The 72,089-nt window shown below is 34.5% G+C and overlaps 5 protein-coding genes and 1 pseudogene across 5 annotated transcripts; 5 read left to right on the top strand and 1 right to left on the bottom strand.

Annotated features, from left to right (window-relative positions):
* Positions 1–4,077: 4,077 nt before the first annotated feature.
* LOC127221841 (olfactory receptor 5W2-like) lies at positions 4,078–10,056 on the bottom strand (annotated as a pseudogene).
* A 16,323-nt stretch (positions 10,057–26,379) lies between these two features.
* On the top strand, positions 26,380–27,324 carry LOC127222020 (olfactory receptor 5I1). The gene has a single exon (XM_051183938.1). The coding sequence runs from the start codon at positions 26,380–26,382 to the stop codon at positions 27,322–27,324; it is 945 nt and encodes a 314-aa protein (XP_051039895.1).
* A 15,175-nt stretch (positions 27,325–42,499) lies between these two features.
* LOC127222019 (olfactory receptor 5W2) lies at positions 42,500–43,438 on the top strand. Its single transcript, XM_051183937.1, has one exon. The coding sequence runs from the start codon at positions 42,506–42,508 to the stop codon at positions 43,436–43,438; it is 933 nt and encodes a 310-aa protein (XP_051039894.1). The 5' UTR covers positions 42,500–42,505.
* Positions 43,439–50,099: 6,661 nt separating this feature from the next.
* On the top strand, positions 50,100–51,056 carry LOC127222018 (olfactory receptor 10AG1). Its single transcript, XM_051183936.1, has one exon. The coding sequence runs from the start codon at positions 50,112–50,114 to the stop codon at positions 51,054–51,056; it is 945 nt and encodes a 314-aa protein (XP_051039893.1). The 5' UTR covers positions 50,100–50,111.
* A 5,512-nt stretch (positions 51,057–56,568) lies between these two features.
* LOC127222017 (olfactory receptor 10AG1) lies at positions 56,569–57,507 on the top strand. The gene has a single exon (XM_051183935.1). It carries the CDS (start codon positions 56,608–56,610, stop codon positions 57,505–57,507), a length of 900 nt encoding a protein of 299 aa, XP_051039892.1. The 5' UTR covers positions 56,569–56,607.
* Positions 57,508–69,092: 11,585 nt separating this feature from the next.
* Positions 69,093–70,028, top strand: LOC127222016 (olfactory receptor 5W2). Its single transcript, XM_051183934.1, has one exon. The coding sequence runs from the start codon at positions 69,096–69,098 to the stop codon at positions 70,026–70,028; it is 933 nt and encodes a 310-aa protein (XP_051039891.1). The 5' UTR covers positions 69,093–69,095.
* Positions 70,029–72,089: the final 2,061 nt, after the last annotated feature.

Raw genomic sequence — 72,089 nt, 5'->3', positions numbered from 1 at the left:
TATAAAAAAACAATAAAAGTGTTTTTATGAAATAAAACACAACCTACAGAGATAAGTGAAGATATCTGTACAAATTTTGCAAGGTTTTATAGTGTCTTATCAAATGGTATATGGGAGCAATAATGCTTTCATAAAAATACTCAACCTTCACTTACTTGAGGGAATTAATAAGAACGCTACATATTTTATTTAAAACTCAAATATATTTTAGGCTGATACCTTAAAAACAAACTAATAAATTGTAAAAATCTCCCTGTAGAAACTTTTCATGTGGGAGTTGATCTTGATTGAAAATGTTAAAATTGAGAGGTGCCTAGAATATTAGCAAGCAAAATTCTGATTGTGGGGAATAATGATATTTCTGTAATTCATATGGTCATGCAGGCCTTGGGTTTTCCAGCTGTCAAATTCATAGATAGATTCATTCTTCAGTGTATAGACTATATTTAGACCATGTAATCTCTCTAGGATATGGGACTTCCTTCAAAGGAGATGGTAATTGCCAATTTTTCTCAAATGAGAATTTCTTGCTTTGGAAGTTAACTGGTTACACTCTGCTATCTACAATCTTTGAACACCAGCATCACTTTTCCAGTTTTGCCACAATAGAAAAGAATATGAAATGGTGAGGAAAATAATTCATTATCTCTCAAATTGTTCTCACCAATTATATTGTTATATTAACAAAATTTGTAGCATTAATGCCACATTTAAATGTGGAAGGAGATTTACTCAATTTTGAAATATTTCAGATAGGGAAGATTCAAGCAGACAAATGTGGACATTAGAATCCAGGGCCTTTAGTTCCTATAATGACAATAGCTAACCAATGTCTAACATATAGACATTAGTCACAATTTCGCAGGAGGCCCACTCAGTGTTTCAATCATGGGGGAGGGGCAAGTCAGTTTTGATTGAAAAATAATTGTTTTAGTAATCTCTTCTTTTTAAAAAATAAATATACAGTTATCCAAAATAGTCTGGATGATTTTTTTTAACTTAAGACTATCTTAACATATAGTGAGTATAAAAGTATGTGTGCATGTGTGAATATTTTTAAACTCCCACAAAGTTTATTTTTGCATTCATCTGTGTGTGTGTTTGTGTGTGTGTGTGTATGTGTGTGTGTGTGTGTGTGTTTGTGTGTGCCAAATAAATTTTTCTAAGTATGTTTTAATAATTCCAATTATCCAAGTAAATTATTAGGTTTTCTTGAAATTTACAGTATTACTTTTTTTCTTTGCCCAGTTTGTGAACATGATTTTTATAACTGACACCATGCTCCATCCTTGAGAAATTTTTAAATTCTAATACTCTACTGATGGCTTTGTTCTAAGAATAGCAATAAATTCCTGAACATTTATAAAGCTGCCAACTATACTTTTATTCTATATCTAGAGATTGGTGTAGCTATCAGAACTCACAAGATAAGGTTGTTGTTGTTGTTATTGGTAGTGTTGTTGATGGTGGTGATTGTGTGTGTTATAGGAGTGAAAGCGCATGTGCAGGAAAATAAACTCCCAACTAATCAAAGTGCCAAGAATGAGTACCTGTGGAGTGTACAGCCATAACTGGGACATCTATATCATTATCTGTTCTCTCCAGCATTAGGAAACATCTTGAAACAGGAGGAAGACAGATTGGAACTAAAAGTTTGGTGAAGATGGGGTTAAAAATGTTTTTTGTACACGAGAGAACCTTATTAACTCTAAGCAGGTATGGTTGCTTGCACAAGACCAATGCATTCAACATTTCATCATAGACCAAAGACATGATCTTGCACTTCAAGACTAGTAAAGGATATATTGATAGTTTATGACTGGTAAAAGAAAAAGAGCCAGTTTTTGTTAAGTATATGGCCTCTGGTCAGTCAACTATGATCCAGGGAATGATCACATACCCAGGAATAGATAGGGCAATATTGAAGAGCATAATTGTGACAGAAAAGTGGACACTAATCAATGAGTTCACAAGGATAGTACCATGGATTGTGATGGCAGTCATTTTCTTAAAGTCTGACAAAGAACTTCTTGTCAGTGGAACTTAACACCATGGCCAGAAACTAACTTTTCAAGGGTTGAGACACATATACAGACAATAAACTACTGAGTCCACACAATTATGTAGCAGAATAGATTCCCCTAAAGAAATTATCTGAAAAGCCTTGCTGTGTGTTTGTGAGTGGGAAAAATAAGTTCTATGGAAACCTCTGATTGCCAATGTTAGCAGTACAGGGTTATCTTCTGACAAACACTGCAGGCAGTGAGTGCATCTAGCCTAAGAGAGATCCCTTGCCTGATGCAGACACAAGAGTTATCAGATCAGAGATACATGAGCTTTTGGGAAAGGAGACTAAATGCTGGGCATGAAAGTAGAGTTTTATTTACTTGGTCTGTGTTTATCTTGCTATATTGTTCTTGTACAGTTTAAAATTTTATTATGTAATATTTTTATATTTGAAATATACAAATTATTTTATATTTCACAGGGGATAACAACTAAGAGACTTTAGAATTTTGGAAATATTTGGGACTGTTAACATTAGGATCTCTTTGGCAATATTCTGGAAGCCCTTTGGATTATGGTGTGACTGTGAGCCTATGTGGAATAAAGGAATTCTGCTGTAATTTAACCTACAATGCCTGTCAGGTCTCAAGTGTCTGAAAAAATTATTTGCCAACAAGAGTAACTATGTGAACAACTATGGATCTTTTAGATTAGTAAATATGGTTGGTGGTGTCAGAATCAAGCCATTACTTGAAGTTATAACTTATCCCTAATTACCATTCTGTCAGCTTCCTGGCTAGTGTCATTCATGAACCACTACTGCTGGATTTGCTGCCATAGACAAAATATTTTGTAACTTCCGTGTCTTCCTTTTTGTTGTTTATGAGAAAAATAAGTATATCATGTATTAAGATACTTCTGTCAGTGACTTTCGCAACATCAATGGGGATAAAATGAAAGCATTGACTATTTGATATGAAGTGATTTTTAATAGATGATCATCTCATAGAATGTTTTGTTTGGCATCCACCTTCTTAGATCTTTGACACAATAGTCTAGCTAATAAAGATTTCATTCATACATTAGGCTTATAAAATTTGATTAAAAAATTACATATTTCAGCTGGGCGGTGGTAGTGCATGCCTTTAATCCCAGCACTTGAGAGGCAGAGGCAGATGGATCTCTGTGAGTTTGAGACCAGTCTGGTGTACAAGAGCTAGTTCCAGGACTGCCTCCAAAGCCAAAGAGAAACCCTGTCTTAAAAAACTGAAACAGAAAAAAACTTAAATGTTTCAATATTATTTACAGATTTATGATTTGAGTGAACTGACATCTGTCATACCTGTTGGATATATTCTTATTATTAAACAAAATACTGAGTTTAAGAGGAAATGCAAATCCCTAAAAGTTTAAAACATGCTATTATCCATTAAATAAATCTTAATATGATTAAAATAAACTGAATCATGTCTGGAACACACATACATATAATGATATATTATTATACATACAGGCATACACATACACACTTATAGAAGTAAGTGTGTGTGTGTGTGTGTGTGTGTGTGTGTGTGTGTGTATGTGTGTGAATATTTAGGATACTTGATTGACAAACACATGGCTCTGTATTTAATTTCCAGAACTAAAAATGCAATTAAATATAGAAGTAAATACATTTTTTACAATTTGAACTATCACAATAACTTCTTTTTCTTTTTATATTTGCAATATTTTAATTAAAAATAGATTCTTCTATCATATAATACATTCAAATCACAGTTTTCCCTCTTTCCAGTCCTCCAAGCTTCCCCACTACCTCCCCTTCTCCCCAGATCCACTGCCACTCCCACCTTAAGGAAAACCCTAATATTGATGGTGGACATGTTAAGCCAATAGGAGAAAAAGAAGCCCAAGAGAAGGCAAAAAAAAGAAATCAGAGATATGCATGCTTCCATACTTGGAAGTACCGCAAGAACACCAAGCTAACAGCCATAGCATATGCACAGAGGAAATTCTAAAAAGTAGTCTACACATTTGATTTAATGAAAGTATACCATGCATATAAACCAATTAGTTTAAACACATTTCAGTTTTTACTCTTTGAAGTACCTCTTTCACATCATTGTTCCTTAAACTATAAATCAGAGGGTTCAGCATGGGGATTACAAGTGTATAGAAAAGAGAGGTCACTTTATCTTGATCTAGGGAGTTGGAAAAACTTGGCCGGAAATACATGAAAAGCATAGTTCCTTGGAAAATTGCAACTGCAGTCAAGTGTGAGGTACGGTTGAGAAAGCTTTCAACCTCCCAGAAGTGGAGCTGATCTTCAAGACTGATGAGATGATGTAACAATAGGAGACAAGAACTCCTGAAATGGTGCTCAATTCAATGAAACCAAAAATAGTGGATATGACTAACACATTTACCTGTGTATCTGAACAAGACAGTACTAACACTGGAGGAATATCACAGAAGAAATGATTAATCTTGTTTGACCCACAGAAACATAAGTGGAATGTCAATGTAGTATGTATTAAAGCATCTGATAATGCAACAGCATAAACACCGGTCAATAATTGGAAACACACCCTGCTAGACATGTCAACTGAATACAGTAGAGGGTTGCTGATGGCCTTATATCTATCAAAAGCCATCACTGCCAGCAGTACACACTCAGCATCTATATATATATACAGAAAGTGAAGAACTGCATAGCACAGCCGAGAAAGGGAATAGTTGTGTTCTTGGACACAAGGTCCACCAGCATCTTGGGTCCAATAGCAGTAGAATAGCAGAGGTCAGAAAACGAGAGGTGGCTGAGAAATAAGTACATTGGTGTGTGAAGCTGGGGCTCCATCCTGATTAAAATGATCATTCCTAGATTTGTCAGCAGATTAGTGAGGTAAACAACTAGAAACATGGTGAATAGAAGTGCTTTCATCTCAGGGTTACAGATGATTCCCATGAGGAGGAATTCTGGCAATGAGGAGCAATTTTCTTGCCCATGATTCTTTTTCTTGGACTAAAAATTTGCAAAAGTAACAATTCAATAATAGCTTAGTGTTCATTTTTCTAGAAAAGCATAAAATAGTATGTCATATAAGTCATATGAACATTATTTAATACTTGAATAAATAAATTTTCATAAAATCTGAAAACATGAAATAGGAAATTCATACACTCTGAATCTAAATCTTCATATAATTCTTGATCTGTGTAACTTTGTCCCCTTTCACTTAGTTTTAGGTAACATATTTAAACATAGTAAAACTTGGTTTCAAATCTGACAGGCTGTAAGGTATTTAAATGAATATAATTAATAATAATAATAATATTAATAAAATAATTGAATATACCATATGATGGAATAATGTTCTCAGTTTTTATAGGCTATTATTTACTGAATCATTTTAATTATTTATTTTGGGGAGTTTTTCAAGACACGGTTTCTCTGTATGGCTTTGGAGCCAGTCCTGAAACTAGCCCGGTAGACCAGGCTGGCCTCTAATTCACAGAGATTTGCCTGCCTCTGCCTCCCAAGTGCTGGGATTAAAGAAAGGCACCACCAATGGCCAGCTTACTGCATCATTTTAATGGCATTTGTTATAGGTAAATGCTTTAATATAATAAAAGGGTTATGGTACTGGGTCATCACAGGTTTTGTTCTGTGTGAAGCATTATATACTGAAATATCTATCACTAGTAAATATTTGTGTGCCAAGACTTATAAACAGTGAATATCTCCTTCCTGAGTCCAAGTGATAAAAAAATAAAACTGACAAGAGGAACTAGGAATGACAGAAAATAGAAAAACCTCTGCTTGTTATTGATTTCTAAGTTGGCAATTTTTTATTTTTACATTTTATATTTACATTATAATTTTATTATTTAAAACAATTTTATATTAGATATTTTATATTAGATTATATTAAATATTTTCATCATATTCTTCTTCCTCCAAGTCTTTGCAGATATTCTTTCCAACCCTACCTATGTAAGTCAAATTCAAAAAGATGAAAGAAAGAACATCACTGGCCATTAAATGGAGTTTGGTTTTGCTCTATTATTTCTCTAATAATTTAGAGTTAAACAATTTATTTATACACTTATAAGTTTTTTTTTTACATTTTTAAAGAAAGGAAAATTTATTTATATTAAAACTCAACAATTAAGAAACCTACCTGAGCTGAGTGTCTTCCTATCCTATTCTCTGGCACCAGGTAGATCCATTTATTTCAACTGGAGAGAGTTGGGACTTAAATCTCTAAAGGCCCTTCCTCCAGTCTTCCTTTTATTCAAACATAAATAATTAGGTTTCTCACTATGCCTTCCCTTATGAATCATTTAACAGTTTACCAAAGTTTTACGTTTTTATTTTTCTTACTGATTCTATCTTTACTTTAACAATGACAGACATTGACTGTGTTACTTTTAACAAGGTGCCTTAAGAATCCTAATAAAAATAGGAATCTATGTAATATGAAAATAGTTTTTCATGATGTTTATATTAATTTCTGGAGTTACACTATTTCTTCTATTTTGACAAAATATTCCTGACTAAATAAAAAGTCTGAGTCTTACAAGCTTTTATTAAATCTTTGTCTTATTTACTTCAAAATCTTTATAAATATCATTGTATGTCTTTATAAACTCCATAACAATGGGTGTATATTTTCCAATCTGTTATCCTGACATACATGTCTGATACACATTATTACAACAAAGCTACTCGCAAAAGACATGGAGTCTGTTCATTGTTGGCCACCTATTTTTAGGCATGGGCTCTGCTCCTGAATGTAGTTGATAGAGTAACTAATATTTGATTGCATAAAATTAGTGTTACCTTTTCCAGGAAATGCCTTCTTGATAGTCATGAACAGTTTTTTGTTTTTTGGGGTTTTTTTTTATATTTTTTTTGTGCTTGTCTTCATATACCTTTGCTTTTTCATTACTTATAAAAGTTAACTTTCCAGTATATATTAATATTTGTAGGCAGTCATTTATCTTCACAGATGAAATATAAAATTGTAAGTTTTTGTACATTTAGTGTTTGTGGTGAGAGGTCTAGTGACATTCTGATATGATTCTTTGATATATTGGAATTTCTCTGACATTTATTAAATTAATTTTAGAGATTATAATAAGATTATTTACCCCTATATTTTACCCATTTACTTCATACCATGTAATTCTTATTGCTTTCTTTCAAATCTGTGGCCTTTTTTTCCCACTCTTTGTGGAGTAAGTCATTCCTTCAGGTTTATTTCTTTTTTTTTTTTTTGTTTTTCATATTTCTTGCTTATTTACTCTGGATCCTCTACTTTAACTTCAAATCCTGATATTCTATCTTGTACTTCATTGGTCCTATTGATAAAAATATTATTTGATTTTTTTTAACCTCACATTTCCTTTAGTCTTTCTGCTTAGTTACAGAATGCCATTACTAAGTCCTATATATCTCTTCTTGGGTTTTTTATTATCCTTAAGTTCTTTCTCCTCAATTTCACTGAGCAGTGTTTTTTTTTTTTTTTTTTTTTTTTTTTTTTTTTTTTTTTTTGTCTTTTCTGAAAATTCTGTGAATTATTTGGTAATGTTTATGATTGATTTTTATATATTGTGTCCTGGGATTCATAAGTTTCACTCATTGTTAAATATTTCTATAGTACAAGTGGTTTTGGAAAGAAGAAACTAATCTCTCATAATCTCACTTGGATTTTTTAACAAAATCTGTACATTCTTTTCCAAGTCTGATATAGACAGAGATGTTTGAGATATTTGATAGGGTGTGATGGAATGTTGTCTAAAGTTTGGAAATAACTTTGATGTAATAAAGTCATGTAGATATAGAATACTGTCCTAGAGAAAAAGATGTGCCTCCTAGTGCAAGATTAGAGTGTGACATTGGATCCTGCTGAGTAGGGAAGCTTAGGTGCAACACAGGTGTGCATTGTAGAGGCATGGAATGTGATACTGGGGCTAATTCTGCTGTGTTGGGAGGGGAATAAATAGGGAAAATCATGGAGACACTTTGGGATATAACTCAGAGAAAGATATAAAACCAGAACCTCTATAGTAACATTTTTGTTTCATGGAGCAATGAATGCTGTCACCTAGTGCTGAATAAGTAAGTACTTTGATTAAGAAGAGGCCAGGATCACTGAAATAAAATTTTCTCCGAAGTATTTCCTCATAATCAGCACATGGCAGCTGTGTTCTAAAGGCCACCAAGGTTGTACATTGTGCTGGCAGCCAATTTTATCATGTGTATGAGCCTCCCAGGTGGTAATGGTTTTGAAGGAATGAAGGTATCATAAAGACTAGCGATGCCAAGACAAACCATTGGTAAGATGCAGTTAGATTAGCAGTGGAAGCTGCTAATTGTCAAGGAGGAAAATTGAGACATTATACCATGAAAAGAGCCCAGGAATGGCTATTGGTGCACAAGCCATTAGTTGTTATGAAAGAAGTGAATAATTTCAGATCCTATTAGCTAATGGAAAACAAATATTGAATTATATGGTTGATGTAAGAATGAAGTCAGTATTGGTACTTTATTGAACACTTATGTTGAATTCTGTGGTTGAAGAGTAATTAGTCATATCCTAGCTTCTGTTTCAGGGTTGCGCTCCAAAATGGTACATTTTAATAGTTTGTGTTTGGGAACTTGAAGAACACAGTTAATTCAATGTGTATTTGTAGTATTTTAAAATGTTTTAAATTTGTCCACCTTGTTACATAATCACTGAAACTTGTGTAAGTATCCACAGTTATAATTACTATGTGAGTGAAAAATTAAAACAGTATATAAGCAGGAAATGTGTTCGTTATTGGCAATCCATTACTACTCCTTCATTGCTTATATGTTTTATTTGTTGATTTATTTCCATCAATGCTTTCTCATATGTTTCTGTTGCTGTCTTGTAAAATTGTGATGGGAGATGCCATTATGTATATATGTTTCTCATACTGGTTAATGAATAAAGCACTGTTGGCCAATAGGAAAGGAAGATAGGAGGGACTAGGAGACAAGGAGGAAAGAGGAAGTAGGGAGGAATGGTCAAGATGGAGAATCTGGAGAAAGCAGAATGCTGGCCAGCTCTTGGGTAAGAGAAGGCCAGGTGGAAATACTAGATTAATAGAAATGGGTTAATGATTAAGACAGAGCTAGCCAATAAGAAACTAGTACCTGGCCAACAGCATTATATCAAATACAGAGTCTCTGTGTTAATTGGGGCTGGCGTGGCAGCGGGACACCAGCGGCAGGAGGAAAAATCCTACTCCTTACAAAATTTTTTGGTTTGTTTTGTTTTGTTTTTTTGCTCTTTTGCTTTTTTTCTAGACAGAGTTTCTAAATTTAATAGCCCCTGCTATCTTGCAACTTGCTTTGTAGTCCATGCTGTTCTCAAACTCACAGAAATCCATGTCCCTCTGTCTCCCAAGTGCTAGATTTAAAGGTATACACCACCATACCCAGCAATAAAATTTTTAATTACAAAAATATTATCAAAGCCAAGTTGGTATCAAAATTACAGACTTTTACATAGTGGCTTATATTTTATTCCCATGCTCAAAATGAACAGGGTAAATAATCATCACATGATTTTAAGGCAGCAGGCATATCTAGCTAGATGAAAGCCATACTGTAAGATGGTGAAAGAAGATAACTGTATGAGAGAGAGAGAGAGAGATAGGCAGAGAGAAAGAGCCAGAGACATTGCCAGAGACAGCATGCACTCAGTATCTGCAAAGATACAGGTGAAGAAAAACTGCAAGGCACAGCCAACAAAAGATATAGATTTTCTTTTGTACATTAGGTCCAATAGCATCCCTGGTCCCACTGCAGTGGAATAGCAGAGGTCTGAGAAAAAGAGGTGACTAAGAAAAAAGCTAGAGCTCCATCCTGATGAAAACAATCATTCCACTATTTTTCAGAAGAATAATAAGATAGATGAGAAGAAATGCAATGAATAGAACCACTTCTGTGACAGGGTTATCAGTAATTCCCAATAGAACAAATTGTGTGATTGAAGAGCAGTGTCCGTCATCCATTGTTCTTAATTCTTTGCTTGAGTGTTTGCAAAAAAACATTGAAAAGTAGGTGACTGGGATTTAATTTTTCTAAGGAAGAAATTACTACGGTAGGATTTTGCTACATTTTCTTAATGATATCTATTTCATTAAACCATATGAAGGTTAACCATCAGTCTCCAAACACTAAGCCCTTATAAATGAGAGTAGTTTTAAATAATCTGAAAATGAGTGAAGATGTTAGGAGATTCTGGTGAACATGTCTTCTGTTACCTTTATCTTTGTTTTTACAGGTGTATGGCAGAGAAAGCTTTTTCATGTACATTGATAAATGAAACTACTTTTTCTATATTGAATCCTTTTGACATGTAATTTCTACAGAGGTGAATTCAGATGGCTTTTTATTTATAATGTTTTGATTTTGATATTTTTTGATCACACATGGAAAAAAAATCATTATACCACATCATTTACACAGTTGTTTTAAAAATGAATTTATTTTTGGCTAAATAAACCACTGAAATTTTACCAAAGTACAGAAGTAGAAAATAAAGACTAAAATTCACATAATTATAGTGAGAAAAACAACACTAGAGAATGAAGTTAGTGGGTCACTCTAATCAATATGATCCTTCCTAGATTTTCCAGCAAAATATAGAGATAAACAAGCAGAAACACCATGAATAAAACCACTGTCATATCAAGCTTACTAATAACTCCCAAGAAAGGAAATTCTGGCAAGGATGAACAGTTCTCTTTATCTATTTTTTTTTTCTTTCTTTCTTCCTTCCTTCCTTTCTTTTTTCATCTAAATGTTTAGAAAAACTATCAATGTTATGTTAGCATGGAGCATTTGATCTAAACAGATTGTTATTATTCATGAATCAAAACATAATGCCATTGTTAAAATGTTTTATGATATTAATTAAACTGAAGAAGCAGCCTTGATAAGGGAAATTTTGTGTATATAGCAGAAGCTTCTATTGTAGAAACATAATCCATATTAACTTACAAACAGATATAATTCATTATATGTCTCACTTGTATAAATTGCAGTAACATATAACTAGTAAATATATTTGAATAACATAGATGCTCATCCAGATACCCTATAATACAAAGAATCATATTAACTGAAAAGCCATACAGAGCTCCTTATTCTCTTAAGCAACAAGACAAGATTTCCTACTTTTAAATACACTAACCACATTTGCTAAGTTATTTGATTAAATTAATTATGAAAACTCACCACATGTCAATTAACAAATATAGACTTTTCTGGCACTGTTAGTAATGGGAAAACATTTACTCAATATGAAAATTTATTTATTGAAAAATTTGACCACTTTTTTTAATGATTAATGATTTTTTTTGTTTTTGTTGTTTTTACAGTTTTGTTGTTGTTGTTTGTTTTTTGTTTTCTTCCACCTGGGCCCAACTTATGAAATCAGAAAAAAAAAAAAACAGAAAAAGAATGGGAACAACAGTTTAACCAACACCAGTGACCATCTTGGTACACAGATTGAAATGAGTACAGAAAAAAGTGTCTGTTATGTTTCTGTTTCTTGTCTTAAATAAGATTTGTGTGTTTTCTTCATAAGGTGCCTTTGAGTTTATTTTGTATGTATGTAAAAGCAAATGTGGATAATGTTGTATAATCCCAAAATATTGTTTTGATGTTATTGTTATTGTTTATTGTTTATATTACTATCCAAAACGTAGGCCATCTATTATTTAAATGAAATTAGAAGAAATTAATAAGATGCTGATCTCATTATAGGGGAAAGGATTTAATATAACTTCTCCACTATTGCTTAGTTTCTTAGGTGGAGTCATCCTTATGGATCCATGAACTTTTCCTTAGTGCCAGATTTATCTTTAAAAATATAATGCTTCCCTCTATTTGTCACAGCTTATCTTTGTTTGTTTCAGTCAGATCCAGATGACTTGCTAAGTTTGTACCTGAGAGGGGGAGTGTGGATTGAGAAAGGACACTAAGAAAGACACAGAGACATAGTATAGAGTCAGAAGGGTAATCCAGTGAATAATGAAAACCCAAGTTTATTTTTCAACATTTCTAAGTACCCCAACCAAAAGGGAGACATGGCAGAAGACTACTATTATCATGGATAAGGAACAAACAGACTTTCTTCCACCCCAACCAAAAGGGAGACATGGCAGAAGACTTCTATTATCATGTATAAAGAGCAAACAGACTTTATTCCCTTAATCCTCCAAGCCTTTGGTACCCACAACTGTTATCCTGCTTTGAGGGGCAAGAGTAAACATACCTGAGCCCAAGACTGTTGTTATTTACATAAGACATCTACTACCAAAACCAAAACATCCTGTAGTAGCCAAGCCTTAGACTTTTAGGTCTTTTGACTTACTAAGGACACTTTCGAACTCTCTGACCTTGAGGCAAGATGCAGTAGAGCCATCTTTATGGACCCTGATGTAAGACCCTGTAAGACATTCAGAATGAGGAGTCTCCCATTGGGGGTCGGCACCCCCAAGAACTCAATGTTCAGTCCAGTTGCTGCAACACGCAAGAGGCTTTAATGAACAGGAAACGTTTGCACAAATGGGCACCTCCAGCTCACAGGCTAGAGAATGCAGCCCCCCCCCCCACAGGTGTTTTTAAAGGCAAAACCCACAAGCTTAGGGAGGGGGTGGGACCCTCTGTCCATTGAGTACATGACCCTTTGAGGCCTGATGGTCTCGCTATTAGGGCCAACAGACCTTAGGGCCTCAGGGTGTGCTAATTAATCTTGTCTGGGCAGTTATCTCTTTGTTTCTTAAGGACCCAATTCACCACCTGCTGACTCACAAGAAAGGAGGGGCAATGTGAATTCTTGGTATCTTGTTATCTCAGGGCCTTGTGAGGGGAAGTTAGCAAATTCCAAGGAACAGATATTAGTTTCCAGGTTAGTCCTTCATTTCAAAAGAGGGGTTTCTTTAACTTTACTTTTTTGTCTTTCATTCCCCCCTTTTTCTCTTGTCAATAGTTCTAATCTTAGAACTAGGGAAATTAAATGGCAGCCTCCTCTTGGCTCCAGAGGCTCCTTTACTACTATCTAAGTACCATAATCTGGACAGCACTCATAAAAAAAAAGTAACAATTTTTCCAACAGTAAGCAACAAGAGAGGAATAAAAATGCTCAGTTGTAAGAGGCTGACCCTAGGTCCTATAACCTGCAGTGGCGTGGGGGTGGGTCCAGAGGAGGAGGACATATTCTGGCCCAGCAGAAAGTGAGCCTTTTGACCAAGTCTCAAGGTTTCCTGTGCAGTGACTTCTAACGTAATCTGGATTTCCAACTTGGAAGTGATGTGAAATTTCCAAGTCTCCTGCCACGTAGGTCTCCCGGAGATGCTTCCACGCTCGCTGTCTCACCCACTTGAGTACCTTAAGCCTAGCAAAAAGAGGCTTAAGAGAATAGCACATCAGTACTATGTACAGAGGCATTTTCCACCATAGTCATTTATAGGGGTTCAGCCCAAATGGTTCCGGGGTGTTTCTAACCATGAAAAGCACAAAGGGTAGGAGAGCTATCCGATCATTAACACCAGTCTCCATTGTCAATTTAGTGAAGGCCTCCTCAATGGTTTTATTTATGCTTTCTACCTGAGCTTTGGGGTCTGTATGCACAATGTAATTTTAATCAATCCCCAATATCTTGGCCAGTGACTGACTTACCTGGGCAACAAAAAACTGGACCATTGTCTGATTTTACTACCTTAGGTATTTTAAATCTTTGGAAAATTTTCTTCAGTAATTTTTTAGCCACCATGGTTGAGACAGCCCAATGCACATGAACAGTTGAAAAAAGCATACCTGCTGTCTGTTAATGTTTATGGACTTCTTTTCGTCTAGCAGTACCACTGCCCCAGCCCTTTCTTTACCTTTTACAACGTAACTGCTCCCAGCAGTGAACTGGTCAATGTCTCCCCAGCCAGCGGGATGTCCTGTCTGTAAGATCTTTGCGAACCCCAGTCTCTTTAACCAACTGTTTATGGCAGTCATGAGTCACTGGTTCATCAGTTTCCTCAGGCAGAAGAGTGGCAGGATGAGGTTGGCTGGTGGAAGGAGTACAATCCTCTCAGTCTCTCAGTGAGAAGCAGACTTTGGTGGTGCGTCATGTAGGCCTTGGTCATCATCAGTTGGAGGCTGCTGGACAATGATCTCCAATGCATGGGGGCTATTATAGTTGCTTTATGTTATGCCCCAAAGTCAACTTGTCAGTCGCGATAGCTTTTAGACAATCAGACCATCCCCTGGCTACAGGATCAGCTTCTTTGACAGATAAGCAACTGGTCTGTTCCATGGCCCTAGGGATTTGGTCAAAACTCCCCAAGCGACCACCTTACACTTGTCCACATAAAGGGTAAAAGGTTAGTTACATCAAAAGGCTTAGAGCGGGTGTGTTCAGCTGGGCCTTTTTAATGGTAACAAATGCCTCCTAATGCTCTGGGGTCCAAGAGAATTTTTTTTTCTTAGTCAGCCTGCAAAACCCAGATGTCCCCAGAAATTCTCTTACTTGCCTGGCCATCATTGGGGAATTTTAAACCCTTGGGACAGTTGGGTCCAGATGAACTGCCCAGTTCTGCAGAATGAGGAGTCTCCCGGTTTTGGTTAGTTCCCCAAAAACTCAATGTCCAGTCCAGTTGATGCAACTGAAAGACCCGCAGAGCGTGGACCTTCACACTCCCACTCAGGAAAGGCAACACCCCAAATCACTCAGGAGAACTGGTCTTGATGTAAAAGCATGAGGTTCTTTATATTCCAAGTGCACTGGGGTCCACAGTCATGTGCCATAAAGGGGTAGAGGACTGAGAACCCTGAGTACAGAATTGAGGCAGTTTTTATAGGGTTACAACAAAGCCCTTGCATCATAAACCAATCATCTCATAGTATCCAGAGCCTGCGCTGTGCTGACCAATCAATTTAAACCATCCAAGCCCGCTCTTTATAAACCAATCAGTTTCCTATAGCCCTGGAGGTTTGCATTCACACGGTTTTCTGGGTGGGGTGACAAAGCTCATTTCCTGTACTCAAGTACTCACAGGCCCTGTCATAAACAGCAAAGAATGTGACCTTTTCCCTATTTACTGGCTAAGGGTAGGGTCTGGAATTTAAGATTTAAACTTCTAGCTTCCTGGAGTCATTGGAGATTTAGGCTGTATTTTTCCATCCTTACACAACAAGCAAGAGGCTTTAATGAACGGGAAATGTTTGTGCAAACAGCCCCCCTCAGCACACAGGCTAGAAAGAAGCATCATTCTCTACGTGTAGGTATTTTAAAGGCAAAACCCATAAGAAATAACCATTGATAAATTACATGTTTAGTTGAATAGTAAGAAATCAATCACTTACAAATTCACCAATGGTACTTTTGCAAAGAAAATAGTGGTTTTTTGTTCTTGGTTTTTGGTTTTTTTCTTCTTTTCCTATTTTTTAGATGCTGGATATAATAGCCTACCTGATATGAGAAAGTACTTCTTACCTTTTACTGGTGTTGGGAGTATAAATCCCATTACTTCATTTATTTTCAACTAGTGACAACTGGGATTTATGTACATCAACATCAGCCTTCACACTTTTGCATTATACAAATATAGATAATTATATACTTGTTTTCTCCTGAGAATAAGGCACAGGCATCAGTGAAGCTAAACTTATAATTATTTACTCTTTTACAAAATGACCCTTGAAAACTTCCATGCATATTAATTGACTGTAATTAGCCCTCATCCATTATATTTTTCAAATGAAACAAAATATGTAATGAACCCTAAGCAGGACCTAGCTTTATATCCATGACATTTTATTTTCTTTCTTTTTTTCTTGTTTCTTTCATTAGTGAGACAGTCTCCTTCCTCTGTAATTTAGAGTACTGTTATAAGTTATTTTTATCATTAAGCAATATCTCATTTTTCTCCACAATCACCATTTCTGTCAGAATCATTAATCTTGATTTGCTGATTTAGCATCTGACTTTCATTGTAGCATAAAGCCAAATCCTGCATGCACTGATTAATCTGCATAAAATGATCAGTACAGAAGTGTTTGGATATTTAAATTTTCAAAAGTCACTAGTTGACATGAAAGGAGTATATAATTTAAGAAAAAATAAAAGGTTTGTTGAATATATTTCATATTTTCATCATCAGCTAATCCACACATATACACAAAATAATAAATAAAGTGTAACAAAACATGTTTAAAGATAAACTATTACCTTAACTGATATCTCTTGAAGGCAACTATCATCACAAAGCATTATTTAAGCAGGTGATGACAATCAAAAGAAATAGAGTAAAACTTTCTGGAGTAAAAGAAGGAGGAGCTTATAGTTGATGATTCCAGAACATATCTGTTTATTTTGAGTACTCTTTACAGCCTAACATTGATGGAATTCTTGACTTTGAAAACATCTTGGGACTGTCCAGAATGCCTCCATTTTGTCCTGGCTAGCTTAGTTGTCCACTGAGATTGATTATTTCAGTTTAAAGATGCCACTCACACAATAAGTTTAGACATTTTGCTCTCGACTTTGAGCCATCAATACTTGTATTTCAGGACTACTTTGAAGCTTATGTGAAATAAGTGCTGGTTAATTAATGCCTGCTTTTCTATAACAGCATCAAATCAACTTGTTCATAAACTTACAATGTTTACATGAAATGCAAAGTTTCTGATTTCAATGTGTTAAAATCACAATTTGAGCTGGATGTGGTGGTGCACACCTTTAATTCCTGAACTCAGGAGACAAAGTTGGAGGACAAGTAGGGCTACATAGAAAGAATTCAACTCAAAAAAGCAAAATGAGAAAACCCCATTCAGCAAATATTCACCAATAGTAATAAGAAGTAGTAATAAGCAAAATCTTCAATGCAAACAAAAATGTCAGAAAAAGTTCTGCACAAAACATTACCACATTTTAATTCAAAATAAACTGTAAAATATTAAAATTTTAAGTATATGTAAAATACTATTACAATTAGGTATAAAAGCACTTATTATCATAAGCAACACCATAGTTTCGTTTGTACCATATACCACAGTTTGCTAAGAACAATCAATATTCATTATTCATGTTTGCATATATGTAAAAGAAATTCATATGTTTATTTATTTTTATGAGTTTGTGTGTTTGAGTGGGTTTCTGTGTACCACTGAGTGAAAGATTCTGTGGAATTCAGAATAGGATACCATATGCCTTGGAACTGGCATTAAACATAGTTGTGAAGTGGCATGTGATTTATGAGAATCAAATCACTCCTTTGCAAGAGGTGTGAATGCTCTTACCAACTGAGACCCAAGAAATCTGTTTCAAATCAACTTATTATTTTTTACAAGGCCTATGCTTATAAAACAGAATAGTCAGTATGACATCATAAGGATTTTTCTGTGAAGCCATTTTATTTTGATTTTGAAAATAGTAAACTTGGAGAAAAAAAATGTATGAAAAGCATAGTTCTTTGGAAAATCGCAACCACAGCTAGACAGCTGATTCTGCTGCTCACTGGAAAGTTTCACCAACCCCTACTCCCAGCTCTTACCCCCACACTTTGGAAAGCTGGCCATACTCCTCAACCAAGGAGGGTGTTCCCAGGCCTAGACTGACCAACTCAGCTACCACCCGCATGCAAGCACATATCCAGGGCTTTGAACAGGCACTCCTCAATATCTACTCCATGTATGACTTGCTACAGCTTGTAAAGTGACTGATCCTGTGCAACCATAGTGATAGGATTTCCATGACTGGGGTGCCTACAGGTTATCCAAAAGTTATGGTGAGAATCCAGCATGATTGTGAAGCAGAAGCCAGAGGCCTTGAACCCAAACAACACATTACACAATAAACATTTGCAAGTAAAACTGTTTTGACAACAGGATATACAACAGCTACCAAAGCCCCTAAGACAGATGAAGAGGACATGAGGTAGTAAAGATGAAGAAGCAAAGTGGGAATATTTTGTGTTTGTTTTTGACTGTTTATTTTCCTTTGCTTTCCTTTTAATTAACATTCTTATTTGCATTTCTTATTTTTTATTTTTATTATTTCTTCTAAAGGTTTCCTTTGGATGCTACAAGAGAAATGGAAGATATGGTGGGACTGGGAAATGAGTGGAATTGGAGTGCATGATGTGAAATTCCAAAAAAATCAATACAAATTGATGTTTAAAAATAAAAAAGATGTTATATCCTGAATTTAATAGAGAAGAAAGTAGGGAGTAGGCTTGAACTTGAAGACACAGTAAAGGAGTCTGAATTTAATACAATCAAAAGACAAATAAGACAACCAAAAAACTTGCTTCTGTATTGCAAAGTTGACACTATTCATATAAAACTCAGCCTACAAAAAGGAAAAAAAATCTTTATCTTATGTATATATGAGGAGTGTTGGCAAAAATATACAAGAAACTAAAACAATTAAACATTAAGAAAACAAATAGCCAAGTTATAAAATAAGGCACAGATATCAGCAGAGTTATCAAATAATAAAATGCAAATAGTTGAAAAATAGTTTTAAATGGTCAATGTCTTTAGACATAGGGAAAATGGACATTAAAGCTACTAATACCCTGAGATCTCCTATAAGAATAACCAAAATCAAAGAAAATAAATGACCAGATGGTGACACGGATGTAAGAATAGAGGAGCTCTTATCTCTAGTAAATTGGAGTGAAAACTGGTACAAGCAAGAGGCTCATCCTAAAGCTAAAAATAGATCTGTCTCCTCATTCACCGTCATTAGACTTTGGCATATACCAAAATACCTGTTCATTTTACTGAGAAGACAGTTCCTCATCCATGTCTGCTGTTGCTCTGTTCACAACAGGCAGTAAATTGAAACAACCAAAATGTTTAACAAATGTTCAGTAATAAAAATATGGTACAAAGGAATGCTATTTAATAAAGAAAAAAAAAATAAAACTCACAGCTAAGTGTTATCTTCTCGCATGTATGTTCCCTTTGAAATACACATAGATAACAGGGAATCAGTAACTTGCTATGGCAGGAGAAGCTTTCCAGGAAGGAGAGAGAATAAGATATTGTAATGGGGTAAATGGAATGAATTATAATGGAAATGGTGGAACTGGAAGGTTTTAAGTGGTGTGGGAGATTGGAAGACAGACATTTAAGAGAATGGGGGAAGGAATAAGTAACACTAAAAACATTTGAAAATGCCAGATGGAAACCCATTACTTCTATATATGCATATATAAAACATTTCAATTGATTTATTACACAATGGAGTATGGATGCAATTCCAATGATAGACACCACCTTGTAGAATATAAAAGCCTGCCATGAGGAATCAGTTAATGTTTGAGGAGTTATTGGCTCCCAGGGTCACATATACTCTCATCATTACAGATTACTGATAGTATTCTTAGCCACCCTGCAACACCTGACTTTAAGACTGTAATGCTGATCTCACCACATATTTTTACCACAGAAATCAAACTGGTATTCAAGTACATCCTACTGACTAGCATCCTGCTGGTGCTAGAAGGTTTCTACACTACCTGAGAAAAAAAAGCAATCATCAATCTCACACATCTGAAAACTATGCAAGCTACAATGACTGGCCTGACATAATAAGCACACTGGTTCAATAATGGCATTTAAGTTATGGGAATAGTCAATTACTTTATGGTTGTATTTAGGTTCTGCTTCAGTAGAACCTGTTCCTGGCACTCTTAAAGAGATCAATAACCATGGATATTTAAGTCATAGGTCTTAGAGGATTTGGTATTATTGTTTTCTAGGTGAAGATTATATTAAAATGATTCATAATGATTTATTGATAATTCCATACATAAAAAAATCTGTCATAATTCTCCAGAGAAACTTCCCCTGTTGTAGCTGGCAGTTAAAACAGAAAACCTCAATTGGTCATACTGCATAGAATAAGCTACGTTTGAAGTTCTCAAACCTAAAGGGAACATACACATCACACACCTCTCCCTCAAGACCCACACATCATTGCAGAAAAAGAGTAAGAAAAAGTGTAGAAGCCCAAGGTTGAGGATGACACAGTATTTTCTGGACACTAAAAGGAATGTGTCACAGTGAATGTGACAGTATGCAGAAGTCTGAATAAACTTAAATCAAGACAAAAATCCCAGTTTAAAGAGGGGATTGTTAGTATGAAAAATCCTGCTAGCTGATAAATTTTGGCATTTGATAACTACAGCACTGGCAGAGCGTGTTTTATTTAATGGTGATTGTGTGACCCCTGACAGGTCAACCACAGCCTTGGGAAAACTATCTCAAGTCTATTTGAAAAACAAAACCTGAATTTCATGGAGGAGGGGGAGTGACAAAAAGTTGCCTGGGCAAGGAATGGGAGGAGCTAGGGGAGTATGTTCAAATATATTCAAAACACATCCTATGAAGTTTTTAAATAAGTAATGAAAATATTGCTTCAAATAATGTTCACCATGTGACCCATTTATTGGATAATTACCTGATTACAACATCTGGTTCCATCTAGTGTCCAAAACTGGTAAAAACACTGTCTTGGGTTTTGTTTGTTTGTTTGTTTGTTTTGTTTTGTATATTTGTTTTAATTTAAATTTGAAACAAACTTGTTTTACATATCAATGCCAATTCCCCCCCACACCAAACCCCATCACATGGAGTGAGACCTTCCATGGTGAGTCTTCAAAGTCATATTCTATCTTTCACAGCAGGGCCCAGGCCCTTCCCCTGTGTCTAGGCTCAGGGAGTATCCTCTATATTGAATGAGCTTCCAAAGTCCATTTGTATACTAGGAATAAATACTGATCCATTACCAGAGACCCCACAGACTGCCCAGTCCTCCCAACTAACACCATATTCAGGGAATCTGGGTCAGTCATATTCTGGTTTTCCAGAAATCAGGCTGTAGTCCATGAGTTCCCCCTTGTTCAGGTCAGCAGTTTCTGTAGGTTTCTCCAGCCTGGTCTTGACTCCTTTGCTCATCACTCCTCCCTATCTGCCACTAGTTTTGAGGATAAATTGGTGAACGTGGTGTTTGTCTTTTCCAGTTTCTGGATTTAAAAGCTTACCCATGTGTTCTCTCTCTCTCTCTTTTTCTAACCATAACCCTAACCCTAACCCTCCATGCGTTCTCTCTTACATAGAGATCTACCTACTGTCAGTGATAGTCCTTACCTATTTGCTGTCAATAGTGATCTTTGTTATCTAATTCTCTATTAGGGCTTGGATCTCTCTACATTTCTAATAATAAAAATTATTGGAGTGTTGGATTTTATTGTTTTCTACAAGGAGAAACTTTAGCAAAACTCAACAGACGTTTTTTATTCCATATAGTAATATTAGTCCAAATATTATACATTTAATTTAAATTCATGACATGGCAAAAAAAATCATATTCAGAAAATAAGTTTAAATGGCAAATTACTAAACATTTAAATCATTAAAAAATGATTAAGTAAATATTACAATTTTGCTGAATGAACTTATAATTTTCATTTATGTTTTGAGTTAATTCTCTTGCACAGAGCTTAATAGTCTGCTTTCTAAATTACAATAGAGTTAATGTGTATATTTAGAAAAATATCATACTAAAGCAATGACAGATATGAATTCAGATTTGAGCTTCAGATGTCAAATAATTTCAATAGTTAATATTTTCAGGTTGAGTACAAGCTGTGGGCTTCTTGAGAGAAATAATTACACTGAGGTTGAGCAAGATTGGCAGTCTTGTATTATGAATAGCTAGTTACTGAAATTCAGTTGCTTTTATGAACCTATAATGGACAATGTAAATCAGCCAATTAAACTAATATATTTACTAACTCTGGTATGAAATATTTTTGTGTCAATTCCCTATTCTTAGAAAACACCTGTTTTAGGAAATTTTTACTTAAGAGTTCCTGTATGCCCCCTCAATGTTAGAAAACAATTATGAATTTACAGTCCTGAAATTTTCCCATAACATTTTTACTTTTTCTTGTAACATTACAAGTAATTTAGTCACAAAGATTTAAATCTTAAATATTTTACTAATTACAAAGGACTTTTAATTATGAAAGGGATTCTTTGTGAGATTCCAAGTTACTAAAATTAACCCCAGCACTAGGGACATACCTCATTATTAGAACATACCTTTCTATCATGCTTGAATCCACAGAGTTAATTTTTAGTTCTGAGGAGTAAGGAAACAGGAAACAATACAAATATTATTGAAAGTGATAATTACCTCTTCAGTAATTAACAGTGCTAGTATTTCTGTGGTAATCACCAGTGTATTTACAGCAATACATATCCCAGGGGCAGTGATATCATTAGGGATCCCCCAGATCCCTTAGAAATATATATTTTGTATCTAATTGTTAGACCCTCAATAACATGAGAATGTAGTAAAAGCCCTCAATTTTTCTGTAAAATTATTCATTTCAGCTACTAAAAAGTTGTCCTTTCCATGGTAAGTCAGCTTTGAGAGAAATTTAGTGGGCTTTCATTGAACAAAAATTATCTTTTATGCATCTAAGTTAAGTGTGGATCTGAGTCAAAATAAATGACACATTGGCAAAAAAAAATGGTATGAAAATATAAATTGCTTTTGTCTATACAAGTAATTTACTCCTACATTTTCTGACAACTATTGTGCAATAAGCTGTAACATCTTTGTGTAAATACACTTGATGTTTCAAATAAGAAATTGCCCATATTGTTTGAGAAACTGAAATACTTTAAAATTGAACATATTTTGCTAGAAGTATGGGAAAATTCTTGCAAACTTGATTTATAATTAGATTTGTATCTTTCTGAGAAGCTGAGACTTTTCTGAATACTGATTCTTCTTGTATGTGCCATTGCCTCCTGTTACCATTCATCGTCTTAGACTACATAAGGCACATTTTTGTTTCCAAGAGTGGCTGCCATTATTTTCAAGAAAATGAAGAAATATTTTCAACTCTTCAGTCTGTCTCAATGTGATCTAACTATGAACTCTTGGCAATCCTAATAATTGTTTATCCTGTATGTCTTTATCTAAAAAACAAATTTCAATTTAAATCACACCTGTTAGTGCCTAGCCATATGGCTTTATATGTTATCCTAAGCATCTGTGCGACATTTGATACTAATAAGAATGTGGGGTTTTTTTGTAAAACTAAGACATGATTCACCTTTGGGATCATGATTTTTATTTTCTCAATTTTGTTTCAATTTCCTCTTTTAACTAAAACTTATTTCTTCATCTTTCCATCCATAAGGTAAGGCTGATAACGATAGAAAGTCTTACATATCTTATTAAGTAGTTTTGGTGATGATTCAATTAGCTACATTAAAAATATTTGGAATTCTGTGTTATACTAAAGAAGCCTTATACAGCTAGTAGTTACTGTTGGAGAAGCTGTAAAAACATAACTAAGATACAGTTTTCTCCATGTTATTCTGTCTGAAGAGTGATGCATGAAGAAAATGATTGGAAAGTGGATGGATAGATGATAGACAGTTGAATAATGGGCAGACAGACAGACAGATAAATAAGTAGATACTTTAGTAATATGATACAGAACCACTGAAAGATATTTTATAGTAGTTTCCTTATTGATGATAATGCTTATTAAATTAGAGTTATATAGAAAAGATTTCCAGTTTAATTCACACTAAAATCTAATATCTTAGCTAATATTTTGACACTTTAAAAGCAGACAAAAATGAGAAGTGATTTCCACTATCCTGATAGAATGTGACCCGCCTTCATATTTTCTGTAGGTAAACATATTTAAGCATAACCTTCTAATAATCAGTCATCTGAACTTTAATGTGCATGTGTTGTATGGATATTTCAATCATTAAATATTAAAGACATAATCCTCATTATCCACCCTATCTTAGAACATGTTATTGTAACAACCAAATGATGCAGAAACAATTATGATTCACTTTATGGATCTCTCAGGTAACATTCATACAGTCATTGAATATTTTGTTCATTTGCTTTATATTCTCCAAGACAATTTGCAAGATCAAGTACAGATTTCCTTTATTTCAAAGTCAAATTCAGTGAAATCATTAACTCTGTGTTCTACCATTAAAATACCCTGATTACACAGAAATATTGAATGACAGACTTATCAGGTACAGCTTGTAAAGTAATGCAATAAAATTGACAGCTATTTTCATTAGTAGTATTTACTTAGGAGAGTGCTGGGCATTTTAAAGGGAGATCTTGCCCCTTTTCCCTTCTGTGAGGGATCATGTATGTCTCTCTTACAGTCCCCTTTGTTTCCTAGCTTATCTGGCAGTGTGGAATGTAGGCTGGTGATCCTTTGTTCTATCTCTAAAATCCATATATGAGTGAGTAAAAACCATGTTCATCTTTTTGTGACTGGGTTACCTCACTCAGGATAGTTTCTTCTAGTTCCATCATTTACCTGCAATTTTCAAGATTCCATTGCTTTTAATTTCTGAGAAGTACTCCGTTGTGTAAATGTACCACATTTTCTTTATCCATTCTTCAGTTGAGGGGCACCTAGGTCACTTCCAGGTTCTGGGTATTACAAACAATGCTGCTATGAACATAGCTGAACAGATGCCTTTGTTGCATAAATGTTCATCTTTTGGGTATATGCTTAAGAGTGGAGTTACTGGATTTGTGGTAGACTGATTTCCAGTTTCATGAGGAACTGCAATACTGATTTCCAGCAGTGGAGGAGTATTCCCCTTTTTCCACATCCTCTCCAGCATAAAGTGTCATTGGAGTTTTTGATTACAGCCATTCTGTCAGGAGAAAAATGGTATCTCAGAGATGTTTTGATTTGCATTTCCCTGATGGGTAAGGATGTTGAGCACTTTCTTAAGTGTCAGCCATTTTAGATTCCTTTGTTGAGAATTCTCTATTTAGTTCTGTACCCCACTTTTAAATTAGATTATTTGGTGTTTTGATGACTAGCTTCGTGAGTTCTTTGCATATTTTGGAGATCAACACTCTGTCAGATGTGGGGTTGCTGAAGATCTTTTCCCATTGTGTGAACTGCTGTTTTGTCTTCTTTCCTGTGTCCTTTGTCTTAGAGAAGCTTCTCATTTTGAGGAGATCCCATTTATTATTTGTCAATCTCAGTGTCTGTGCTACAGGTGTTATGTTCAGGAAGCAGTCTTCTCTACCAATTCATTCTCTTCTAAGAGATTCAGTGTGGCTGGATTTATGTTGAGGTCTTTGATTGTTTTTAAAGAAGCACTATTTACCAAAGTTACAAAAAATTACCAACATTATCAGCCTTTTAAATATATGGGAAAAATTTATGGAATTATCCTAATTTTTTTTCTTACTGAAACATATTCAGCTTAAAGTTCTTGGAAACTGATTCAATTTCATTGATAATGTTTTGTATTTGGAAAGTATAAGTGGTTACCTAGTATATTTTTAGTTATACAACTACATCAATATTTAGAAAAGGAAATCCATGTGTTTTCATTAGAATTACTATTGTTGTAATAGATCACCATGTCCAAAACAAATTGGGGAAGAAAGGATTTAGCTTACACTGTCAAATTATTGTTTATTGTCAAAGGAAGTTAGGGCAGGAACTCAAACGGCAGAAACCTGGAGCTGATGCAGAGGCTGTGGAAGGGTGAAGATTATCAGATTATTGGCTTGTTCACTATGGCTTGCTCATACATCTTTCTTGTAGAACCCAGAACCACCAGCCAAGAGGAGATTCATGCATAGTGGGCTGGGCCCTCCCAAATAAATCACTAATAAAAATAAAGCCTTAAAGGCTTTCTACAGTCTAATATTATGGAGGATTTTTTTTTCCATTGAAGATCCTTCCAACTCTCCAATGACTCTAATTGTGTCAGGATAACATAAAACTAGCCAGCACACCATTACTGTATCTTTAATCTTGGTTGGGGAAGCAGTCTGTTCTAAAATTCTTGCCAAAAGAAAAAAAAAACTTGAGATATAAATTTATATCAATTTAAATAAAATATAATTTTTCTTTAAACATAGTACTTTCATCAATGATGTGTTCCTTGTTTTCATCCAGATACTCTATTGAATTTGAGTACAAAAATGTAAGCAAAACATTGTTTCTTCCAACCTAGTATAGGAAATTTCTATAGTCCAATGCAAGAAAGAATGGTGAAGCAAATAATACAAGGCAATCTTCAGTTCTGGCATCTACTAAAGTTCAATACATACCTTAAATATTGTGTTTAGAAACAGTTTCAGCATAGACATTTTATTTAACTAGCCTTTTTAAAATAATGAAATAAGCTTATTCTGAATTATCTCACTCTTTTTGCCTGTATCACATTTTTAAGCTTTTACAGCTCTCAAGAAGTAAAAAGAAAAAGAAAACTACATCTTTATGGAACTTACAAAAGGCAACTACACCATGGTCACTGAATTTATCTTGTTAGGTTTTCCAACACGACCTGAACTCCAGGTTGTCTTATTCCTTGTATTTCTGACATTGTATTGCATGATTTTAATGGGAAATATTGGCCTGATGCTATTAATTAGAACTGACCCACACCTTCAAACCCCTATGTACTTTTTCCTCAGCAACCTTTCCTTCATAGACCTTTGTTATTCTTCAGTCATTGTTCCCAACATGCTTGTCAACTTCCTCTCAGCAAAGAAATCTATTTCTTACATTGGCTGTGCACTCCAATTTTATTTCTTCTGTACATTTGCAGATACTGAATCCTTTATCTTGGCTGCCATGGCCTATGATCGCTATGTTGCTATCTGCAATCCTTTGTTGTACACAGTTGCAATGTCCAGGAACCTCTGCATATGGCTGATTGTGCTGTCATATGTTGGTGGCAACATGAGTTCCCTGGTTCACACATCATTTGCCTTTATTCTGAAATATTGTGACAAGAACATCATCAATCATTTCTTCTGTGACCTTCCTCCTCTGCTGAAGCTTTCCTGTACAGACACATCTGTTAACGAGTGGCTGCTTTCCACATACGGGAGTTCTGTGGAGATTATCTGCTTCTTTGTCATCATCATCTCCTACTTTTTCATCCTTCTATCAGTCTTGAAGATCCGCTCTACAAGTGGAAGAAAGAAAACCTTCTCCACATGTGCCTCCCACCTCACCTCTGTGGCCATCTATCAGGGCACACTTCTCTTCATTTATTCTCGGCCCAGCTCCCTCTATTCCCCCAATACTGATAAAATCATCTCGGTATTCTACACCATTATCATCCCAGTTCTCAACCCACTGATTTATAGTTTGAGAAATAAAGACGTTAAAGATGCTGCCAAGAAAGCTTTAAGATCTAAGGTACAATCTCCATGACAAGGATTACTTTAAGAATCAACTCTCTCTAACTACAGATGCCTTAGTAGGAACCTGCAGCAACATTAATAGCAAATGGACAAGCATTCAACTGAGACAACCATTAAACTATTGTTTAATAACACAGCCAAATGTAAATCATAATGCTAAGACATCATACACTTCAAGAAGTTCAAAGTGAAGCTGGATTTGATGTGATACAATTGTAATCCCACAGTTTAGAAGGCAGGGGGTGAGGCAGAGGCAAATGTGTCATAATTGTGTAATCTGAAGCTATCTCCTTTCCTCTTCTCCCTTTTCTTCATTCCCCTCCTCAACTTCCTCCCTCTCCTCTCCTCCCTTCTCTTTCCCCCTCTCTTCCTGCCCTCTTTTCTGAGGACTAGTGCAGCCTGCCTCTAAAATATACAAGGGAGAAAAGATACCTTTGTACTTCAGCCAAAAGAAGCTTAATGGCCTGAGTTCAATTTACTAGGAGAGTACAAAGACCTGTAAATATGTCCTCTGACCACCACATATCTGCTATGGCATATGTATGCCCAGACACATGTATAAACATAAAGCAATGTGAAAGGGAGAGAGAGAGAGACAAAGACAAAGAAAAGAGAGAAAGGGAGGAGAGAAGGAAGGATGAAATGAAGAAAGAAAGAAAATAAAAAATAATTATAAAAATACAAGAATATTGTTGAGGTAGTCAACGTCCTTAGCCATTCACCATCTCATAAATAAAATTAAATCTGACTTGAGATTTCATCTTATTTTAAATAATGTCTATTATAAAAAAAATGCCTGTGAGGATGTGGGGCATTTGTAGAATCTACTAATTATTTGTAGTATCCTAAGCTGGTGCAACCACCACAGAAGATTGCAAAAAAGTGAAACCAGAGCTAGGTTCTGACTCTCATACCATTCCTAGAAATACACCTAAAGGACTACGGCCTACACAAAAATGCTTATACTGCACATCTATATTACTGTTGTTCTTTCATAAACATTGAGTAATGGAATCAGCATACAGAACAGATATTGAAAATAATGTGCATACATAGCATGGTATTTTATTTTGCTGTATAGAAACTAGAATTTTGAAATTCTAAGGAAAATAAATTGTGACAGGGACCATTATGGTACATTTTGACTATGAGTTTGGCTTCACTCTGCCCATGTCCTAAAACTGGAGTAAGCTGACCCCAGAGATGATAAACTGCTTTTCAGGCTAATAGTGACATAAGCAGCAGTGAGTGGTAAAGAGATAGGTACCACCAAATATGGTCTGTACTACACCAGAGCAAGATCAGTGCACCCAGAGAAGTTTCATTTCTTTAAGACTCCATTGTGTGGAAATCCAGGTTGATTAAAAGGAAGAATGCCCAGGGTGAATGGGTTTCCTGATCCTAGAAAGAAATTTCCTAGGAAATTGTTCCTGTAATTTTTTCACACACAGCTGATACAACTGGTTCATGGAACAAAAGGTCTGTTCTTAAACATATTGAGGTAGTCATGGAGGATAACCAAGGCTAGGCAATGCTTGATGGAGATGTAATACAAAGCATGCATCCATGGTGTGTGTGTGTGTGTGTGTGTGTGTGTGTGTGTGTGTGTGTGTGTGTAAAATAAACTTGACACAATATATGTCAAGTCACTGTGGAAGACAGACCATCAATTAAAGAAGTAACCAGATTAAATTGGCTATGTCCAAATCTGTAAGAGATTATATTGAATGATGTGAGTGTGAGAGTTCCTTTCCCTGGGAAAGCTAACTGACCATGAGACCCTTCTCTCCCATCATTCCTTTCAGACAGAGTGCTTTAACACAGAAACAGAACAAACTAGGACAGACGTTATGTAAAAGGTTGTGTAAATTCTAAAGAGATCCTAAGATATTTAAGGCCAATTCCATCATAAGATCCAAAGTCATCTTGTTACAAAGGTCAAAATAAGCTTCTGTTTACTGTAAAACTTAAGTTTTTGTTTTCTGGAATTTGACTTGTTCCATGCCCTAACTATGACTTGATGACTTGAGCTCCCCACTTCACAAAACCATAAGATGCTAAGATGCTCTCCTAAGTAATCTTTTTTTGCTTGTTTTTTTGAGATAGAGTTTCTCTCTGTATTTTGTAGATAAGGCTGGCCTCAAACTCACAGGTATCTACCTGCTTCTAGTGACCAAGTACTGGGATTAAAGGCCTGTGCCACCATTGCGCAGTTCTCTTAAATAATCTAAACCTATCTGCTTCGTATTTTGCTTGCCAAGTTCCTGTTTCCAAATCCTTCTGGAAACCCCTACTTTAGTGTTTTGCCATATAAAAATGGCCTAGAAAATTAACTCTCAGCTGATCATTTGAACCCCATTTCAGTGGGGAGATACTCACTGGACTGACTTTTCTGGGTACAAATTTAAAACATTTTTAATTTGACCAAAATTTGAATCTGTGGCCTTTACTCTAAATTGGTATGATTAATACTACAGATGTCATTCAATACATTATCAGTATATAGAGCTGAAATAATACCATATTAATAAATTCAGATAAGGATCTGAGAAAATTATATGGATTAACATTTTTGGTAGGTTAGTTATTGAAAAAATGGCTGGAAGGACACTAAAGATCAACACATAGTTTCTATAAGAAGTCTAGTTATAATCAGAATCCAGGAAAAAGCTGAGTTGTTTTCAAGTTAATTTCAGTATCAGTGCAACAATGTCCACTTTCAACTACTTTTTATTTAAAAAAAATCATGCAAGTTCTGTCAACACATTAACTATAAAGTATGAATTGAAATTAGATCTGTTCACTAAAATCATGATCATACTAGGGTAATAAAAAATGTTCTGGAGTTAGTAACAGGAGTTATATAACATTGTGGACATTCTAAAAAGAAATGTGAATTTTAAAATTCTGTTTGTAAGGAATAGATATCATAGGGGCTGAAAGGATAGAATTTTTTCCTCCTTCATGGGAATTGTCTGTGGATCCTAGCACCTAAATAAGGTCACAACCTCCTGTAACTTTGTTTACATTCGATCCAGTGCTTTCTTTTGCCCTCTATTGATAAAAAGTGCTCCTACAATACACATAAACAGATGCAGGATAAATACTCATATACATAAAAATAAATAAACAAATCTTAAAAATATAGTTATATTCCTAAGTGAGATAATAAAGGAAATCCTTTAATATTAAGAAGAAATGTATAAGAAAAAGGAGTTGGGCCTTTAAAGTTTGAGCTATTGGCTTTTGATATTGGATAAGCAAAGTGAGATTTCTAATATGTGTTGTGGTATCCTTACTGAAACAGAAAAACTTAATGGAAGTAGCAAACACTTCAAGCTACACATTTCCTAAAGATTGTGATATATTTACAGAGAAGGATATAGAAGAAGAAAATAATCAGTCATACCAAAGCCAAGTAAAAAATATATTTAAGAACCTTCAGTACCAAATGACATTGAGGATAATGACATGTCATTGTCAAAGTATTGAGACACCTAAGAATTACTCTCCTCTGGTAGGTTACTACAACTCTGTTTTTTTTTTTTTTTTAATCAAAAACAGGGTGAAGCAAAGCAATTTCAGTTTTGCCACTAGAGAAACAGATTTTTTTCTGTTATAAAATAATCATATTTGTGCATTGTGAAGTTGGGTCTTTGCCAAGCACCTTCTGATTGGTTTATTGAAGAGCTGGATGGCAAATAGCTAGAAGGATAAGGAGAAAAAAAAAGAGAGAGAGAGAGATGAATCTAGGTGCAAGAGATGTGCCAGACAAGATACAGAGGAAACAGACATACAGACGGAGAAGTAAAAGCCACGAACCATGTGGAAGCATCTAGATTAGTAGAATAGGGTAAATTCAAGTTATAAGAGATAGTAAGAAAAAAGGCTAAGCTAAGACCAAGCTTTCATAATTAATAATAAGTCACTATGTCCCGATTTAGGGAGTGTCAGTCAAAGAAAGCCTGCTATATTTTTCAGAGATGGCTTTATTATCTGCTCAATTTAATAGATTACTAAATCTAATTAATGAAATTTATTTCTTCAACGGAATCATGAGTTTCACAAAATTTCATGGCATCAGCAAGATAAATTTTTCATTTTCTTCTTGTCTTGCTACATAAAACAGACCCTATTTCTATTTTCTTTCTTTCTTTTTTTTTTCTTTTTTCTTTTGCCTGCATGTGTGAAAATAAGTTATTTAAATATCAAGTAAGTTCCTTTGGCTTATTGTGTCACAAATAATGTCCATGATGTCAAGTCCTTTGAAATATATTCCATAATATTTACATAATTTAAAAAAGACAGAAACATTCATCACTGACAATCTAATGTTCATCTAAACATGTATGTATACATATATAAATATGTGAAACTTATTCATAAAAATATCCATACCTGCATGTTAGAAAAGCAAATGCATTTTAGGACATTTATTGTGTTCCATACTAATTCTTTTATTTTCTATAAAGAAAATTTAAGTATTGATCCCAACTGTATTTTGGTGTTATATGTTTTATATGATTTATTAAAGCTTTCCTGAGGATTCAGAAAGCAAAGTCAGCCAGAAGCCATAGAAGCCAGACATACACCTTAAATCCCAGGACTCAGGATTAGGAGGTAGACAGCTCTCTGATCATTCAAGGCTACAATGAGGTACATGAAATTGATCCAGTCTAAAAAAGAAACAGTTCACACAAAGATGATTTTAGCACTTGGGATCACACACCTTTAATGCCAGGACTCGTGAGAGGCATTTAAGACAGGACCAGGGTCTCAAACTTTAGAATTTTCTCCAGCCACAATGAGGATCAGAAGGATTCAGTCTCAGGACTCTCCAGCTGCATTGAGGAGACTATAGTAGTCTGGGATTGCAGTCTGATGTTTGGTGGAGAAAGGACTACCTTTTAGCCCGAGCTAGAAGTAACAGCTAATAGCTAGCTGCTTTGCTTTTCTGATCTTCAGCTTGAAGTTTAAACCTCAATACCTGTCTCTGTGTATTTCATTTTTTTTTTCTGCCACAGTATTTGATAAGTTATTTTGATGCTGCTTGTTTTTAGCCTTCTAATGTGTCAGAAGTACCAGGCCACTGCTACTTAAGGGAAAGGAGTACTATTACAATAATAGATTCTAAAAGCAAAGATAAAGTAAAAATTACCATGTTTCAATAAATCCTGAAGTAATATAACATATACCAATATAAATTGCTATTCTTGAAATCATATGCACACAAATAACAAAATTAATCAGCCAATTCTATATTTACACACACACACACACACACACACACACACACATAACAAATATAATTAAGAAGTGACTATCAACTTAACATGGGAACAGCATGGTAGAGAATAGGGTGTGTTTGGAAGGAGAAAAGGGAAAACAATGCAACTTTATTTCAAATAAAAGCATTTAAAAATAAAGTAAAATAAAACAAAAAAGGAACAGCCTTCTTCTTTGTTACTAGTAAATGTTTCTGGTCTGCATTTCTAAAACCATGTAAACATAATCATTCTTATAGTAATTGATCATTGGTAACTTCTAAATCAATAAAATATTTTTAAACTTGTGTGCTTTTTCAGGAATAAAATAGCCAAACTAATTATGCATTTATTATTTTCAAGATTAGAAATAATATCCTCTTGCTGTATAGCCTGTCTTTCTAATATGTGTTTACTTCATATTATTCCAAAGGTTAAATGGAAAAAATAAAGATCCAAATCTATTTCTTCAAGTAAGAACTCTAGATAGAAGACAGGAAAGAGAGAGAGAGACAGAGAGAAAGAGACTGAGAGAGAGAGAGAACATAAAAGAGAGAGCCAATATAGGTTTGAAGATAAAATTGAACACAAAGAAAGGTCTAGAGAATTACTGTTGCCAACTAACAATTTGAGCTTCCGTGGAAAGGCTACCATAAATACCCTTCCCGGGGAGAGTGAGATCAACAACTAACTTATCCATGGAGTCCTCAACTAATGCCTGTTGGAAACAGGAGCAAACACCCATACATAAACACTGAGTTGAACTAGAACTCAGATGCAGATGGAGAGGACAAGACCAGGCAACAGAAACACACAGAGACAGCTGAACTGAACAAGGAGGAGCTAACAGGCCACCAGACTGATAGCTGGGAAGCCAGCATGGGACTGACTCAGGCCCCCCTGAATATGGGTCTCAGCCAGAAGGACTGAGCAGTCTAAGGGACCTCAGACAGTGGAGCCAGGATTTATCCCTGGTGCACAAAAGGACTTTGCGAATACATCCCCCATGGAGGAATAACTGCCTTAATCTAGAGACAGGAGAGAAGCCCTAGTCCCTACTTCACATGACCTGTCAGACCTACATGACCCCAACTGGATGGCATTCCCCTTCATATGGAATTGGGGTGGGGGGATGGGAGGGGAGTGCATGTTAGAGGGCAGAGAGAGTAAAAGGGAGGGAAAGAGGGAGGGAGAAAGGAACGGATAGAAAGAGAGATGGAGGGAGGGAGAGGGAACTGGGATGGACATGTAAAATAATAAATTAAATTAAAAAAAATGCTTTGACTCCAAAATTTAAGTTCAAGGACAAGTTACTGGGGAAAAGGATTTCTATTTTTGTTTCCTCAGAAAATGAAAAGATGTGGATTCCTTCCAGACTAATGTGGTTTGATCAAGCCAGACCACCTGAAACAGAGTACCAGGTGATCCTACATTCAAAACACCTGGGCAAAGTAGCCTTACAGACTACAGCCAGGATTTCTGAAAGTTCTTTGAATTCCCCATGACAGTGCCCCTTACCAGCAGAAAGTAGTTTGGAAAGAACAATGCCCAAATTCCCAAATATTATCTATAAATGTTTGTTTTCATGTAAAGGGACTTGGTTATATAAAGTAAATAATAAAAAAAATAGTTGTGATAGTTTAAAAAAATAAGAACTCTAGATAATATGTGCATTACAGAAAGTCATGGATAGTGGCCATATTTTATTATTAAAACATCGAAAAAAAAGACAATAAGGAAAAAACAATATTGAGAAATTTTAATAGTATAAAATATGTGAGAAATAAATGAATTGTGTTCTACCTCACAAACACTTTGCAGGTATCCAGCAGTTAAAATTAATTTGTAAGAAAATGGGAATCAGTCTACTACAGGACCTGCCAATTCTGCACTTCGGCATATATCCAAATGGTCCACATTCATGCAACAAAGACATCTGTTCTAATATGTTCATAGTAGCATTATTTGTAATAGCAAGATCCTGGGGGTGGGGGACTTCCTGGAGCTGCTCTGAGCACACTAGACACTCCTATCCTCACAGGACCACCCTGAATCCCCACCTGCCTGATCTCTGACCCCCACTGCCAGTGCTGTGCATGAGCTCCGGGCCTCAGCCAGAGATCCACCTATCCATGCAAGACCATCCTGAGTCCCTGCCTGTTGGATCTTTGACCTACATCTCCAAGCCCCTGCCTGAGGAGAGACCTCCTAGAGAGCTTGGACCATCCAGAGCTTCAGAAATCGAACTTCTGACCAGCCCACCTAAGCCCACCGGGGGAGAAACATCCAGAGAAAGAGACACCACCTGCACCCACTGGAAGAATGAATGAAAGGGAAAATCGCAATAAAAGAAAACACCTAACAATAGAAAGAAAATCATGACACTGAAAAGATGAAGAAATACAGCCTAGCTCTCCCATGACCACAGAAAACTAGAAGTCTAAAAAAGCCCTGAATACCTTAAATTCCAAACCCAGTCCCCTGGTGGCAACTAGGCAAAAGGTCACACACATTCTTTGTTATTTACAACAGGATCTGTGAGTACATGAGCTTTGTCACCCCACATGGGAGCCTGTGCAAATGCAGACCTCCAGGGCTATAGAAAACTGATTGGTCTATAAAGTGCAGGCTTGGATGATTTAAATGTATTGGTCTGCACAGTGCAGGCTCTGGATGCTATGGGATGATTGGTTTACGATGTGCAGGCTTTGTTTTAAACACTGTAGAAACTGTCTCAATTATGTCCTGAGAGCCCTCAACCTCTACCAATGTGTGGCACATGACTGTGGACCCGGTGCACTTGGAATATAAAAGACCTCATGCTTTTACAACAAGACTGCTCCTCATGAGTGATTTGAGGGGGGTGCCTTTCCTGAGTTGGGGCATGAAGGTCCAAGTTCTGTGGGTTTTTCAAAACCACCATAATCTAGGGACTCTACACCAACTAGAATTGAACACCCCAAAGCAGAAGAAACAGAAGAGAACGACTTAAAAAATATCTTCACAAAAATGATATAGGCCCTCAAAGATGGTGCGAAAAATCCCTTAAACAAATGGAAGAAAAAACAAAAAATTGGAAGAGATGAACAAATCTCTTAAAGAAAGTTCAGAAAGCCAAGAAAAAACAAGTAAACAGGTGAAGGAAACAGTTCATGACCTGAAAACTGACATAGAGACAATAAAGAAAACACAAACTGAAGGAATGCTGGAAATAGAAAAACTGGGCAAACGATCCAGAACTACAAACACAAGAATAACTAACAGAATACAAGAGATGGAAGAGAGAATCTCAGGCGCTGAAGATAAACTACAAGAAATAGATTCATAGACCAAAGAAAATCACAAATCCAATAAATCCTTAACACAAAACATCCAGGAAATATGGGACACAGTAAAAAGGCCAAAACTAAGAATAATAGGCATAGAGGAAGGGGAAGAATCCCAGCTCAAATGTGCAGAAACATATTCAACAAAATCATTGAAAAAAAACATATTCAACCTGAAGAAAGACATGCCCATGAAAGTACAGGAAGCATACAAAACACCAAACAGACTGGACCAAAGAAAAAAGACCCTTCAACACATAATAATCAAAACAACTAACATACAGAATAAAGAAAGAATATTAAGAGCAACAAAGGAAAAAGGATAGGTAACATATAAAGGCAGACCTATCAAAATTACACCTGACTTCTTCATGGAATCTCTCAAGGCCTAGATAGATGTTCTACAAGTACTAAGAGTCCACAGATGCCAGCCCATCCTACTGTACCAAGCAAAACTCTCATTCACTATAGAGGGAGAAAACAAGATATTTAATGACAAAGCCAGATTTTCACAATACATAGATACTAATCCAGCCTTAGAGAAAGTTCTGGAAGGAAAATTCCAACCCAAGAAAGTTAACTATGCTCACAATGACATAGGCAATGGATAATCCCAGTTCACAAGAACCCAAGGGTAAATAAAGCAGGGCAAATATATTCACAATACCACTACCAACAACAAATCTAAAACAAACAAGCATTAACAATAAATAGTCCTTACTTTCCCTCAACATTAATGGTCTTAACTCACCTATAAAAAGACACAGGCTAACAGAATGGATATGAAGACATAATCCATCCTTCTGCTGCATACAAGAAACACATCTAAGCTTCAAAGACAGACATTACCTAAGGGTAAAGAGCTGGGAAAAGATCTTCCAAGCAAATGACCCAAGAAGCAAGCAAGTGTGGCTATGCTAATATCTAACAAGTTAGACTTCAAAGCAAAATCAATCAAAAGAGATAAAGAGGGTCATTTTGTATCAATCACAGGACAAATCCATCAGCACAAAGTCTCAATTCTGAACATCTATGCCAAAACACAAAGGCATCCACATTTGTAAAAGAAATTTTACTAAAACTTAAAGGTCACACAAAACCTCACTAGTAGGCCTAGTCCTTACTCCAAATGACTTGACAGAATTTGTTGATCCCTCCTGGAAGGCATCATCTTCCCTGCATAGTTGGGAGGGGGAATGGGATAGGAGAGAAGGGATCCATGGGAGGCAAGGAGGGAGGGAGGTAGAGATGCAAGGAGAGGAACTGCAATCGCTATGTGCAACTTGAAAAATAAATAAATAAATAAAAGACAAAAATATGTTTGTACTTTTTTCTAGTTTCAGATAGTAAGAAAGAATATACATATAAGAAATTGCTCCTTAAATTAATTAATTTTCGATGGAGTTACCAATAATGCTGAGATGTAAATAATGCTGTTCTACTCACCTATCTTATCAATCTTTTGGGGTATCTCAGAAAAATCCTTTTGATCTGGCTGGATGCACAGTTTCTCACAACCATGAACTTTTTTTCTGAGCCATGTGTCTTTCTCTAATCTTTGCTATTCCAATGCAATTGGTTCCAGGGTGATAGTAAAGATATTTGGCAATAATAAGTCGATTCCCTTCTCGGGCTGTGCTATTTAGTTCTCCATTTCCTGCACCTTTGCTGATTCTGAATGTGTACTGCTGGCAGTGATGGCCTTTGATAGGTGCCAGGACATTATCAACCCCTTGCTCTACACAGCAAATACATCCACCAGCTTATGCCTTAACCAGCCAATTTTCAGCCTGAGAAATAAGCTGTGAGAGACATTGATGAAAATTGAAAGCCAAAGTTGGTTTTAAATATTTATTCAAAATCTCCACCAAATTTTTTTCATTCACATGCAGTTTTAGCTATTGATCATGTTTTCCAGGTTGGACTTGAAATTGTGAAAGCTCTGTCTCAATCTCAAAATCTGAGATTATAGGACTAATCCAGTTAGTCAGTTTGTACTGTTTCATTAAATTGAATTTGATTGTGCGTATACAATTATTTTTTAAAAGTCTTTTCATTTTTACAGTTTATTTTTTCAAATATCTCATGTAAACATTATTTTCATAAGCCAAACTTATACATACATACCAGTAAGACTAGAATGATATAGCAAGTGGCAAGAAGATTTTGTGTCAGAGTGAGACTAGTCTGCACTTTAGATTAGAATTTAGGTTAAAAAATAAATAAAACTACGAACATTATTGTAGGTATTTCTCTGTAGTTTTTTTTTTTTCATGGTGAATCCTTTTTTGTCTATGAATACAAATGTTCTCAATTAATGTAAGTCATGGGCATAAAGTATTTGAGAAAACAAATAACTCTAAATCAGCTTCAAAACTGTCATAGAATGCATTCTGTGAATAATACTTCATGAGGTAAATGTTGAAGTCCAGTTTGCCACAGACCACCAAATTTGGATGACATATGCTGTCTCATATCTGAAATTATGCACACTGAACAAAGGAATGGATTAGAGGCAGAACATCTGACAGTTGCAAATCTCTTATGGGCTAATAGTTCATTTCCTTTTTAGAGTCACAGATGTTAATGGTAGCATAATAGCAAAAGAAAGAGCTTTCATAAAAATACCCACATATTATCTTTATACTATTTTTTCTTGACAGTTTTTCTTTCCTACTCTGACCATTTAGCTGTTTGTGTTAAATGTTCCCTTTGGTAGGTTACAATTGTTTTGCAAAGCCATTCATTGTTAACTTTGACTCTATATGTCTGAGATGTTTGTTTTCAATACAAGGTTGTGGAAATCCTTTGTTCAAAGTTTATCTGTATGTATTTGACATGAAATTTGGAAACAAATAAAAATGGTATTTACATATTAAAATGGTTATATCTATACAAATACATAAACAAGCAATTCACCGCTGTGTTATCAGCCTCAGAAAAGCTACAAGTACAGATTCATTAACACATAAGATCAGAAAGTAATAAGACCTAGGATGGACATCATGCAGGGCACATTCTCTTTTGTTCAGAAATCAACTCACTGTCTATCACTGGGGGTTGCTTCATGCTATAACATAATGGAAATAATTGCTGTTTGAAGTATTGTAGTAACCTTCATAATCTCCACTTTTCTGAAATAGGATGCAACTGTAGATATTGCACATATCTATCATTAGATAATGTTGTTGGCTACACAACCAAAGAGTACATTGAAAACCAAATAAGTTTTTTGCTTTAAAAGGGTAAATGCTATGCTATATCCTTTTTATTAAGAGATAAAATAATTATTTCAAAGCTGACATATTCCTGAAATAATGTAAAACTAAAAAGATGAAAGTATGTAATAGTACAGAAAGGGATGTGGTTGATAGAGAGGGGTAACTGACTTTTGCTAAATTTCTGCTTTGAATGGAGAAGTAAACCTTAGATTATATTTTGTAGTTATGAAATTGTTAACAGTTTTCCTCCTGATGTGGATTTATTTGGTTACCATAATAAAGAATTAGCACTGGACTCATGACATAGAATTCAGACCCAGAATTATAATTAATCACACCAAAGCCTGAGGGAAATGTCTTCAGAATCTGAAGTCCCTAAAGTCAACCAATGAGATAAAATGCTACCTGCTGCACGTTCATCTGGCAGATATCTGCTCAACTAAGGTAAGTTCTAAATCTTAAGATCTAAACACATAAGGTAAATGTCCTAAAAGTCACCTTCATTAAAAAGATTTTGTAACTTAGTCATTATTTTTTTCTTAATTCATTTAGTTCATATATTTTAATATTTACTGGCTAAAATATATTTATTTGCAGATAGGTGGAAGAATGTGACTAAACTTAATAGTAGTAACAGAATAAATTTTATTTTAGTCTGGTTACATGGCAAAGATTTTATTTCTTTTGTAGTTGTGTGAATTTGTATAAACCTAATGGACTAGTTATGTCAAAAGTGAGTGCAAACAATGAACAATGTACTCAAATTGATTTCCATCTGAGCATCTTGCCATGATCGGTTAAGTCTAGAAAACCCCTCAAATGCTTTTCACCCACATTCCAATTTTCACATATCATCAAGAACAGTGATATCCAGTCACAGAAATAAAAAAAAAAAGTAAAAATAAAAAGTACATAAACACATGAACTTATACATGAGGAAGAGAAAGAGAAACAGAGACAGAAAGACAAAATGGAAAGAAAAACAGGGACAGAAACAATTACAGACACAGACACAGAGAAGAATACAGAAAGAGTCTACATATGCCAGACATTCCTTTTGTAAATAGTCCAATTTCCAGAGATTTTGGAAGTTATTAAATGATATTTCCATTCTGAATGGAACATTTGTCAGAGTTCTGTCGATCTCCTGGATCTGTCCTGTGCTCAGACACATACAGTCACAGAAATTCTCCGTCTAATCCCGTAGTGTGACATTTCAATCACAGTGTCCAACAATGCTATACAGGACTCTAGATTCTGGTAAATGCTGGTGGAAAAGTCCCATATTTGTTCTGTAAGAGACAATGCCCAGGAATAAGTAGTTAAATACTAGGAGCTACCGGAGAGCCGAAGAAGAGAACACATTAAGCTAGGTCTTTCTTCCTTTTCTGCTGCATATGCACTGCTATCAGAGAAAGAAAGTGTTATTGGGCTCTCTCAGGTCCTGGTTTGTATGAGATGGGCATCTGTTGGGCATATAGTAGTAAAAGCCATGGATCTAATAGTAAATGTTAATATTAAGCTTAAGGTAAACGAATATTAAATGGGGGTTTTCATAACGGTGTTGTGTATACACTCGTGGGTCCCTTCAGCCCACACCGGCACAGCAGGGAAGCCTTCATTCTGCCAGTGTTTGTATGAACCTCTCCTTTTCAAATTAGGAACATGGCCTCAGCATGTGACTAACATAGGTGCAGCGGTGGTATTGCCCTCAGGGGCAGACTGGAGAAGAGAGCGTACAAAGTCCTAGTGAAGGACAACTGATGCTCATTTCAGTGATGAAGGCGGAGCCCTGCCTTTTTCTCAAGGAAAGATGAAATCATAAGGTCAAGCAGGAATGAAGAAAAAAGACTCTCCCTGCAGCCTCCTCTCCCTGAACTCATTCAGTTGTGGTTCTCACCACCCCTATACCTCCAAGAAGAGAAGTACCTTGTAGGACCTGAGTGTAAAAGCTCTGCTGCTCTCTATCCCCTTGCATGTCCCCCATTTTGACTTGCAGCACCTGCTGCTCACTTTCTAAAAGCCACAGGGCCTGGTCCGTTTGTGAATCTCTGCTGTCTGCTTCCTGAAGGGATGGGGAGATGAGGAGGTGCCCTACAGCAGCAAGTCAATGTGGGCAGGGACAGAGCAGGTGCCATGGAACAGAAAACAGCAGAAATTTAGAGCCTTGGAAAATGCAAACTTCCCTCCACTTCCCCTTGTTTTCTATCCTGCATGTTTCCAGCTGTACATCTGGATAGATACAGGAGATGATATCTTGATGCCTTGACTGGTCTCCACATCAAGGACCACCAAGTCAGAACTTTCTAGATGTTTCACTTTGCCTTCACTTTTAGCATGATCATTTGTTGAGGGAGAGGGGCAGTTGGCAGTTGGGAGCATTTTCACAAATAATTACTATCTATAAACCTCAAAACACTTTCCTAAGAATTGGCTTATGCATGAAGGGAAGAAGAGAATAAAAGTTCAAAAGTTCAAATATGGATGCTGTGTGCTGTGTGGCCAGTGAGACCTGTGCCTCTAAAAGTCTCAATCCCTCATCATCAGTGCTTTTTTTTTTTTTTTTTTATCTCTCTTGGGGGAAATTGTAAAGATCCACTTTGGGGCAGATCCTCAAAGTTCCAAACTAAGTGAAATCTATGTATTACTGAAAAAATTTAGGGAGCCCGATCTGGAGTGCCATATGTTACTGGGGAAGATGGAGTATCCTCTCTGAGTTCTTAGATTAAAAAAAAAAAAATAAATGGGGTTTTGTTGTAGTTCAATTTTATAGCATATATCTTTGGTAATAATAATTTCATGTGAGTAGGAGACCCTTGACTATTCAGAACAGGTAATAAGGAAACCTGAACCAGGTACAGTAAAATAGAAGCCTATTAAGATTATTCAGTAACCTGATTATTCAGTAACTCTGATAGAAAAATCTTTCCAAAGTCATCATGATTTTTGAGGGATATAATGAGATGCTTTCTGTATCACATGAATGATCAAAAGCACAGAAAAGGTCTGTTACACTATCTGCAATGCCAGAGCTTGATATCAGTTTGAATTAAAAATATTTCTTTCTGCCAAATACATACCATGGCAAGGAAACATGAATCACAGACATTAGAAAACTTGTAGAAAACAACAAGCTGTATGAATACCAAGAAAATGAGATCAAATTTTCTAAACAGACTAGCTGAGATATTTGTTCTTAAATCTTTCAACTAAAAAGCAATGCATCTTTAAACTGATTTATAACTCTCTTAGAGAATAATAATAACATGTGAAGCCAATCATATTTTGTCTTACAGGTGCACAGTTGATGGTCAGAAAGCAAAGTAGACATTTTCCATCCCCTTAAACAATTTCTAAACAGTTTTGAAAGGCAAAGAAGAATGGAGCAGGAAAATTGCTCTTCTTTTACTGAGTTCATATTACTGGGAATTACCAATAACTCTGATGTAAACATAGTTTTGTTCACAATATTTCTACTGGTCTATTTCATCAACCTTTTGGGAAATCTTGGAATGATTTTTTTAATTAAAGTGGATCCCCAGCTTCAAAATCCTATGTACTTTTTTCTCAGTAACCTCTCTTTCTGTGACCTCTGCTATTCCACAGCAGTTGGGCCCAAGATGCTGATTGATATGTTTGGCAACGACAAGTCAATTCCTTTTTTTGGCTGTGCTCTGCAGTTCTTCATTTCCTGTACATTTGTAGATTCTGAATGCATACTGCTGGCTGTGATGGCCTTTGATCGGTACCAAGCCATCAGCAACCCCTTACTCTACACAGTAAACATGTCCAACAGGCTATGTTCCTTGCTCATGGCTGGGGTTTATCTTGTAGGTGTGGCAGACTCTTTGATACACACAACCTTGACATTCCACTTATGTTTCTGTGGGTCTAATGAAATAGATCACTTCTTTTGTGATATCCCTCCAATCCTACTTCTGTCCTGCTCAGACACACAGGTCAATGAATTAGCAATATTCACAATTTTTGGCTTTATTGAGCTGAGCACCATCTCTGGAGTTCTTGTCTCCTATTGTTACATCATCTCATCAGTCTTGAAGATCCCCTCTGCTGGGGGGAGATTGAAAGCTTTCTCCACCTGTGCCTCCCACTTGACTGCAGTTGCAATTTTCCAAGGAACCGTACTCTTCATGTATTTCAGACCAAGTTCTTCTTATTCTCTTGATCAAGACAAAATGAGTTCACTGTTTTATATCCTTGTGATTCCCATGCTGAACCCTCTAATTTACAGCCTGAGGAACAAGGATGTTAAAGAAGCCCTGAATAAACTGAAAAATAAAATATGCTTTTAAATACCTATTTAAAATTTCCCATTCTCATACAAGTTGATTTTGTTTTTATAAAATTATATCCTATGAAAAATGACATTTCATTTAATATTTATTTAATAAAAATAGTATTTATTTTAGTGCTAAATTATGGTAAAATTGATCTCCAAATGTTACAGTCCATTCTTTTTTGAATACACATATGCCTGTGTAATTGTGTATGTGCCTGCACATGTGTTCACTCACTCATGTGTGGGTGCATATTCACACACATGCTATTTTCCTCTTTCTGTTACCCTGAATTTAAAAGATTGGCTAAGCCATAAAAATTATTTTATGAAGATTTGCAAGGTAAAATTTGTTAGAATTTAACAGACATATTCATCACTCTATTAAATATTTTTGTTTTATCCTAGCCATTATTCTTCTTTTATGATTGTATCTTAAGTCTCATTCTTGCTACCAATATACCAATAATTCACAACACTTATTTTCATCCAAGTATAATGCTATAATTGACTATATACTAATAATACACAGTTACAATTGTACACAGTACCCTATATCTTGACACACTTTTTTCTCTTTGCCATTGAAAGAACTTGCCAAAGATAACAATAATTTGGCACACATGTGTACAAGTTCAGTACATTAGCATTGGGATTTTCATAGATAATGGAATTAAGTATAAAGAGATATCTTAAATTTTATAAAGTTCATTTTACATTTTAATTTTAAGGATATGTGTTACTGATATTTGTCATAAATTAGTTAGAATAATATTAAGAGAGTCAAAAATCAGGATGCTCTGGAATTAAGTAGATTTAGTAACTGCTTTTACCATGAGCTAGGGTTCTTAAAAATTATGAGTTCATTGTAGAAACTCTGATAGACTATGATTAAGTTAGATGCTTTTAAGGATCTTTCCCAGATATGTATCTTTTGGCTGGTATTCTCTGTGATTATAAGTTTGGAATATATTGCTGTGTAAACTTCATACTATTTGTATAAATATTTTGCATAATAAAATTAATGTGTCATTTGTGTATGAAAGAATTGCAGTTACTTTCTATTAAGTTTTATCTTAAATAATGGCAACAATGAGATAATATTAATTTTACAAAGCCAATTATTTTCAAACATAGCTATGTAATAGCATGTTAATTGGATTTAGAAATTTTGAGCACATAGTTGGTGTGAATATTAAGGTTTTTAATGGTGAAATAATTGAAACTAATAATCTTAGTGAAGCATGTTGAATCATGTGGAAAATACAATTAATTTTTTACTAATTTTAATTTTGACAATAAATATGTATTAAATGTTCTACAGTCACTGCCACACTGATTTGTAAAAATATATGAAAGCATCTATTCTTTCTGAACACACAAAGACATAGTTACCCCAAATCACAATCGCTAATTTTTTTTTTTTTCTGAGGCAGTGTTCATCTGTTATGTAGCCCTAGCTGTTGTGGACCAGAATAGCCTAGACGCCATAGAGATCCACCTGTCTTTGCCTCTTCAATGTTGGGATTAAAGATGCGAGGCAACATTCCTGACTTTATCTCTAGCATCTACCCAAGGAGAAATAGAGATTACACCCATTCTATAACATGTAAAAAAATTTTGCACACTGAACTTTTGGTAAAATATAATTTCCAAACTTTAATGTCATATACTACTTAAGAATTAGGATCCTAATACTGAAAGGAGCATGAAACTTGTAATGGGGAGTTTTTGTTATAATTCCCCTGTTGCAACCAGTCAGGTTTGCTTTATATCATAATCACAGGAAGTGTTTTAATGATAAGATTTTGTGCAACTTTTTGCTACATATTATATTGAGATAAATTTTCATTTGTATTTTGAAATGCTACACAATTATGAGAAAGTATCCAAACACAACATGGAAAAAGTTCACAAGGAACATTGTATGCAAGAACACAGATATGAATTTAAGAAAAAACTGTGTAATATTGTTTGCTCATACTGACTTTATATATACATTGAGGTATCTGAAAATATTATGCATAAAAACCATATAATATGTGATCTTGGAAATTAAGAGAAATAGCAGAATAAAGATTGTTCATTGCTGGAGAGTAGGGATAAAAGGAAAGTGATATGCTAATGGTTATGAGTTCCTTCTAAGTACTGATGAGAGATTCATGGTTGATGCCAGTGCTTGTGGTTAGTTTATCTGTATATCCTTATATATTATTTGCATTTAATAATAAAGAGGGAAAATAAATAATCTCATATAACTTAACTAGGGCTTTTATCATTCTCGAAGATAGGAAAGCATCTGTGGGAAAATTTCTTTTACACACATAAGCATATTGCATGGTAAGAAGAGAGAACTGGACCCCTTAGAATTTGCGTTAACAGGTGATTATGAGATGAACCTGAATCCTCTGCAAGAGCAACTAATGATCTTAACCACTGAGATATCACTATCCCTAAATGAACAATCTTAATCACAATTAAATTGACAGTACTATGACTCTTGATTGGCATGATAATTGTATATAATCTTAACATAGTATTTAACTGTATGTATTGACTGAAAACAGATGTAAATTACAGATGTAAATGTAATGTCTTGGCTTACATACTATTAAATATTAGCTGCAGCAAGACTAATAGAGAATCTTCTCCAAGACTATAAGCAGATGTGATTTCAGTGGGCATTAACCGTAAATGGAACAGCCTTCCACAGGTCTTTCTTTATAGAAAGTTTAATAATTTCCAATCGCTGAAGTAAATATAACACTACTTCCACTTCTGTCCCTTCCTGCATACTTACTTTTATTTTTAGTCACACCATTTTGTCTATTTAGAAATTAAATTTACTTGACTTTTTAGTTGATTTACAACTATAAAAATAAAAATCATTAACTCTATGTTTCTTAATATATAGCTTACTATAAACCACTTTACCTCCAATATATTAATTTTTATATAATTTTATTATAATATTTCTTTTTTTGACATTGAAGAACAATTACAATATTTCCGTTTGATCCTCCAAACACCCTTTCATACCCACCTATGTTCTCTTTAAACTTTATGGCACAGTTTTCATTAATTGTTATTGCTTGTGTATGTGTATATACATATATGGCACTAAATATAACATACCCAATTTTTATAGTGATATTTATAACAAAATTTCATATATATTTCATATATGTACATGTGTTTGTATGTGTGTATATGTGTGCATTTTTAGAGTTGATCATTGGTATTGGATAACCAATTATTTTGCTCTCACTCATGAAAGACTATTTCTTCTGCTCTCATTCATGAAGATAACTGTCTTAACAGGCATTCATTTTGTTGCAAAGCCTATATAAAAATATTGCAAACTGGATCTTTGAAGGTAGAAATTGTTTTCTGTGATTTTAGGTATGCATTTTTATACTGTAAATAATATTATTGCTAACACATCAGGAAGGTAATTGCTTGTTGTATGGTGCTTGCATGCAGTTTCTTACTTAGCTACAGAAATTTGAGAAGACACTACTAACATGAGCTCCTTCTTGACGGAACACAGTATAGCCACAGCCTGAGTTTCATATTATTACTTTGCTGTTCACACAGAAGTCAAACTGGAAATAACATCATCGGGCTTCCCTGGAAGCTAACTGTGGTCTTGTGACTAAATATTACATGAGGACTTATGTATGGAAACTCTACATGTAATTTCCTGTTTCAAAGAATCTAAAAGTAATGGATACATTTCACCACTATCCACTTATCTGCCCCAACTTCATAATCTAAGGGAGGATGCACACTAACTGGATTGAGTGACATGGACATAGCAAAGAAAGAAGTACCAATGACTGTTCAAATGCCCAAATAGCCATAGAATTCAGCTCAGCTGCCAATAAAAAAAGAATAATTGTTCTGGTCAAAACACTGTATTTAACCTCATTACAAAGAACATTTAGTTTCTTTATAGGAAATATACTATTCCAGTATCCCAACTATTTTAAAGCTCATCTCAAAATAATCACCCAAAAGCATGAGAGTTTGAGAATTTGCAAACCAAGAAAAAGGAGGAACAGGAGGAGGAGAAGGAGGCAGCACAAAATACAGTATTTTGGTTGTTGCATCAAACCCTATGAGTGTCAGACTAACTAGCTCATTCCAATTATAAAAGACAATAGGAAAGCATTTCCCAGGATAGACAACCATTAGTACTTAAAGAACTCTCTTAGATCTGACACTAGCATATGTTGGAGAATGCAGGTAGACTTTGAGAAAACTTAAATAACTAATCAGACTTAACTTTTTTTACTTTTTCTATCATTTTATAGAATCTAATAAAGGTATGTATTTTATTTACTTTGCTTCAAATAATGTAGTATTTATTACTTTTGTATACAACAATTTATGCCTACAAATGCATGCATGTTTATTATCACTAAATGATATATAGTAATAGAATATTTTAAAAGTATAGATTCTTCAATTTTCTTTTAAAATTCTACAACCTTGATTCTCTATAGTCTTCTGGATATAATTATTATGAGATCATATTATGTCATAAGACAAATAACTTTATTATATAGTGAGCACAGATACTAAAATTAGTATCATTATTGTTGTTTTGTAATCACATAAACATTAACATGTATTAATAGAGTACTGGTTAATCATATGCTAAATACAGTATCTGTGAAAAGCAAAATTTTTACATAATTAATAACAATGTAGATATTGCATGAGGCTGACTTAAGTTCACATTCCATGCACATACTAACAAAGGTCTTCCTTGTTTGTTTGAGTTGCTTTTTCTGCATTATGCATGAGACTGAAATAAATTGGAACACATGCATGAATGAAATTATACAGATATTATAAGAAGAATAGGATACATGAGCATTTTTAATAAGTCACAGTGGAAATCATATCATATCATAGTTGTATTACAATCCACAAACAAATTATTATCTTAGTAACCCAGTTATACTCCTGTGTGTGTGAAATATAGCTAGAGGGAGGGATGACATTCATTTCTTTTAGTCTTATTTTTTCATTTACTTTTACCTGATGTAATGAAATTCTTATAGTTTATGGGTACCATGTTGTGGTTTGATGTATGTTACTCTATACCATTAAAATTTGGTTAAAGCTCATTCCTGAAGCAAGTATAATTGTTAGGTTGAATATATTTACATATTTCCTATAGGGTTAAACTTTTGCAAAGAATAAAACATAATTGCCTGTATGTAGGGTAGCATACCAATAAATTACACTTCTAACTAGAATTTAGTTTCTGCAATAACCTTACTTTTTATCCCTCAAGTCTAGGATCTCCAGGTTTTGGTAACTTCTACAATGTTCTCTTCTTTGAAACAGTTTACATTGTTTTCTACAATGTTTAGCATCAAACCTTAATCAGTAGAATTCATGACAAGGAAGGACTATGGATATTTTAAGGAAATATTTTGTCTAAAGTATTGTAAATGCAGTAACACAATAAACTCTTATATAACTTTTGTTTGTTGCTTGAATGTACATGACTTCCTAGACAACACTCTTAACAAATGTTTACCTATATGGCTTTCTCTTTCAGTGACTTAGTTCATTTTCTCTTCATATCATTTATGAAGCAATATATCACAACATTATTTCTACCAAAACAATGATAGAAATACTATTTCTGCAAGAGGTAATAGAAATAAAATTATTCTCCCATACTCATACCCATTTAACATCCACAGACACATTTCAAAACTGTCAATGAGTATGAGAGATTTTGAATTCCAGCAGATACCACTTCTCACACCTTGAGGATACACTGATGAAGCAGGCACTTAAGACTTATCAATAATTTTCCAATAAGATACTGAACCACTTTTATCAAATAATGTTTCTGCCACACATTAAATCTGGATAATACTATTTAAGATTCTAACCATGTACGTTTGGATATAAGGAAACGAAAAGATATATATAATCACACCCTGAAACATGATCATTCAGCAAAAAAACACCCAGTTGTAAACAGTGAATGCACTGAATTACATTAGCAAGAATTTGTGAATTGCTAAGAGTTTTAAGACAGAAACAAATGTAGGTACCAGGAGGCAATCTTTTATGAAGTAAGTGAATATGTAATTTGAATAAGCAACTTACCCTTAGACTTATTGTTGAGCCTTTCAACACATAAAATGCTTTAGCCATTGTCACTGCTCATTGTAAAATCTGAAAATAATTTGAAATCTGATTGTGCAGATTTTTCTTTGACATTTAAATATTATATTATATTTTGTTCCCTACAATGTTTGTTTTAAAGAATCAAGCAACATAGTTGTGTAGATATTGTATTCAACACTGAATTATTTTATATTGAAAATTATAGTTGAATATAAAACAAATACAAGCTGAGGTTCACAGGAAACATTTAAATAGAGTATAAACTCAAAGTATCTGTATTGAACATATTTCAGATTGAAAATTACAGTGAATTTAAATGAACACAACAAGAAATATAATTTATTAGAGTAAATTTAATATCACTTCTTCAAGAAGGATGAAACATTGGGTATTGCAAAGGCACTTATTAAAAGTACCACATTCTTAGAAAGAATGCAGAGATAGGATTGAACTCTATTCTTGGAATGTAGAAAATGACTCAAAATTAAAGGCAGAGATGATTCAGACTTACTAAATCATTCCCACAGATGAAAAATGAAGAGTTTGAAGCAGAAAACAACATTTCTACAGTAATGCAATTTGTCCTGCTGGGATTCGCAGCTCTTCCCAACCTCCAAGGGACTCTGTCTGCATTGTTCTCCATCATTTACACGATTATCCTCATTGGTAATTGCCTCATAATACTAATAACTAGGCTTGACCCTACATTGCAAAAACCCATGTACTTTTTCCTCTCCAATTTTTCCTCTTTGGAAATCTGTTATGTATCAGTCACTGTCCCAAGAACTCTGTTCAACATTTGGACACAAGATAGAAACATTTCTGTGCTGGCTTGTGCTGTGCAGATGTGCTTCTTTCTTATGCTGGGAACTGACGAATGTTTCCTCTTAGCTGTGATGTCCTATGACCGCTATGTAGCCATCTGCAACCCTCTTCAATATCCTCTGGTCATGAACCCCAGAAAATGCACTCAGCTGGCCGCAGGCTCGTGGCTCAGTGGCATCCCAATCCAGATTGGACAAACCTGTTGGATATTCTCTATGCATTTCTGCAATTCTAACCAAATAGACCACTTCTTCTGTGACATACCCCCCATTCTCAAACTGGCCTGTGGTGACACTTTGGTACATGAACTGTCTGTCTATGTGGTTGTAATGATGGTGGCAGCATTGCCATTTATACTGGTGCTTACATCCTACAGTAAAATCATTGCCACCATTCTGAGGTTGCCAACAGCCAAAGGGCGAGCAAAAGCCTTTTCCACATGCTCTTCCCACTTGCTGGTAGTGGTTTTGTTTTATGGGTCTGGTACCATTACCTACTTAAGGCCAAAGTCCATGCATTCACCAGGAACTGATAAACTGCTCTCTCTTTTCTACACGATTATAACTCCCATGTTCAATCCATTGATATACAGTCTTAGGAACAAGGAGGTGATTGCTGCATTGAGAAAGTTAATACTCCAAAAGTAAGGTCATGTGTTAGCATCTAAGTGTTTTATTTTCATGCATTGCTGGTAAATCACCCATTTTAAAATATTTTTTTCCTGATATTGAGAAGGCAATCACTTCCATTTTATAGTGAACTTTTTTTCAAACTTAAATATTCTTGTGAAGCTTATTCTACTTAGATGTGCATTAGGTAACACCACCCTCAATAAGCCATCTCAGAAGAAAAAATAATATTTGTTTTTAAAAACAAAAGCTTAATATTTCACATGTTTGTTTTAAATATATGGGTAAAATCAAAATTTCTTCATAACTTTATTTTCTGACTGTCTTCTATGATTCAGAAGCACATAGGGCAATAACTACTAATAGAAATAGAATAATGAATGTTTATTGAATGAGTAGGTAAGTAATGAGTAAATTACCAGCAAGTCTTCTTGTACTTCTCCATAAAATCTACAAATTTTACAGCCTCAGTTCCTATTGGATATTACTTATTTAAGTGATTCTGCTCCATTGTGGGAAACTTCCATAATAATAACAAAGGGAAAACTGAGATCCACATCCTTTCCCTTCATTAGTATAAGATCACTTTATCTATTGTATAACATAGCTCTATAAACATGTTCAATATTTTTGCACATATGTTTTCTTCTTTGTTACTGTAATTCTAGGTTCCTTTCCTGAGAGGCTCTGCTGTTGTTGTTCCTGCTGTTTTTTCATTTTTAACTAAAATCCACAGATCTGCTCCGCTGTCTCTTCATGTTTACAAAAATGAATTCCCGGATTATAAATGTGAATGCAAGTACTTGAGTTATTTCAGGATTTGTTGAAGTTCAGTTATGTTGTATCTGCATACATATGCATTCACTCTTGTAACCCAGCCCAAGAAGCACTAAAATTATTCAGCCATTGAAATGTTCTGCATGGAGGAACTGAACCATACATTTTCATTTATCCCATCACAGATTTCTAAATTTGCAACTTGTTTTGTAGTCGTGCTGTCATTACTAAACTGCCCTTGCACCAAATGACCTTCAGTGCATGTACAAACAAACATCCCAATTAAAATTAATAGTTAAAGAATAACATAAAAATAGGTGTTTGAGTGATAAGAGTGAAAATTGGAAGTAATATGATCTTAGTAGATTACATATATGTATAAAATTGCTTAGAAGGGTTGTTAAATTTATAAAAATAAGGAAAATGAACTCATTTAAATATTTTAATGTAATACTTATTTTTGTATTTCTGGTTTATAATAAAGGAATGATTTTAAACAGATTATGACACAAAATAAACACATTCAATAGACCACAAATATATGCTATTGCACAGTAAAATAACAATATGCCTAAATATTAAAGCTTAATCTCTAAATAAGGAGAAATAGGTAAAAACTGTAAATTGGTTATCTAAAGTATAATCAATAAAAGGAAAGGATTTAACTGTATTTCAGCAACTTAGTTGATTCTGAAAATAATATTTTTTTAAAGATTGGGAACCCTTTGAAAATTATCTATCAACAATGTTCACAAAATAATATTTTTCCCAAACTCTTAGTTACAGAAGAAAATCCATAATAAATAAACATGCAAAATAATTGAATACATACTTTAACCAAAGAGGTATGCAAGTATCAGAAATATCCTTAAAATATGGTTACTGTCATTAAACATTAAAATCTGAATAGCCCTAAGTAGAATAGTGTTAAAGATACATTTTAGTGGCTATAACAAAGCAAAGCAAATGACATATGATAGAACTCAAAATTGGAAAAATATATTACTTCTGCATATTAATAACTTTCAATGTCTCTATGGAATGTCTCCATTTGTCTCTGTATTTACAAATTAGTGGGTTTTTTTTTATATAAAATGTCCCTTAGACTTGATTAAGCATTCTCTTCCACTGTGTTCTTTTACTATTTTCTATATGGTTATGTTTATTTACAGGTTATACATATACATTCTGTAATTTATAATCATCACTAAGTGAGAAAGCACCATTCTAGTTAACTTGATCTGATCATTGAATTAGCATGTGATTCAGTCACTATATGAAAATTTATATTTGATAAATTGTCTGATGCTAAAGGCAGAAAATGTCTTCTCTGGTTCTCTGCAGTAGTGTTCAGCAAGAAATTGCTCTTTCAAGAAACCCTTTCTGTTTGCTATGGTTTTGTGACTAAATTTACAGAATAAATTGTGTATAGATTTTCTGCATGGTACTTGTTACTTTTATACATAAAACACAAAATTGACACATATATTATCACCCATCTCTCTTTCCCATCTTTATAATATGGGGGGAAAAGAGTACTGATTGCACCACAAGACATAAAGGAAGATTTGGGCTGAAGATCACATAGCTACCTGATCAGTCCTAAATCTCTGATACTTTTTTTTTTTTCAATGACAGAAAAATAAAATTTATCTTATATTAAGACATTGCATAATTCTTACCATTTTAAATAATAATACATAAATCAGATAAAATTATACTATATTGATGTTTTTAAAGGCCAGATTACTTGATGATTACCAAATGGTATAGGCTCAAAATCAAGTAGATTAGTGCATTCCTCTCCCATCATCACAGGATTCCTTTTTGTATTGGCTGCTAATTAATAAAGACTTCCAAAGATGGCAGCATGCATAAATTAAGGGAATATGGAGTACTAAATGAGATACCTATGTCACACCTATGTCTCTCAAGGCTCAGGGATCCTCGTGGAGAAAGATGGTAAGAACTAGAGGAAGTTGACATGTGAAGCAAATAAGTCTTAATTGGTCACCTACATGAACTCACAGTTGCTTGGACTGCATGTACAAGACTTGGAAAACATCATGAGAACTTAACTGTCAGTATGGAATAGGGAGAGCTTCATAAAGCCCCAACCATATTTGACACTATTGGCAAGGGATATCTACTGGGGAATTAAGAATGAATTTTATTCAGGGATGTGGTACCTAAATGGTTGTCTGTAATCAGGCAGAAATCTCTAAACCTACACATATAGAGGCAATAATAACTTGACTCAGAAAGAAGGGGATTTGGGTGTTGAGAGCAAAAAAATGATTGTGGGGAAGGAGAGAAATTAAGAGGGACTGTAGAGAGAATTTGATCAAAGTACATTATATACATTATGAAATTCTTTTTTAAAAAACCTATCCATATATTATTGTGGTAGTTGCATTCATCTCTTTGAGCAACAGGCTGAATTAATATCTCAGTTAGAAGGCTGCATGGGAAAATAGTTGATCCCCAGGGTAGTAAATCTTATTACTTAAGGAATATAGTTAGTTTATATTCTGAAACATTGAGAAGGCAGTTAGTAGCTGTTTTAAGTAAACTTCATGAGCTTTTCCTTTCTCATTTTTGGGATAAACAATAATGGTAAGTATTATATTGAACATAAAATCACATAGGTAAGTGTGAAATGACTTTGTCAAATACAAGGTTACTTGTACAAGTATACAAACACCAGAAAACAACATTTAACTACAGAAAATTGGGTAAATCATTTTATTGTTTAAATTTTAAGTGTTGATTGAGGTAGACTTTATATATTACTAGCTATAATTACTAAGTAATCACATGCAAGAAATGGAAAGTACTCAATTGCAAAGTAAGCTATTACAGTAAATATTATCACATCTCCACCAATGTCTTCCTCCAGCTATCACTGTTTATTAAGGAAATTATCTGTTTAGTAGATAATCAAAGATTTTACATATCTCAAATCTATAAATAAGATCTTCAAAAAGCACAATTTTGTGTAACCCAGATAATGGATATTATTAAATTGACTAAAAGCCTATCATGCTCATATTAAATGTTTCCATTTTGTTTTTCTTTATTAGTCCTGTCCTTAAACTGGAACACATCTGTGACTGAACAGTGGTTATAGTGCTTAACAGCAGTGCGCTTGAAACAAATCCTTAGTAATGTCACTACTTAAATTGTAAATCTAGCAACTCAGTAATCATATTTCCTATGAGGGCATCTACTTGTCATTTTGCTCTTTTTATTTTTTTTCTGATAAGTTAATCATATGAGTTTTAGAGGAATGAAATTTTGATATACTACATTGATATATTACCTTGACATAACTGGATTAAATTGTCAAACAAAGATACATATTTTCTTTATGGTGATTTATTCAAAAACAGTTTTTTCCCATGGTTTTAACCAGCAACACAATATAAATTTCTTAAGTTTGCAATAGCAGTACAGAATTGTGTATTTTTTCTTAAACCAACCACAGTTTCATGCAGTTTCATGCTCATTGTCAATCTACCTCCATCTCCCCATGTCTCCTAATATCCTAGCCTATGACTTTCTCTATCACTGTTGTGAGACCACACTGTAGGTGTTTTTCAAGCTCTGTCATCATTTTCTAATTAAAATTATTCTGTAATAAAAACATGCTCAGAATATTTTAAATAAATTACCATTTTCTAGGATAGAATACAAAAAAATAAGTTTATATTTAACATGTGTCTGAAATTTGTTCCTTTATCATTGCCCAGACTTACACTGTTAGTAAATGGTGATGTAAGTCTCTCCTTATGGTGAGAAACTGTTTCATTTTCCTATTATTCCTTATTCACAAAATATTGTGAATGTATGATAGCTCATTACAAAAAATAATTGTATGATTGAATAGAAAGAAAATAATTTACTCATATTCTGACTCCCAACCATTATCTGACCATGAACACAAATACATATGTCAGATGTGCTTAATGTGAAATTGGTGTGGGTGAGAACTTCAGCATTGAACAATGGCCTGTTTTAGAGGACTATTCATGTCAAATAGACACTTTACTGTGTTAGTATTTTATACAGTAGGTTAATATATTATTTTTTGTAAAACCATATGCTATTGTTACACATAAAGTATAGATAAAGTGTAGTGACTATTAAAGTTTTAATCAGTATTTTAGACATGAGAAAATAGGAAGCAAAAATAACATAAGCATGAACACACACATTATGAAAATACTGAATGGAACAACAGTAACTCTGCTGATAGTAGGATTAATGAAGAGGTAGATGATTGAAACAATCTAGTAAAACTACCCAACTTAAATTTCAAAGAAAATTTATGTCTGCTGTCTTCATATAACTTAAATTGAAAGGAAAACCATTTTCAAATAAATATTTTAAGATATATAATGGCTTTGTTGTATTTTCATTTTTTATCGAAATTATATATTTCCACAGAACCCAAGCTTCAAAAACACTTTGGAGAAAACATACCAAAATCATAGGACAATTTAAATAACATATCTTATCAATATAAAAATAATAAAATATATCTTAGAAAGCTAAAAGACCAACTTCTATATGATCATTTATTAACTATGAAGATATATTTAATTATGACTTTAGAGTAGTAGAATTTAAACTTTCCATTATTGAAAAGAAAAAAGTAAAATGTATACTCTCAGAAAAGTATACATGAAACTAAACAGTGTAAAATGAAAAGTGATGTCAACTTGTGATTTAACAATGTCCATAGGTGAAACATGAAGAGCTCAAGGACATAGACAATGTTTCCACAGTGATGCAATTTGTGCTGTTAGGATTTTCTGACCTTCCCAACCTCCAAGGATTTCTATTTACAGTGTTCTCTGTTGTTTATATAATTATCCTGATTGGGAATTTCCTCATAATAGTAATAACCAGTATGGACCCTGCACTACAGAAACCCATGTATTTTTTCCTGGCAAATTTTTCCTCTCTGGAAATCTGCTATGTATCAGTTACTGTCCCAAGGATTTTGTTCAACATTGAGATGCAGGACAGAAGCATTTCAGTGATGTCCTGTGCCGTCCAGTTGTGCTTCTTCCTTATTTTTGGAACAACTGAATGTTTGCTGCTGGCTGTGATGTCCTATGACCGCTATGTTGCCATTTGCAACCCTCTGCACTATATCCTGATCATGAACCCAACAAAGTGCACTCATCTGGCAGTGAGTTCCTGGCTCGGTGGCATTCCAGTCCAGATAGGACAAACATGTCAGATCTTCTCTCTGCATTTCTGCAATTCTAACCAAATAGATCACTTCTTCTGTGACATACCACCCATTCTGAAGCTGGCATGTGGGGACACTTCAGTGCAGGAGCTATCTGTCTATGTGGTTGTTATGGTGTTAGCTGCACTACCTTTTATACTGGTGCTTACATCCTACAGTAAAATCATTGCCACCATCCTGAGGTTGCCAACAGCCAAAGGGAGAGCAAAAGCCTTTTCCACGTGCTCTTCCCATTTGCTGGTAGTGGTTTTGTTTTATGGATCAGCTACAGTTACCTACTTGAGGCCAAAGTCCATGCATTCACCAGGAACTGATAAACTGCTCTCTCTGTTCTACACGATTGTAACTCCCATGTTCAATCCTCTGATATATAGCCTCAGGAACAAAGAGGTAATTGATGCTCTGAAACGATTATTTTTTAAAGCATAATGTTAGCCATTTACTTTAAATGTTCTTTGTCTTTTGTGGTTCAGTTTTTAAAGAAACTTCTCTTCACTGATTATGCTTGCATTGAGAATGTACTCACCATTTTGTACTTAATATTGTGAAATTTTACCATTTCTTGTATATTATGCATCTGTGTTCAATGATCTGTGACTAGGGAAAGTATCTTTTCAATAAAAATTTTAATGTGTTTGCCTTTCATCTGCACAGATAGAAACAAAATACAGAATGTTATTGCTCATGGATTACTTTAATGGGAAATTGCTTAATAAATATCAATTTACCAATTTGTAAATATGCACCTTTGGTTCTATATTATATAGAACAGTAATTATTCACAATAAGTTATGATGGAGTACTTCTACATTTACATGAGAGGATGTATAAATAAGTTTGTCTGCCATAAATTAGAGATCAAGCAATAAATATGAATATACGGTGTCAGTAGATATTATAGTATAACAATTTAACTGCCCATGCATTTATGTAGATTACATATATATGCTAATACTGAAAGAGAAGTTAATACACATGCTGTCTTCCTAGTAAATCCTCAAAACACTACACTAAACAGCAAAGCAAGTGTACCCTGCTTAAATGATTTGTACTTGTTCATATTTTGCCATCTTTCATTATTTTATTGTTTTCTTTGGATTATTATTTTATCTTTTCCAATTATACTACAAAATATGCTTACACATCATAAATATTTCCATATATATATATATATATATATATGTGTACATTATATACATGTATTTAGGTGTGTATACACATGCACATACAAACACACACTCATATATATATTTATCATTTATATTTTAGATTAAATGTTTATATATATGAACATTTAAAGTAAAAGATGCCATGAATTTGAGAAATAAAGTAAAGAGGATAGAAGAGCAGGAAAGAGAAGAAAACAACTGGTATAATTATATTATAATTTCAAAAATAATTATTAAAATATTAATGAACTGAAACATGAAAGCAGTTGATTGAAGTTTTTCAAGATGTTCATGATCATCTCAACCTACACAGTTTCACTATTCAGCTTAAATAATACTAAGATTTTCATCATTGCTGAGGTTACTAGCATTACTAAACTGTTGAGCTGACTTGTCAAGGAAAATGAATAGCAAGTATTAGGACCACAAGTTCCCATCCATGCAACACTATATTTGCAAGTTACTAAGTCATTGAAAGTTTTCAATATACCTTAATATTTCTTCCTTTTTTAGGTTTAGGATTTATTGTACACTTAAGTACAACAGTAGAAATTACTGTACTACACATAGTATTTTTCTTCTTTGTCTAATCATTAACATTCTGAATATTAGTGTGATCAATTATATCTATTCTTTCACCTCTTTTACTCCTGAAAGTGCATATATATGTATCACTTGCTACCTACTATTTTATATGTGTCAATAATTTGTCATGATGAGTAAGAAAAAGATGATGTAAATAAAATTGTGATGTTAAGCATTATGATCATGACAAGTGTTTTTCTGTTCGTGAATTATCTTCTGAAATTTGTTAAAGGATATTAATTTTATGATTATAGTTATATTTTATGAGTTTTGTATAACAGAATTTTTATATTCAAATAAATTGTTGAGTAGATGGGTACCTTTATGATAACCTCTGTATGTTGTGAAGTCCTTACAGTATGTTATCTTGTATTTCATGGGCATTTTACTTGAAATTACACATAATTAACCAGAAAAAAAATGAACATTTGATCAGCAAAATTCTGACATGTTGGTGAAATTTAGATAAATTTGTGAATGTTGGATAAGCTCTGTTTTATTTTATGCTTAAATATTTATAGACTCTTATATAAAATTATTATAAAGGAAAGGGACAGTCTACTATACAAACTTATTTTTCTGTCTCTTTAATTTTTCATATTTTACTTAAAAATGCTCATGAAATATATTTTGATCACCATCTCTACCCTCACCCAACTCCCTAAAGATCTTCCCCAACTCCTTACTCATCTCGTGTGAGCTCTCTCTTTCTATCTATTTTTCTCTCAATGAAAAGAACATCAAAAAGTCAAAAGAGAGAATCTAGTAAACAGAAAACTATTAATACAAAAGGTACTAAAGCATATATACATTTCTTGAACAAGCAAATCTTAGTTATTCTGAATAATTCAACTTTCATTATTTGATTGCAGTTTAATCATAATTTCCTCTAAAGGCAGTGTGTTAAAAGTATTATCCATGACCTCACTTGGAAATACTTCAATAATTAGGAAGCAGATCTTAAGTACATATTCAATTAGATAAACTTTGTTAATGCCAGACCCAACCCTCTATTCACCATCAAGTAATCATGAAACAAAAACCTCTAAAAGTATGTAGATAAACATTAATTATTTTCCATTGATCCTCTCAGATATTTTATCATTTTCTTTAAATGTAATTAATAAATGTAGCAATAAAGTCATTATTTCAAATAAGCATTATTTTTTTCTGGACAACAAATATTTAAAATATATTATTAAAAATTTAACATTGGGGAATTTGAATCACAAGTGACATAGCCATCATACCACAAGATAATGTCATAGAAAGCACCAATGAATGACTATGTCAGCAGTGAATCCAATTAAATAAAGGCCATAATAGTGAGTCATGAGTTGATTAGAGATAGTACAACAGGAAAAATAAGGGCCACATAGAAATGCCCACACCTTATCCATGAAACCTCTACATAGGCTATCTTGTTCTGCAAAGAATCTTTGAACACATCATTAAGCTTCTAACTTCTTGCCTGAGCAGTCTAAGTGACCTCAGACAATGGAACCAGGATGTATTCCTGGTATACAAAAGAACTTTGGGGTCACATCCACCATGGATGGATAGTCCCTTAACCTACAGACAGGAAAGAAGGCCTAGTCCCTACTAAAAATGACTTGACAAATTTAGATGAGCCCTAATGCAGGGTATCACCCTACATGTAGAGTGCTGGGGCAGGGAGTGGGAAGGGAGGGTGGTCAGGGGGAATGAGAGGGTGAGAGAAAGAGGGAGGGAGGGAGGAAGAGGGAACTGGGATCTATATGTGTAAAATAAAAATAAAAAATAAATTCCATTCATTGCCCCCCTCACTTACCCTATGCTCTGGCGGACTTGTCCCTTCCCGCTTCTGTGAGGGACTTTATATGAATCTCTTAGAATACACTTTGTATCCTAGTTCCTCTGGGGTGTGAATTATATGCTGGTGATCCTTTGCTCTAGGTCTAAAATCCATATATGAGTGAGTACATACTATGTTCATCTTTTTGTGATTTGGTTACCTCATTCAGGATAGTTTCTTCAAGTTCTTCAAGTGCCATCCACTTGCCTGTGAATTTCAAGATAACATTATTGTTTTTCTGCAGAGTAGTATTCCATTGTGTAGATGTGCCACATCTTCATTATCAATTCTTCAATTGACGGGCATCTAGGTTCTTGCTATTACAAATGCTGCTGCTATGAACATAGTTGAACAGATGTCTTTGTTGCATGGATGTGGATCATTTGGGTATATGCCTAAGAGGGGGATTGCCGGGTCCTGTGGTAAACTGATTCCCATTTTCCTGAGGAACCGCCATACTGATCTCCAAAATAGCTGTACGAGTTTGCACTCCCACCAGCAGTGGAGGAGTGTTCCACTTTCTCCACATCCTCTCCAGCAGGAGCTGTCATTGGTATTTCTAATTTTAGCCATTCTGGCAGGAGTAAGATGGTATCTCAAAGTTATTTTGATTTGCATTTCCCTGATAGCTAATGATGTGGAGCACTTTCTGAAGTGTCTTTCAGCCTCTTTGATTTCCTCTATTGAGAATTCTTTCTTCAGTTCTGTACCCCATTTTTTAATAGGGTTATTTGGTGTTTTGTTGACTAGTTTCTTGAGTTCTTTGTGTATTTTGGAGTCAGCCCTTTGTCAGATATAGGGTTGGTGAAAATCTTTTCCCAGTCTGTGGGCTGCTGTTTGGTCTTGTGCACTGTGTCCTTTGCCTTATAGAAGCTTCTAAGTTTGAAGAGGTCCAATTTATTAATTGTTTCTTTCAGTGTCTGTGCCCCTGGAGTTATGTTCAGGAAGCAGTCTCCTATACCAATTTGTTCAAGGGTACCTCCTACTTTCTCTTCTAAGAGGTTCAATGTGGCTGGATTGATGTTGAGGTCTTTGATCCATTTGGACTTGAGTTTTGTACATGGCGACAGACATGGGTCTATCTGCAGTCTTCTACACACCCTCATACAATTATGCCAGCACCATTTGTTGAAGATGCTGTCCTCGCCCCATTTTTCTGAATGACCTAGTTCAGTTGTTTATGGAAAGGCAGAGGGTAAGGTTTTTCTGCCCACCGCCTGGTCTTGTCCTGCCGCTGCGCCACCAGCCCCAAATAGCACACAGAGACACTGTATTTGAGATAATTCTGTTGACAAGGTACTAGTTTCTTATCGGCTAGCTCTGTCTTAAGTATTAACCCATTTCTATGTATTTCCACGTGGTCTTACCAGCAAGAGGCAGCTGGCGGTTCTATTCTCTCCAGACTCTCCATCTTGACCCCTCCTTACTGCTTCCTCTTTCCTCCTTGTCTCCTAGTCTCGCCTATCTTGCTTTCCTATTGGCCAACAGTGCTTTATTCATTAAACCAGTATGAGAAACATATACAGAATGACATCTCCCATCATCTCCTCTTTTCTGTCTAAAATAAAAAGAAGGGTTTTAACCTTAACATAGCAAAATATATAACACAACAGTTATCAAATAAGAATCACAGTTAACAGTATTTAGTCCATTAACATTTAGCAAGACTAAAAGAAACTATTCTATCATCTATCCTTTATTTGTGAATCTAACTTACCTTTAAACCTAACTAAGGAAAACTATAACCATAATTATTTGTCTTCAACTCCATCAAAGACCACAAAAAGTTGTATAAACTCTAGAAATGACAGAGACATCTTGCCTTGTCAGTCACCTGAAGTTCTTCTTTAATCTTCCATATTCAGCCCATAGGCCATAGTGTGTCTGGCAGACTCTTCAGCAAAGCAGGAAACTTTAAACTCTCTTCTTATATTGGAAGTTTGTCAGTCATTTTTCTCTGTGTCCTGCCTACTGTCGGGCAGACTCTTCCATGAAGCAGGAACACTATAGTAATGTCCATCTTGAATCAGCAGTCACTTTTCTGTGGGTCCTGCATGTCCAGTTTAAACATCACAAAGTCAAACAGTCCAGACAAGAGCAGCATCATGTCCAAATGGATAGTCTTGCCATATTGGAAGCAAACTCCATAATGAGTTTCTTCAATGTCCATCTTCCTTTCTGGTGCAGGTGGTATTGTCAAGAGCAATTATGTCTCACTGTCATGAAAACCCTAAACCATTTTAAATGCCAAATTCTGTAGGTCTTTGAACGGTTTGAAGAATGACTATCTATCTCAAATGCATCTCTGTGTATCTTGAAAACCTAGCTAACTTAACTCTAAGCTTTGACTATAATAGGTAATTATCTATAATCTGTACTACATTATACAATACATTTCTGAATGAACTATATAAGCACAATACCTAAACAAAAGGAGAAATATACACACCACAAAATTGACCTTAAATAAATGAAAATCCATTCCAAAGCAAAGTATTCATATCTATATCATAATCCCCTTTTTACCTTTAAAAAGAATATTGGTTGTGATCATTAGCCATTTATAACCAAGCCCATTTAAATGAAAACAAACATTTATAAACAATATTTGGGAATTTGGGCGTCGTTCTTTCCAAACTATTTCCTACTGGTAAAGGTCGCTGTCATGGGAGATGCTGAGAAGACACAATAATCTTGGCTGTAGTCTATAAGGTTGCCTTGTTCCAGTGCTGGGATTAAAGGCATGTGCCACCATACCCAATTCCTGTCTTTTTAAAACCATTTTTTTATTCTCTCCCAAGCCTACATATTTTTTAAAACACACTGTAAACTTTTAGCCCTTTTTCTTAATGTGAATCTATCTTTACTGTAAATCTTTTTATAGCCACGTGTCTTTTATCAGGTAAACAACAACATTGCTAAAATGAAAGTCGTTATTGTTTCTGCCATGGTTTATAAAAGATGGCGGCAGCTATTTTACCACCAGCATTGAAAGCTGTGCTCACTGCCTTGGTCTGCATGCTGCCGGCTTCTAGATGCCATTGCCAGCTCTGATGCACACCAATAAATTCTTAGCAGTGCTTTTTTAAAACCTTGCAGTTTTTTTTGCCGCTTATGCTGAGTCAGGAATCTTCTCTTAAAGTAGCCGCGGAAATTTTTGCTTGTCTCACACAAAGCAGAGTGCTACCCAGAAAATGCTGTTACCAAGAAACCTTGCTTGTCTCTGTTCTTTTTTTCTAAAACCCCTTTTTAAGCTTTTGTTAAATTTTAAGTGAAAGTTCTTATTAGCCACGTGGATGCCATTTGTAAGAAGTATGGCTTTTCCTCCTGCAGCCAGTCTTGTCCCACTGCAGCACCAACCCCAATGAACACACAGAGACTCTGTATTTGATATAATCCTGTTGGCCAGTTACTAGTTTCTTATTGGCTAGCTCTATCTTAATTATTAACCCATTTCTTTGAATTTCCATGTGGTTTTATAGAGAGCAGAGGAATGGTGGTTCTGTTCTCTCCAAACTCTCCATCTTGACCCCTCCTTACTCCTTCCTATTTCCTCCTTATCTCCTAGCCCCTCCTATCTTCCTTTCCTATTGGCCAACAGTGCTTTATTCATTAACCAGCATGAGAAACATTTACAGAATGACATCTCCCATCAGTTACAGGAGAATTTGCTTGCAATTAATTGGCTCAATGATGTAAATGTGGGAAAAGATTCATTGATTATCACAATTTCCATTTAGAAAATAATGTGTAATGATAGGATAAAAATGAAGACATCACTTGTTTCAGAATTATACATTTTTTTAAATTTCTTTATCAGTTCCTTCTCTGGCATGTACTCTTAGGTAAATATTCACTACAACTAAATAATATGTATATAAGTTACATCTCCATATTTCCTTATGTTAAAGAAAGCTTGACTGAGTGTTTAGAATGTAAAGCTAGACACAAACCATAGATGCCAGGCAGTGGTGGCACAGATCTTTAATCCCAGGATTTGGGAGACAAAGGGAGACAGATTTCTGTTAGTTTTAGGCTGCACTGAGCTACACAAAATTGATCAAGTCTAAAGAGAAACAACTCCCACAAAAGTGATCTCAGCCCTTGGTGTCACATGCCTTTAATCCCAGAACTAGGGAAGTGGAGACAGGAGGATAAGGCTGGATAGAGAAAAGAATATAAGGTGGGAGGAGGAGACAGAAATACAAGGAGTGCAGTCTTAGGTTTGCTGAAGAGCATTGTACTCTGAGAATTCATGGAGGCAGGATCACTCAGTTTTGTCTGAGCTAGCAGCTGGCTGCTTTGCTTCTCTGATCTTCAGCTGGAACTCTAATATCTCTCTCTGGGTTTTTATTATTCATAATACAGTATAATTAGTTTGAACATTTCAAATATATTTTTGTTTCAACAGTTTATCTTTTAGTTAAAGGACATTATTCAAGTATAGGATTATATAATTTTATTTTTACCAGTTAGTGTATCCACAGAATTACAGTTCCCAGGTTTTTGTTGCAAGTAATGCCAACACAAATGTTCATATTCAACTGATAAGTGGATAATAGTAATAGTTTTATATGAGAAAATTAATAGCTAAATTCATCCTTAACATACTAAAATATCCATCCAGCAATTACAATTCAATATATCATAATGTGTGGCTTATGTTTAACTTTTTAAGTCATTCTCAAATTTATTTCAAAATTATCATAATGCTTACATTTAAATATCCATAAGAATTCTAAAACATTTTACTAGCCATAGGTATTACGTATATTTGAAATAATAATTACTGTTCAATTATGTTGTAACATTTGAGTTTGGATTTAGCTGTGATTTTTCTTTTCTTTATTTTTTTTCAATACTTTTGTTTGGTTTTATTTTATTTTATTATTTTACATGTCAATCCCAGTTCCCTCTCCCTCTCTCCCTCCCTCCCTCTTCCCCTCTCTGCCTCCTCTCATGCACCCTGACCACCCTCCCCTCCCATCCCCCCACCCTAATTCCACATGTAGGGCAATGCCATCCAGGTGGGGCCACATGTAGATCTGTCAAGTCATTTGAAGTAGGGACTAGGACTTCTCTCCCATCTCTAGCTTACTGTGATTTTTCTTAATCATTATAGATGATATAAAATTTAAAGACAACATGGTTTTGATACAAAACAGATACATAGATCAATGTAATTGAATTGAAGAGAAAGACAAAACCATACACCTATGAACACCTGAGTTTTGATACTGAAGCAAGAAACACCATTGGAAGTAAAACTATCTTCAACAAATGGTGCTAATTAAATTGAATGACTGCTTATAGAGGAATCCATAGTTATCTGTACTTATCACCCTGCACAGAACTCAATTCCAAATGGATCAAAGACCTCAACATAAAACCAGATATGCTGATTATAGGAGAAAAGACATTGAATGTGTTTGTATAGTAAATTACTTTCTGAACATAACACTGCTAGCACAGGCACTAAGATCAACAATAAATAAATGGGACCACACTAAACTGAGAAGCTTCTGCACACAAAGGACACAGTCAATCAAAGTGACAGCCTATAGAATATGAAAAGATTTTAACCAACTCAACATCTGATAGAGGGCTTATATCAAAAATATATAAAGAGATCAATGAACTAGATATCAAAGCAAAATAATACAGTTTTAAACAAATGGCATACAGATCTAAGTGGAATTCTCAATAGAGAAAAGAAACATGGTTGAGAAACACTTGAAGAATATTGAACATCCTGAGCCATCCGAGAAATGCATTCCAAAAATACTTTGAGATTCCATCATACATCTGTCAGTGTGGCTAAGATCAATAGCACAAGTGACAATTAATGCAAACAAGTATATAGAATACTTGCTTGAATAAGGAGAATTCTCCTTCATTGATGGTGGGAATACAAACATGTATAATCACTGTATAAATCAGTGTGGAAGTTCCTTAGGAAGATTGGAATTGGTTAACCTCAAAAACAAAGCTATATCAACCCTTGCGCATATAGCCAAAATAAGCCTCATGCTACAACAAAGACGTTGGCTCACCCATGTTCACTACCACTCCATTTACAATAGCCATACTGCTGAAACAACCTAGATATTCATCAGCAAAGGAACGTGATACATATACATATGTGATACATATACACAATTAAGCATTACTCACATGTTAAAAAATGACATCATGAAATTTGAAGACAAATTAATGGAACTGGACTAAGTATCCGGAGTGAAGTAAACCAACCCCAGAAAGACAAAAAGGACACTGTATAGTATGAATTTGCCTCTATGTGGATATCCTAAATAAATGAAGGATGCCCAAGCTACTATCTATAGACCTGGAGAATATATAGAATATACAATGAGGAAAATGTGTTTCTTTCACTTTCTTTTTAGCCTTTGAGTCTAATTTTGGGGCCAGGGCTTATTTCTTTTCACTGGTCTGACTCTAGAAAAAAAGAGTGTTCCTTTGGTACTGATTTTAAAGTCAGAATGCTTTTCTTTGGTACTGGGGATAAAAAGTGTTCCCTGAACTGGCTTAGGTTTCAGATCCTGGGTGTGTTTCTTTTACTGGCTCAGAATTCAGAGTTCAGGTGCTCTTATGTTGCTTGGTTTCCTGCTCAGGGTGGTCAGGGATTGGTTGGGTTTCAGTTGGTCAGGGGCAGAGTCTGGTGTCAGTTCCTTTACCCTAGTTATATCTCAAAACTTTATCATTGAAAGTATTCTGATAGAAGTTTCAAGATAATGGTTCAAAAATGAAATAAATACTAAAGGATGTTAATCATATTTAAAGAGGAAAACATTTTAAGATCAATTAATTTCATATGGAGTACAGATAACATTTTATAATATATATTATGCTTATATTAATCATATTTTAAAGTCAAAAATTAAATTTTAGTTCCCATCCTAAGACAGATCAACTAGTTGATTGTCATCGAGACTTAAACTCAAGCTTTGGCTAAGATGTTCAAGTATTCATTGGGGAAAATACTGAGCCAGAAATGTAATTAATTAAATGTTTTCAAAACACCAAAACCTTAGGGAAGTAGTGACAGAGATTTAAACCCGAAATTTTAACTTCATTAAAAAGAAAAAAACAAAAAGAACACCAGCTACCTAGTATTCACCTAGATTGAACTGTTCACCTCAGGTAGGTTCCTGGGTTTCAACATTTAAAAACACAAGGTTAAAAATATTGATGTTCGAACCATGAGGGTTATATAGATGAATCAATTTCTCTCTACTTATATTAATAAATTCTGAAATATAATGATAGAAGATAATTTGTTCTCAAAAGCAGAAAAATTCTAACTTAAATATTAGCATTTTGCTCAATTCACCTTAATCTGAGTTCATAAGCACATTCTGCCTGTTTGACTGTCATGAAGGTATGACAATTGAAGTCTTTGTTGATATTTTCTGTTGATGGCTCCTATTTAGGCAGATAATGGAAGTTGCACTTTATCAATAACAAAAAGTAATAATTCAACTGAACTTCAACACAATGTAAGCAATAAATAATACTTATTAAGCCAGAAAATAAAACTCTATTCAGTGTGCATCTATTTCTATTTTCCACTCCACATATTTAATTTAAGGGTCCTACAAATTCAAATCCATTACATATTAAAAGACAAAGATATACAGCTATGAAAATTTCATGTTTCTTTATTCTCTTTTCATATTTAAAATATAATTGTTGACTTAAGAACTTGAGTTATTGATTTACTAATATTGTTTTAATGTGTTTCCTTGAATTACCAGATTCTAGTGGTTTGTCTATAGGCCACTCTTTGGAAAAGACCCAGACCAGTGAAAATAAAATATGTCCTTACATGAAAAAATGATTTATTTATTCCTTTATCACATGGTACATGCTATATAGCATCAAAATAAAATGATTTTAATTTTCATAAAGAAGTGACATAGATGTCCATCGCTGTTAGAATGACAAATAAAATGTTCTTCAACCAATCATGTGTTTAGTTGATTGGAACAATTACAATTAATATTCCTATTCATGTAAATGTTTTTAAACATTAAACAATGTCTAACATTTTAATATGTAGCCTAGTTTCTTTATGAGTGTTGCTTTCACATATGTTAAAGATTAAGTAAATTTTAGTAAATAAAAAATATGTTTGTAAAAGTATGGGAAAGGAGGGTCAAAATACTGGATATATAATAAGTAATTTTATTCAATGGATGTCACACATAGTGACAACAGAATCCTCAGACAATCAGATCTGTTCTATTAGGATCAGTAGCCTATAGATATACTTGCAGAGTAACATGACTGAACAGATTTCTCAGGAAAATAATTCCAGAGAATGAATATTTTCTTTTTTAGAGATAACTAAGAATGCATCCATTCAGTTTTGAAGTTATCTTTTAAAATTTACACAAGAAGAAAGAAGAATGGATAGGGGAAATTGCTCCACTGCAGATGAATTTATTTTCTTGGGAATTACCAATAACCCTGACACAAAAGTAGGTCTATTTAACACATTTCTAATTGTTTATTTCATTACTATTCTGGCCAATCTTGGGATGATCATTTTGATTAGAGTGGACTCTCACCTTCATACACCCATGTACTTTTTTCTCAGCAATCTTTCCTTCTGTGACCTCTGCTATTCCACAGCAATTGGACCCAAAATGTTGGTGGATCTCTTAGCTGAGGAAAAATCAATTTCCATGGTTGGTTGTGCCCTGCAGTTCTTGACATTCTGTGTCTTTGCAGATTCTGAGTGCCTTCTGTTAGCAGTGATGGCATTTGATAGGTACCAGGCTATCAGCAATCCCTTGCTCTACACTGTGAACATGTCTAGCATGGTATGTTCCTTGCTTATGGCTGGAGTTTATCTGGTGGCAACAATAGATGGTTTAATACATACAACCTTGGCATTTCATTTATGTTTCTGTGGGTCTAATGAGATCAACCACTTCTTTTGTGATTTGCCTCCACTCTACCTCCTCTCCTGCTCAGACATACAAGTCAATGAACTGGCCTTATTTACTGTTTTTGGTTTCATTGAACTAAGCACTATTTCAGGAGTCCTTGTCTCTTACAGTTACATCATTTTGTCAGTCCTGAAGATCCGCTCTGCTGAAGGAAGGTTCAAAGCTTTCTCCACCTGCACCTCCCATCTAACCACAGTTGCCATTTTCCAGGGAACTATGCTTTTCATGTACTTTCGTCCAAGTTCTTCCTATTCCCTGGATCAAGACAAAATGGCTTCATTGTTCTACACTCTTGTGATTCCTATGCTAAACCCTTTGATTTATAGCCTCAGGAACAAGGATGTTAAAGATGCCCTGCAGAAACTGAAATTGAAAATGTGGTTCTAAACAACTTTTTCTCATGTGCATGTCCTTTTATTTTTAATGCTTGGACATCTTTTTCTGAAAAAGTACAACGAGTTCTGGTTTACATCCGTAAAATGTATATTTGTTCTAACATTTAATTACAATAAATGTAGTAGAATCCTGAGAATTTAATGTCTTCCTATCCTCAATGTGGCTGGAGAATGAATGCTTGATACTGAGACCTTGCTCATGTCTTATATACTTCACTCATGCTGGGTTTAAAGGTGTGTGACCCAGGTACTGAGATCATCTTTGTGTGAGCTGTTTCTCTTTAGGACTGGATCAATCTTGTGTAGCTCTGGGTGGCCTTGAACACACAGAGATCCATCTACCTCTTAATCCCGAGTCTAAGGATTCAAAGGTGTGTCTGACTTATATACCTTATGGTTGACTTTGCTTTCTGAATCCTCAGGCAAGCTCTAAAAACCATAAAAAATATTCACCACAAACAGATGAGGACTGAACAAAACTTAATTAATAATAACCCATAATAATTCAAATTCTTTGATAATATCAATGATTGTCTGAGTTTAAGATACCATTTCTATTTTCCTAACATCTAAAGCTATGCTGAGGAGAGGCAGCAGAATCAGCCCATTCAGACTGAGGTAGTAGTATGAGCTACTGGCCTGCTACTTTGTTTTTCTGATCTCCAACTTGAAGCTGGAATCCTAATATCAGTCTCAGGGTCTTTTATTTATTCATGATACATCTGTTTTTTTTTTAATGTTGTATTTTCCTGGGCTATGATTTTTGAAACAATTCTATTTGGATAAACTCTTAATGTCTAGTTCAAGTATAATGTCCTCAAGAAAACCTCAGCTTCTGAGTGTCGTTTTAAACTCTCTATCTGTTCTTGTTCTTCTTAAAATTCATGATCATTAGCCTCAAGTCTCATAACTATAGAAGGATTACTTTCTCCTTTGTGTTTATATATTAATATTTGCAGTGTGTATTTCATGCTTTTCACATTAAACAATAACAGCCAGTAAATACTGTTACTCATTCAAAATTTTATCACATATGACATGAGACAGTTGGCTAACTACTAGGAAAACCTAATAATAAATAGATACATTTTTACTGCAAATTAAACAATCAAATAATAATCTCACATAAAATACAATATGCTAAGCTGCTTAAGAACAAAAATCCACTGACTATCTTAACAAATTTTATGTAAGCCTTTCCTGTGTAAAGCAATAACTACGCCACAGAGTATCTTTTTGAAAATTAATTTGGCTGTTCTAAAAACATTTCTTCTGGAAGGTCTCACCCTCCCTGTGGAGTGAGTGGGGAATGGGATGGGGGGGGGTCGGGGGACATGGGAGGATGGGAGGGAGAGGGCACTGGGATCAATATGTAAAATAACAATAAAAACAATTTCTTCTGGAGGGAAAAGAAAAACAATAAAGGTAGTAGACTTCAAAGTATTTCAACTTTGAATATACATCTAATACTCATGCAAAACACATGATTATAAAATTTTCTTGATTACCATAATTGATCATTTATTTGGTTTTAGTTTGTGGGGTTTTTGTTCTCTCATATGTTACAACCCAACCACAATTTCCCCACTCTTTCCAGTCATCCCCACCACATCCTATTTCCCTTTGGTCCACTTCTTTGTTTCACTTCACATCCTGGGTAGTTCACACAAACATGACATAATAGTTTTGATTGCACTGTTTAATGAATATTTACTTATTTCATTTTGCCTATTATTTGACTCGTACTTCTAAAAAAATTAATAGTTTATTTCTTAATAAATATTCTATTGATTTTAGTGGATCTAACAAATTTTCATTGAACTTCCAAATGTTATAATATACTTCAAAATGATCGTGAAGTAAATAATGCACAGGATATTATCTAAAGAAACAGCTCTCTGCCTTCCTAATGATGCTGTCCTTTAATACAGTTCCTTATGTTGTACTGACTCTCCAACCACACAAAGTTATTTTCTTTGCTATTTCACTACACATTACTGTTATGAATCACAATTTAAATATTTTAATAGATAGAAGTTTGCTATAGGGTTTG

Source organism: Phodopus roborovskii, unplaced genomic scaffold (genome assembly GCF_943737965.1).
Source record: "Phodopus roborovskii unplaced genomic scaffold, PHOROB, whole genome shotgun sequence".
Taxonomy (NCBI): Eukaryota; Metazoa; Chordata; class Mammalia; order Rodentia; family Cricetidae; genus Phodopus; species Phodopus roborovskii.
This window is presented reverse-complemented; position numbering and strand designations above follow the sequence as displayed.

Bases quoted from the DNA above. Each gene is read 5' to 3' on its own strand.
- LOC127222020 (XM_051183938.1), top strand. From the start codon at position 26,380: ATGGAACTTACAAAAGGCAACTACACCATGGTCACTGAATTTATCTTG.
- LOC127222019 (XM_051183937.1), top strand. From the start codon at position 42,506: ATGGAGCAGGAAAATTGCTCTTCTTTTACTGAGTTCATATTACTGGGA.
- LOC127222018 (XM_051183936.1), top strand. From the start codon at position 50,112: ATGAAAAATGAAGAGTTTGAAGCAGAAAACAACATTTCTACAGTAATG.
- LOC127222017 (XM_051183935.1), top strand. From the start codon at position 56,608: ATGCAATTTGTGCTGTTAGGATTTTCTGACCTTCCCAACCTCCAAGGA.
- LOC127222016 (XM_051183934.1), top strand. From the start codon at position 69,096: ATGGATAGGGGAAATTGCTCCACTGCAGATGAATTTATTTTCTTGGGA.